The following is a 72,089-nucleotide window of genomic DNA, read 5'->3' on the forward strand; positions in this document are numbered from 1 at the left end:
TATAGCCATAGAGGGCTATGAACTTGACAAATAGTTAGAACAGGAAGCATATGAGTTGTGTTTCCTGTTCCCTTGCATTTGGTGATATAGAAGAGCACATATTGCAGCAAAATGTGCAACCTACCTTACCTTTGGCACTTTAGCATTAAAAAAAAGTTTTAAAATTTCATAACAATAATTTGAAGTAGAACAACAAGCATTACACATAACAAATATAACCCTTTCTACAAATCACAAATTCTAATTTCTACTAGATTGCAAAATAACCTTATTTACAGGTGAAACTCGGAAAATTAGAATATCGTGCAAAACTCCATTAATTTCAGTAATGCAAATTAAAAGGTGAAACTGATATATGAGACAGACACATTACATGCAACGCGAGATAAGTCAAGCCTTAATTTGTTATAATTGTGATGATCATGGCGTACAGCTCATGAAAACCCCAAATCCACAATCTCAGAAAATTAGAATATTACATGGAACCAAGAAGACAAGGATTGAAGAATAGAACAATATCGGACCTCTGAAAAGTATACAGTGTACTGTGCTTGATTGGCCAGCAAACTCACCTGACCTGACCCCATAGTGAATCTATGGGGCATTGCCAAGAGAAGGATGGGAGACATGAGACCAAACAATGCAGAATTGCTGAAGGCCGCTAATGAAGCATCCTGGTCTTCCATAATACCTCATTAGTGCCACAGGCTGATAGCATCCATGCCACGCCGCATTGAGGCAGTAATTGCTGCAAAAGGGGCCCAAACCAAGTACTGAATACATATGCATGCTTATACTTTTCAGAGGTCCGATACTGTTCTATTCTTCAATCCTTGTCTTATTGGTTCCATGTAATATTCTAATTTTCTGAGATTGTGGATTTGGGGTTTTCATGAGCTGTACGCCATGATCATCACAATTATAACAAATTAAGGCTTGACTTATCTCGCGTTGCATGTAATGCGTCTGTCCCATATATCAGTTTCACCTTTTAATTTGCATTACTAAAATTAATGGACTTTTGCACGATATTCTAATTTTCCGAGTTTCACCTGTAACAATCCTTCCAGACACTAATATGATCAGAATGGGCAAAGCTTTCCTGATTTGTAAACAAAATAAAATCCAACCATGTAGTTAAAAAGCATTGGGATTGGTCTGACCCAGTCAAAGGTGTATAGTATGGGTCGATTTTCCCAATATAGCTATATGTTACATGTGCTGGTACCAAGTATCAAGGGTCATGGTTTTATTTTTTCAGTGCTGAGCAGTAGACAGTCTAGTGACTTTTAACATAAATATTATCAAATCCTTAGATGATAACTGGACTCAAACTCAGCCTCTGCTTTATAATGGCACTTTAGCATGTTCCATGCTTCGCTTCTAGTTTACCTGAGAAATCTTATCACAGTTACAACCTCACAACAGTGTGTCCATCCCATGTTTGCCTCCGCTGTATACTAAGTTTTATGAATGAATGAATCTCTATTTCTATCATGGACCAAAAACAAAGCCATAACACAGGCAAATGCTAATCAGTTTTATGGACTGAAGATGGCCATGGCTCTGGAGGAATTAAGAGTTTATTTGGTAGACATATTACTTGCATGCTGGGATGCAAATTGGAACCTTCTAAAAGGCTTCTACATCTCTCTCTCTCTCCACAAAATGTAAACAACACAAACAAGTTCAACATCCAACTATTACAAAGAAACTCAGAAAACAAGAAATTCAAATCAGATCCCCTTTCCTCCAACCTGCATTTTGTCATATCTGAAGTTGCTTATCTTTCACCGATTAAAGTTTCCATGAACTGAGATTATTCATTACTGAAGCAGCCATATCATACAATACATCTATAAGAAAACATAAATGCATTATGTTGATAAGTTTGAGGTAAAAGAACAAGATTTGGGCCAACCAGCTACTTTGAGTGCTAACCAATAACTAAAATGCTTCCTTTTGTTAATGGTCAGGGATTGATCAGAAGGCAAAGTTTCATTTTTCATATTTATGTTTGGAATACCATCTTTAAGTGAACTGTTCTGAATATAAATAGGAAATACTACTTGAGTACAGCAGTGTCTGTACTCTTGGCCCTGTCATTTGGTCCTGTCTTCAGATATTAACATATCAAGATGTAGAGATCAGTTCCATATAAAACACATACCAGACCTCCCCACAATGAAAATAAAGCAACGAATCCCATTTTGGAAAGAAATCTCTGTTACTAATATATATGGCACACAGGGGGTGGGGGTTGAAAAGTTAGTACAGTCTTTGGATAAATATAAAACAGATTTATATGCCAGATGGTGCATTGGATAAGGCGTGTTATATGGTGGTGGTCTCCAGTTAGAAAGCCATAGATGTGCACTAGTATACCACATGGGATGCCTAGCATTCCCAGCTAAAGTGAGTTTCTCTCCTGAGTACAGTGTTCGTCTCTGCTCTGTCATAAACAGTGAGGATGGAGCTATGGAGCATGCAAGGCAGGGATTGCCAACACTCCCACGGGTCCTGTACCTGGGAGCAGCATCCTTGCTTTACCTAAGTGACTAAAGAGGGCTAATGATGCAGAAATATTAGTCAAAATCTTCATCCACCACAGAAAGCCCAACTGAGAAGATCAGCATGTTGCAGCCCAAACACCAAAATCTTGCTATTTGTGTTAAAGTTAAAATAGCTAGATGCACAAATCTACTAATGCAGGTGGGAAGCAGGACCCAAGATTTAAAATGATATGCCGTTTCTCGGGGTGGTGGGGAGGCAATTGGTGTGTCACAGGTTGTGCAAATGCATGTGTTGTGCCGCATCCGCACAACACTAGTCTAGAACGCAAGTTCCCAACCTAGCAGAACTAGATAGTGTGACATCCTTGCCCTATCCTTGCATTAGTCTGGCTATCAGTCATTGTTTTATTTATACATAAAAAGGTACAGCTAGTATTGTATTAAAATCTTAAAATTGTATTAAAAGGTATTAGAATCTTAATACATCCATATAACATTTGTTTCCCAGTATTATTTTATTGCAGTAAAATACATCAGTTCGCAAGCTACATATGATAGTGACATTGAACCAGAGAGTTGTAATCCTCTCATACTCTGCCATCTGTGTAATTTGGTACTAGATCTTAGTTTTTACCGATGGTCCACCCCAATGACCCCACCCCACTGCCATTAGCTTTAGGCATAAATATTCACTATGGCAAGAGTCTGACATATGGAATCACCTGAGTTCCATACACATATTGAAAAGCAGATATATCAAGGCACTTGGATTTATTGTTGGTTTCTGAAGTTTATGGTCTTCAGTTCTTCTTTGCATGACCTCTGAACTTATTCATAAGATTGAAGAGTCCAAAGTAGTCTGCAGTGAGATGCACTAATTTTCCAGGCATGGTACTAGAGAAAAGAGACAGAACACAAGCCAGTGAGTGTTAAACTACACAAGATGGTTTTGTGCTTTTGCTTCATTAGGCACCAGCACACGGTTTCCAAATGCTGCACTTGCCCCATACTTCCACATGGCCCCACTTCTCAAGTCTGAATATAAAACAACTCACAGCTCACTAGTTACTGCTTTGGTAGTTTTTACTTACCACATTTCCTCTTTCTGTGCCCTAGTGCCAATCTACACATGATGCAGCAGATTCTAAAATGGATATCCTGACACACCCAATTCAGCCATTGGGGGCTGCCAATTTGTTTGGGCAGTGGTATGTTAAACTGTTTCCCTACCTTTTTCTCCATCAATGTCGGGGTGGACAATCTTGGCCTCCCAGCTGTTGTTGCACTACAACTCTCACCATTCCCAGATGGGAGTTGTAGTTCAACAACAGCAGGGAGGAAGGCCAAGATTGTCCAGCACAGTCTAAATTCTGCTCCAGCTGCTGTGTCCCTGTGGGAAATGGGAGGTGATATAGGAGCCTATGGGGTGTGTGTGTGTTTTCTGCTGGTGGCATGCAGCATCCATTACGAGTGACAGAACAGGCAGAAATTCAATGTCTCTACTATGATACACTATGCTACAATGTACTATGCACAGCTTCTGCTGGTCAATTTCTGCATCTTAGGAAGTTTCTCAGAAACCCTCCAAGAAAAGAGATGTTAAGCTGTAAAGAATGGAAGGATAATTTCTATTTCCTCAGTTAATCTCACATGATAGATACCTGCATATTCTTTCCTTCTCTCACACAACCCATGCACCTTTTCTGGGTAACAGTTTCATGCAATAGTTTCCCTAAAAGTTTCCCTAACCCCTGCTAACTGGGCAAAGAGGCACCTTTTACCATGGTGATTCTCTTTATTTAGCAGGGGGAGAGTAACTGGCCGTCCCAGCACAGTACTTCCAGTGACTGTTGCTGGTGTGTGTCCTATGCTTTTTTTTTTTTTAGAATGTGAGCCCTTTGGGGACAGGGAGCCATCTTATTTGCTTTATTTCTCTTTGTAAACCGCCCTGAGCCATTTTTGGAAGGGCGGTATAGAAATCGAATTTATTATCATCATCATCATCATCATCATAAAAGATCCTCACTTGCCCCAGCAGGTTTTAAGAACAGTCTAATAACAAGGGAGACTAGATTTTAATCCATCTAGCTCAGTAATGCATCCTCTCCCACTGCTGCTAAACAAATGTGAACTTGTTCTCCCAGTCTTAATCCCCAACAAAGCTGATGCTCTCCTTGGGAGGAGGGAAATATGGTTGTCTATATTATTTTACCCTGGGGCTTTTTTATTTTACTCTCCAGCTTTGGGGGAGGACAAAATTTAGATTGTGAGAACAGCAGGGAGAATCGGTTACGAGCCTCTCTCCATCCAAGGAAATGAGCACCTTCTCACAATAGTTGGATATATGAGTAGAAGGGGGGAGAGATCTGATAGATCTCCTATAATTTATTTATTATTTATTTATTCGATTTCTATACCGCCCTTCCAAAAATGGCTCAGGGTGGTTTACACAGAGAAATAACAAACAAATAAGTTGGAACCCTGTCCCCGAAGGGCTCACAATCTAAAAAGAAACATAAAAAAGACACCAGCAACAGTCACTGGAGGTACTGTGCTGGTGGTGAATAGGGCCAGTTACTCTCCCCCTGCTAAATAAAGAAAATCACCACATTAAAAGGTGCCTCTTTGCCAAGTTAGCAGAGGTATAATGCATGTAGTTTGATCTTTAATTGCATTTCCTGCCTTCTCTGGAGCCCATAAGATGGTTTATCATTGATTTATTGTTTGATTGACTAAGTGCCATCAAGTCAGTGTCAACTCTTAGCGACCACCTAGATAAGATTCTCTCCAGGATGATCTGTCTTCAACTTGGCCTTTTAGGTTTCTCATTGTTGCATTCATTGCTGTCATAATTGAGTCCATCCACCTTGCTGCTGGTCATCCTCTTCTTCTCTTTCCTTCAACTTTCCCCAGCATTATGGACTTCTCAAGGGAGTTAGGTCTTCGCATAATGTGTCCAAAGTATGATAGTTTGAGCCTGGTCATTTGTGCTTTGAGTGAGAATTCTTGATTGATTTGTTCTATGATCCATTTGTTTGTTTTCCTGGGTATCCTCAAAAGTCTTCTCCAGCACCAAAGTTCAAAAGCATCAGTACTTTTCAGTGTCACAGGAAAAACCATTGCCTGAACAATTCTAATCTTTGTAGGTATAAACACGTCGTGGCATTTAAATATCCTTTCCAAGGCCTTTATTGCAGCCCTGCCAAGTTCTAGTCTGCGGTCTATTTCGTGACTGCTGGATCAAGATGGTCGACCATCAACTGCTGTTGATGGTCGAGCCTAAAATGCAGAAGCTATCTACCACTTCAATGTCTTCATTATAAATTCTGAGGCTGGTTGCTGTAACTGTTGTCATTAAGTTAGTCTTCTTTACATTTAGTTGTAGTCCCATTTTTTCATTGTGCTCCTTGACTTTCATTACTAGAGCTTGCAGACCATCCACATTCTCAGCTATCAGAGTGGTGTCATCAGCATAGCACAGGTTATTGATGTTTCTTCCTCCAACTTTAAAACCGCACTCATCTTCTTCCAATCCAGCTTCCCTCATTATATGTTCACAGCATGTAAATTAAATAAATAAGGAGAACATATACAGCCTTGTTTTACTCCTTTGCCAATCTGGAAATAGTCTTGTTTCACCATGTTCCATCTAGACCGTGGCTTCCTTTTAAAGGAACAAAGTGCACCCCATGTGACAGCACTAGAACTCAAAAATGCTTAGCTATTTTTTCCATGGCACTGAGCCTATGTCCCCTTCAAAATTTCAACTGACATTTTCCAAACTGTTTTGTCTTGCAGACACGACCTTGTGACAAAAAGTCATTGGTTTATCAGGTCTGTCCCAAGCTGCTACACTGTATGAACCGAGAGAGGCACCCCAGGATCTGCTTCAAATAATGAACACATGAAGCTAACGTTTACCAAGTCAGACCATTGCTCTATCTAGCTCAGCACTGAAAGGGTCAGATTGTCAGGAATGGAACCTGGAACCTTCTGCATGCAGAGCATGTACTCTAATACTGAATACTAATGTCACAGAAGATCCTCTCTTTACTGCATACTGTTTCACTGGTACAACTAAAAATATTGCTTAGGGTTTCCCTTACTGTTTTATTGCATCTGCAATGTACATGCTTCGTGGCATTAACACAAGTTGCTCATTCCGAAGTACAGCAGATACTATTCTCTCAGCTGCATATTCAGGATCTAGAATAGGGAGCAAACGTGGCCACCTGAAAAGATACATAGAAGGAGAACACTTTAGAAGTATCCCTACTGTTGTTTCCTTCAATTAATTATTTTTAGATAGGAAAGTTGCTGCCTAATCTACGTAGTGCCATTTTTAATATCTCAAGACAGAAAGGTCTTCAGTGAACTTTCATAGAGATCATTGTAGTTCTCTATGGAAATTCTGGTAGTGGAATTGTAATACTTTAAGGGGGGAGGGGAAGAGTGAGTGAGTGAGAAAGTTCATACCTGACAAAAGAGGGAAAGGATTATCTACCTAGAATGGTGGATCAATTTCAGGCATAATGTTTTAAGTCAGTAGATAATGGCATAAGACATATTTCATATGAAGTCTAGCAAAACGGGCAGAAATTCAATGTCTTTTGTCTTGAATAATGCTATTATGGTGGACAGCTTCTGCTGCTCAGTTTCTGTACACAGAAGCTCTGCCAGAAGAGGTCTCAAATACATAATGCAAAGATACTGCGAGGACGATATGCAATACACCTGCTTCCCAAATATGTCCATGATCGAGACAGCCTGATTTGCAGCAATAAACTGGAAGAATGGCATACCAACGACTGGTCCATTTAGTAGAGCTGTGCAGCTCAAAATTGTCAGATTTTTATCGGACCCCAACAGGGAAACTGTTGTGAGGGACTAATATGACTCTCCCAAACTGGGGAATCATGTTGGAAATGATCTGGTTGGATAACATTAGGAATCTGACAACTTTTCACATTCAGGTGGAACCTTCTTACTATCCCCCTCCCCTATGTGGGACCCAGGTGAGTGCAGAAGAAAGCAGGTACAATGGCCTCTTCAGTTGTCCAGAGCACTGGATCCAGCCAATATGCCACTTCTCTGTGGCTTCTATTTTAAAGGTTCCCCCCACCCCCACTTTAAACTCCTTAGGCCCCAACAAATGTCTTGGGTGGGTGGGAACTGTAGTTCTGACATCCCTTAAAAGAACTACAATTTTTACGACACCCTGCACCAATTGGGGACCTGCAAATAACCTAAAAGGGGAAATGTACCTTTTATCTCAGGTAAGGGAGGGGAATGGGAGAGGGCAATGAGTGGGGGGATCTGGCAGGTATGTTGGAACCCTGACAGAATTCCACAATGACAGGAGATAAACGTCATCAGAGCTATGGCTGTCAGAGCTCCCTCCTGTCATTACAGAACTCATTCCAATAGTGCCCAGCACAGAGCATATTGGGTCCATGCCTGTTGGATCCGGCACAACACACCATCCTACCATTTAGTAGTGGCTTTTCAAGGTATCAGGCAGATGTCTTCTTCAGCTCTGCTACTTGGAATCCCTTAGCAGATGACACCAAGGACTGAACTTGGGACACTGGCATGAAAGCCTGACCCTAACTAGATTTTACTAGGGACTGGGTGATGAGGACTCAGAGGGTGAGGCACCTGAAGAGTCAGCTGACTCTGGGAACCTCTGCCTGGAGGACACCCCTCTGCCCATATCCTCCGATTCTGAGGATGCCCTGGGCACCCCACCCATGGCCAAGGAATTTCCCCCTCTCGATAGGAGCCTTCATTTAAGAAATAGGGCATGGCCTCCACATGTAGCCACAAGTTCTAGCAGGAGGAGAGGAGCTTGAAACTGGAACCTGGAGAAGATCTATACAAGACCTCATTCTATGGTAAGCAGTTGCTGAAGCAACACTTTTATGGATGCTCCCTGTTTGATGTGTATAACTTGCTCCAGAACTCCTGGCTATTGAAGCCCAGCTCAGCTTGACTACACTCTTGGCTTATCCCTTGCATTGAACTTCTGGTTTCTGATCCCTGGCACATCTTTGACTATGTCTTCACCTGCCACTGTTGGATTGCTGCCTGGGTTTGGCCTTTGCTGTACGCCCTCAATTTTGCCTGCCCTTTGAACAGATTCCTAGTGTGGACTATTAGCTCCTCCATTGCTATTAGATGTGCCAGTGCCAGCTGCAACATGACATACATTAGTGAAAGTTTGGGTTTTTTGTTGCTGTTAAGAGATCAACACTTCATATTTGAGTTCTTTAAGGCCTCTTGGGTGAATGCTACCTGGATCCTGTGACCTATTAATTCTTTCAGTTAACCCAAGAATGTCATCTTGTCACCTCCATTTGACTCAGTTCTTTAGATGCCGTCCCTGGAAAAAGCACCTCACGCATGGGCACATGTCCAGCAACTTGAGTAAAATTATTATTTATTATTATTTTTTACATTTATATCCCGCTCTTCCTCCAAGAAGCCCAGAGCGGTGTACTACATACTTGAGTTTCTCTTTCACAACAACCCTGTGAAGTAGGTTAGGCTGAGAGAGAAGTGACTGGCCCAGAGTCACCCAGCTAGTTTCATGGCTGAATGGGGATTTGAATTCAGGTCTCCCCGGTCTTAGTCCAGCACTCTAACCACTACACCACGCTGGCTCTCAAAACTGATGCAGATAATCCACTCGGCTTCACGGCAATCTCCCTGTCCTCTTTAGTAATCCTTTCACACGGGTTGCCCAACAGTTCAACCACCTGCTAGGTTAGCTTCCCATTTTTGATGTATTTAAAGAAATGTTTGTCTCAATGCTTTTGGCAGTAAACATGTCATTTTCTTCACTTGCCTTACTATAAACTGGGTTTTGCCAGAGTTTGTGCTCCTTTATATTTTCCTCTTTGGGGAAAGGCTTCCACTTTCTAGAGGAAGCCTTGTTACCTTTTATTGTTTCCTTGGCTCAGATCATTAATTTGCCGGTGTGGTTTAATAACCACCCACTAAAATGCATTCACAACAAGCAAAAGGCATAGTGGCATTTATCAGATTGGTCATGTTATCATAGGAAAGTAGTTATTTGAATAGTGGCTGCAAAGGAAGTGGCCAAAAATAACCTACCTCATGTGCATTCACCAACCAGTCATGCACACAAAGACTATGCACACAACCGGAGAGAAGGTGAGCAGGCAGGCTGCACTAAACTTACCTTTCCCCCAGACGACCCCAGAATGGTGGTGGGAAGCACAGACTGCGCTGCTACATGCAACTTGGATCTTTGGAGGCCAGGATAAAGAGTCCCGGCTTCTATGTAGCCCACAATGCACTGCACAATGAGCATGGTGCATTGGGGGATACCCCTGTGGAATGGGCACCTGTGTTCACTTGGGCTGCAAGCAGCCTGAGCAGCCACACAACCTCAGAACTGGGGTTAAGGGTGCACTTGCACCTTTAACTTTGGTAAGAGGCCGGGTCCAAAAGGCAGGTTAGACACTGTGGCAGCACCAGAAACTACCTCAATCCTTGTGCTGCACACCAGCAGCCTAGCCCAGGCTGGACTGCTCTAGCGTGGGTTAGGCTGTTTGTGAGAACAGCTGTACTGGAACCTGCTTGCTCACACTTAAGTTTCATATGTGGGTGGAAAAGCAACTTGATGTGTTTCAATCTTCCTTAATTATATTATATGACTAGAGTTAAAGTCCTATGGATACCAACAGTTAACTCACTTTGTCTCAACGCCATCAAACATGCTGGTGTTAATGAAATATGGGCAGACAAGTGTAGATTTAACACCAGTCTTCCCCAATGCCAACATCTCGGTATGTATAGATTCAGCAAAACCAACAGCTGCAAATTTACTTGCACAGTAATCTGTAAAGTGAGAGGAAGATGTAGATATCTCTTAGTAGTAAATATAACACGTGGGCAAAGCAAACTATGAGACTAGATATCAAGTTCTTAGCAATTCTTGTATAATCTTTCTAACAGCCCTTTTTGATTAACTTTTTTTTCCTGATTAGAAAGCAGTACAGAATGCCCAGCCACTTAGTTTTTCAAGAGGGTCTCTTCACCATGTCCCATCATCATCATAAGGATGCTTGGTGGCAGAGAATGCCTTCTTTGTGGTTGCACCCAGTTACAGAACTCCCTGCCCTTAGAATCAGATTGGTCTCTTTGCTCATGGCTTTTATATGCTAAGCCAAAATTGTTTTATTCTAGCAGGCTTATGATGGCTCCTAAATCCTGCTCTGAATATGACATTCTTTTTAGCTTATTATACATTTTAAAATTATGTTACTGCCCACCCTGAGCATATTGTGAGTTAAAGGCATCATTAAAATCAATACTTTCCAAGCCCACCCTTTCCAAGCCCACCATATATATGCAGTCTCTTCTGCAGATGTGCAGTCTACTACGCTGCAGAATCATTGTAGAACTGGCCAAATCCGAGTGGCACAGACCTCCGAGTTCTTATAGCATCATGGGAGCCATTGTTCCAATGTTTGCTTCAAGTATGGAAAAATGTACGGAGAAAACCAATGCTTTTGAAAGTGCTACTGTTTTATGGTCTGCCACCTAATGGTGCAGTGAGGAAAAGACTTATCAAGCCAGAGGTTGCAGTTTTGAGTCCCCGCTGGTATGTTTCCCAGACCATGGGAAACACCTACATCGGGCAGCCGTGATATAGGAAGATGCTGAAAGGCATCATCTTATCCTGCGCAGGAGATGGCAATGGTAAGCCCCTCCTGTATTCTACCAAAGACAACTACAAGGCTCTGTGGTCGCTAGGAGTCGACACCGACTCGACGGCACACTTTACCTTTACCGTTTTATGGTGCAGCTCTATGGCCCTCACTGCCGAGCCATTAAAGTGAGGAGGCCAGACAAGCCTCAACCTTTACAAAGGTACCTTTGTGCTGGTGTGTATGCACCAGTGAGGTTATTGCTGCATACTAGCACTTGGACATCTCTAGAAAACTGTTCCTCCCTCTTCCTTTAAATCTTGCCTCAGAAATCAAACCTTTCCATAAGGCCATTGGCCTAATTCCTCAGGCCCGCATCCCCAAGCAAAACAAAGCCTAATGATTTTGTATTTATTATCAAGAATATTTACCGTATTTTTCGGACCATAAGACACACTTCCCCCCAAAAAAAGTGGGGGGGAAATGAGGGTGCGTCTTATGGTCCGAATGCTGTCGCCCGCCCGAATTAGGGGCCGAATCGGCCCAAGGTACTGCCGCCACGGCCGCCGCGGCCACCCACCCTCCCTCCCAGCTGCCCGAGTCCTCACCACCTTCAGGGACCCGCAATTGGAAAAGGAGAGAGGAGCTCGCAAACAGAGCTCCTCTCTCTGCAAAGCCTTGGCCCGAACTGGCGCTTTGGGCGCAAAGGACGCCTGGGAGTTCCGAAGAGCGTCGGAACTCTCAGGCGTCCTTTGCGCCCAAAGCGCCAGTTCGGGCCAAGGCTTTGCAGAGAGAGGAGCTCTGTTTGCGAGCTCCTCTCTCCTTCTCCAATTGCGGGTCCCTGAAGGTGGTGAGGACTCGGGCAGCTGGGAGGGCGGGAGGGTGGTCGGCGGTTGCGGCGGCAGTACCTTGGGCCGATTCGGCCCCTAATACGGGCAGTCGGTCGGCGGCAGCAGTAGCTTGGGCCGATTCGGCCCCTAATCCGGGCAGGCGGGCAGGCGGTCATCGTCGGCAGTATCTTGGGTCGATTCGGCCCCTAATCCGGGGGTGCGTCTTATGGTCAGGTGCGTCTTATGGTCCGAAAAATACGGTATATACCCCTTTTCAACAAGAAATTCAAAAGCACCTTACATAGCAAGAGGAATGCAAACATGAGAAAGAGGTTCCCTGTCCCTAAGCGGCTCCAGTCTAAACAAGAAATGGAAGGCAGACAAGTAGCAACAGCCACTGGAGGGATGCTGTACTGGGGTTGAAAAGGGCAGTTCCTCATCCCCTGCTAAATATAGGAGACACATCCTTTTGGAAGGTGCTTCTTTGCCCAGTTAACAGGGGTTAGCTAAGCACATAACCACAACTGAGCATATTTAATCCTTGAGATCCTTGCACCTTCTGTTCTCTCATACTGTCAAAGTTTAGATTTTAAGCTTCTTGAAGAAAGCTTATTTTTACTTATGCATGCTTTTAAAAAAAAGACTAAATTACAGCAGCTAGGATTATATATGCTTCTAATTGGCATATTTTGGAAATCCCTTCCTTAAACGACTGGTTTTTGAAAGTGTGGGACTATGCTTCAATTTCGAAAGTCTCAGCTTATGTACATGGTATATCTACTGAATCATTCATGTCTGTCTGGGAACCCTTTATAAATTATTATATCTGTTATGGTCAAACTTTGTTACCATTTTCTGGATTTTACTTATAGTGTTCTCGATATGTAACTTACAAGAAGCTGATCAGATTTTACAACTTTAAGAGTCTGAATTTCTTTTGCTTTGTCTTTTTCTAGATATCTTTTCTTTACTGATGTAATTAATTAAAAAAATGAGGTTTTTCATTATGAAAAATGATTGGTTTTATATTGTCTTTTGGTGATTTGTCTCTGTCTCCTTTGGCTTGCTTCTGAATAAAAATTCTTATTTTAAAAAAGACTAAAATATTAGTGGTGTTATAACCAAAAAAGGGCTTATAAGGCCTCCAAGCTCTGTAGTGGGTTCCAATAAGCTACCCATTTCCACCATAATTTGTCAGGACCCTCATAATTTGTGTGGAAATTCATGTGGGGGCATTATGAGATGGAATCCTTTTCTCAACAACCTCCTTTATGCAGATATGTGCTGTGCCCCAGTCTGTAATTTCATACTCCTAAAAGGGACTTTTGACACTTGATGTAGAGCCATGGATTGGCAACTGGTAAAGCAGCTTAAATGAAACCTTTGGACTAAAAAGAGGGGCCCTGCTACCCTTTCCATAGCATGAGTTGTAGAGCACTGTGAAAGCAGCCAAAAGTCTATGCACCTTTAGAAACATAGGAAGCTGCCTTCTATCGAGTCACACCATTGGTCCATCTAGCTCAGTATTGCCTACACAGACTGGCAGCAGCTTCTCCAAGGTTGCAGGCATGAGTCTTTCTCAGCCCTATCTTGGAGATGCCAGGGAGGGAACTTGGAACCTTCTGCTCTTCCCAAAGTGGCTCCATCCCCTAAGGGGAATATCTTACAGTGCTCACACATGTGGTCTCCCATTCAAATGCAAACCAGGGTGGACCCTACTTATCAAAGGGGACAATTCATGTTTGTTTCCTCAAGACCGGCTCTCCTCCCCAGGATGTGTGCTCCTTCCCAGATTGGGGAGTAAGCCTTTAGATTGCTCTGAAGCACATATGCTATGAACTAACCTGCCAGTCCATTGATTCCCATCAACCCAGCTCCACTTGCAATAGTCACCAAGTGTCCATGATTAGAAGCCATCATGGCTGGAAGGAATGCTTTGAAAGTCTATGAAGACAAAATACAAAGACCACTCCTGTTATAACAGAAGAACATATGGAGGAATACCACACATGCTAGTATAGTGGGTAAGATCAGGAGCAGCAAGCCACCAAGTTCCCCATAGATCTCACCAAGTGGCCTTAGGCCCACAGTTGTTTCTTACCTTAGATAGTCATTACAGGGGTGGTTGTAATTATTAGTTGAAATAGGAAAAGTGCAACAAGTAGAAGTCTGTTAGAAAGAAAGGTGCTCCCTTCTTTTTAATCTTTACCATTTTATGTATCAAATACTTTACAAGAACAGTATTCAAATTACACTGTTAAACCTATTATTTATTTATTTATTTAGCATATTTTTATACCGCCCTAACCCAAGGTCTCAGGGCCTGTCTCTCAACCTAGACAATTATGAAATATTTATTGACTATATGAGACTATAAGATGATTTAAGGCACTGAAATAAGAGGACACTCTAGCATTTGCATTTTTTTCTGTCTTATTTCTTCCTCTTAAGTCTAACCACCAAGCTCCTCCTCTCTTCCAATAAGGACGTCAATCTAAGTCAACCCAGTGGCAAGCTCAGAGAAAACAACTAAGTGTACTGTATTCTATGGATAAAGTACCTCTCAACTTCCTGGTATTTCTTTAAGGTTACAATAATCCACTAGGGGGCACTGTGGGAATAATCAATAAAACTACAGGGATGAGTTGTTTTGCTTTTTCATAATTACACTGCAGACTCAAATCAAGCATTTCGTTTTCAAACATAAGATTGTCAGCAGTAATAGATGTCTGCAATTTCTAAAAGCAAACAATTCATTTGAGAATGATCACTTACAATATTTATCTATAGCCAAATTTCTCCTTTTGCAACATTAAATTTTGATTAAGCCTGGTCTTCTTTCTGGCTGGTCTTGCCCCTTTAGTGTTATCAGACAGTTTTGTTTCCAAATGGAAATCAGCTCTGAAATTAAAATTGCATCACTTGGGCACGTCTCAAGAAGATCTTATTGGGCGAGGATTAGAGCAGGTGCTTTGCTTTGTGAAGCAACGGATCCGAGATATAGATTTGCAGGAGGAGTCCGCACGGTTACCCAAGAGAATGTATTTAGGTTCTCAAACCTGTTTGCAGGAGGAGTCCGCACGGTTACCCAAGAGAATGTATTTAGGTTCTCAAACTTATAACTATAAACCAGCTGAATATTTAGACCAGATCTTGATACCAAAATTTAGGAGATTTCTGACCCTTGTGCGATTGAACGTTCTCCCTTCGGCAGTACTTGATGATAAATTCAAACAACTTCCTTATGATCAGCGCTGTTGTCTCTGCGGCTCAGGGGATATAGAGTCTATCACCCATGTTATTCTTTATTGCCAGTTTTATAAGGACGCTCGCACCAAATTTATTGCTCCTATTTTAGCCATTTATCCTGGTCACACAGACCAATTTTATTTGGAAATTATGCTGGCCAATTTTAAACCTGTAATTTCAGATAATGTGGCAAAGTTCTGTTTTGTGGCGTCGAAGCTCCGTAGAGACTGTATTAGTAATTTGAATAGTTAGTGATTTTGTAGACTTTTGAAATTTTTGAATTGTCTTCAAGGCAGAACTTCCTCAAGGGTCTAGATTCCATATCAGACTCCCAGGGCAGTTCCCACAGACAAGCAAAAAGGGAGAAGACTGTTAAGTATGATACAAGTGGTCCAAACACACCGTGAATCCTGAAAACAAAATGCCTCAAATGATGAAGTGAACACTTACACCATTTAGAATATGCACATATAGGTTTATGAAGAGCTAGAGTGAAGACAAACATACATTCTAAAGAACTACACATCCCACACCACACAGCTGTGCTCTGGGGACTTGGAAGAACTTAGGATGCGGGGAGGTGATATTTTAAAACAAGCCACAGCAGAAGGTAAGCCTCACTACTTGCCTTTTGCTGCAGCTTCTGTTTTAAAAGTTCTCTCCACTTTTAAAAGTTTTTTAAAATCCCCAGAAGCACAGTGCATTGTAGGGGTATGTAGTTCTTTTCAGGCACACAGTAGGGAAATGTGAGCCGGGCTCGACACTGAGCCGGCCCAGTTTGGGCGGTCTGAGTTCAAACCGAACTGACTCCTGATTCTAAGAACCGGCTCACGGACTAGCTCAGGTATACTTGTAAAGGGGAATCCAGCGAGGATTCCCCCTTACAAGTAAAGGGAATTCCCTTGTAGTGCAGAGAGGGAGGGGTGGGAGAAAGGCAACATTTTGTCTAGCGCAAACACGCTAGCTTTCGCGTGGCTTCGGCTAATGCACCATCACACCCATTTTGAGAGAGCGGCACTGGCTGCCAGTTTGTTTCCAGGTCCAATTCAAGGTGCTGGTTTTGACCTTTAAAGCCTTTAACAGTTTGGGCCTTGGCTACCTGAGGGACCACCTGCTCCCAAGGGTTGCTGCCCACTTGAAGAGGTCATCTGAGGAGGCTCTGCTCCAGGTCCCAACAATGAGGGAGGCTCGGCTGCCGTGCACGCAGGACAGGACCTTCTCTTCCCAGACTCTGGAATGCTCTCCCAGTGGCTGTTCAATCCTCAGTCTCCATCACGGCTTTTAGAAAGCATGTGAAAACTTGGCTTTTTGCCCAGGCTTTTATTTGAGTGTCTCCTCTGCTGCTTCTTTGTATTTTGTATGGTTATTTTATGCATGTATTTTTAAATCTTTTAAATTAGATCTGTGTTTTTATTTTTTAGCTTAATATTTTAATTGTTTAATTTTTATAGTTTGGTTTTAACTTTTCTATGTGAACCGCCTTGGGATTGTTTTAATGAAAGGTGGTATCCAAATTTAACAATAAATAAATAAAACTTTTTTACCTTTAATTTTCAGTTGCCAGGGGTGGCAGCAGCTCCTCAAACACCCCCCACCAGCCTCCAAAATGGCAGCCTGGGCTGGCTGTGGCCTGGTTCAAGCCTCTGCACATGTGCAAAGGCTAATAATAATAATAATAATAATAATAATAATAATAATAATAATAATAGCAGCAGCCATCCCAGGTCCTTGGGAAGGACTAGATGTCTGGATAAAACAAACCAGTCAATAACACCTGTCTGACTGTGTAAATAAATAAATAAATAATATAGCAAGTGCCGCCTTTGTAAAGAAGCAGATGAAGCAGTGGACCACCTAATCCTCTGCTGTAAAAAGATCGCACAGACTGACTACAAAAAAAGGCATGACAAGGTAGCAGGGATGATACACTGGAACATTTGCAAAAAATAAAAGCTACTTGTAGCCAAAGATTGGTGGGACCATAAAATTGAAAAAGTGGTAGAAAACGAAGATGCAAAAATATCATGGGACTTCCGACTACAGACAGACAAACATCTGCCACACAATACACCAGATATAACTGTAGTTGAGAAGAAAGAAAAACAAGTTAAAATATTCAACACAGCAATACCAGGGGATAGCAGAATAGAAGAAAAAGAAATTTAAAAAAATCACAAAACACAAAGATCTACAAACTGAAATTGAAAGGCTGTGGCAGAAGAAGAACAAAATAATCCCAGTGGTAATTGGCGCCCTAGGTGCAATTCCAAAACAACTTGAAGAGCACCTCAACACCATAGGGGCCACAGAAATCACCATCAGCCAATTACAAAAAGCAACTTTACTGGGAACAGCCTATATTCTGTGACGATATCTATAATAACAGCAACAACACTGACAATAAAATTCAGCCATCCCAGGTCCTTGGGAAGGACTCGATGTCTGGATAAAACAAACCAGTCAATAACACCTGTCTGACCGTGCAAATAAATAAATAAATAAATGATTCTATTTCTATACCGACCTTCCAAAAATGTCTCAGGGTGGTTTACACTGAGAAATAATAAATAAATAGGATGGATTCCTGTCCCCAAAGGGCTCACAATCTAAAAGAAACATAAGATAGACACCAGCATCAGTCACTGGAGGTACTGTGCTGTGGGTGGATAGGGCCAGTTACTCTCCCCCTGTTCAATAAAGAGAATCACCACATTAAAAGGTGCCTCTTTGTCAAGTTAGCAGGGTTAGAGTGACTCCTACGCACGTGTAGAGACCATTTGAGAGCAGAGGCTTTCTAAAGGGTTTTGCCCTCTGCAAAGTTTCAAAGCCAGGGAAACTTAGAAATACAAAGGGGAAGGCTCCAGGTACAGGAACTGGAGAAAGTGTGGTATTTCCTATTCAGAGGGAGCATGAATCTAAAGTACTCTATCGTGCCAAATATACACAACTGAGTTGAGAATTGACCTTAAATGTATTCCAGGCTATGTTGTCCCTTCTTCTCAGGAGCAGTCCTTTGTCTTAAAATCTTTTTCTGTGTCAGGAACTCTGATTTCATTAAGAATGGATGGAGCTCAGGGTAGGTGCATCACCTTGTCATAGGTAACTGTTCCACCTGTTCAAGATTTGCACAATACAGTTGTTTGATCCAAACCGAGGACAACTTCTCTCCTGGCTTCTAGTGTTCATCCATGCCTTGCTCAGCCTTGCTTCTGTTGGAAGTGAGAGTTTCCAGAGACAAGGGGACTGAATGGCAACACCACCAACTCACACTCTAGCCTTCTACAATGACAGGACTGTCATTCCACAGATCTACCTTGCTTTCATAGCATACAGAGCCTTCCCAAAGGTGTCCCATGGCCACACGATTTTTTTCAAATGGCTCAATTCTATCTTGCCATTTACAGAATGCAATGGAAGAGCTGCCCAAGTCCTATCGTCACTCTTCATGCCTGGTCTATGGCTCCTTCTACAACTTCCACTGGAGGCATCCCAGCCATTTACAAATGTTGAGTGGTCACATGGTTTTTAAAAAATTATTATTGTATTTGTACACTGCCCCAAACTTCGGTCTCTGGGCAGCTAACAGCAAAATAAAACAAATTAAGATAGAAATTAAACACTTAAAACAATTCAAAACCACAAGACTGGTTAAAAGCTTGGGTGGATAAGTGTGTCTTTAAATACTTCTTAAAGGTTGTCACAGACAGGGAGGCTTTTGTTTCAGCAGGGAGTGCATTCCAGAGTCTTGAGGCGGCAACAGAGGAGGCCCGTCCCCATGTAGCTACCAGACAAATTGGTGGCAACTGCAGATGAACCTCTCCAAATGATCTCAATGGGCAGTCGGGCTCACAGTGAAGAGGACATTGAGGCTGTTCACATGCAAAGCAAAGACTGGGTTTAGGCAGCCAAGCTCAGTCTTTGCTGTGTGTGGGAACTGTCGGGAGGTGCGCGGCTCCCAGCGGACGCAAACCCTGTAGGGGGCTCCGGCTGTTCTGTGTCTGGCTCTGTAGGGGGCTCTGGCTCTGGCTGACTGTTTACTCAGTGGTGTGGGTGGAGTCAGCTAGGGCTGGGAGAGGCCCACATTCCTTTCCTGTGACTCAGATCTTGTGTGACAGTTGGAAGGCTACTCTGGGAAGTTGGAAGGCTACTCTGGGAACAGCAGACACAGAAGCCTTTCTAAACATCTAGCCTTTTCCCCTTCAAACAAACTAACAGGAAGAGGGGAGTTTTGCAGGGGCTGTTTCTCTTTAAGGGGTAGGTCTTAGTCTCTCTGTCTCTGTGTGTGTTACTTGTTAGGGTTACGATATCACAGGGCTAGGAGTTCTTAGGGTTACCTAAAGGCAGTGTTTACTCAGTGGTGGGGGTGGAGTCAGCTAGGGCTGGGAGAGGCTGTGACTCAGATCCTGTGTGACAGTTGGAAGGCTACTCTACATATGAGGTGAAGAGTAGGTGAAGAGCCCACACCACTGAGGCCCGAGAACATAGCGAACAGAGCATAGCGGACAGGGATAGCAAACAGGACGTAGGAGTTTTGCAGGAGTTTAGCGGGAAGTGTGCGAGGGAGCTTGGAACAAGCCCCTGCGATCACAAGGAGCCTGGTGGACAAGAGAACGTAAGTATATATCCCTCCCTCGTATCCCTCATATTCTTGGGAAAGACTGTTTGGACAGTTAAATAGTTGACCATTACAGCCGAGACCTATCCTAATAAACTATCTAATAAATGGACAATAAGCTCCCTAAATACTGTAAAAAGCCAACCAAAACAGTATGAAGATAGAAGGTCAGCAGGGGAAGGGGCACTTCCCAGTGTATTGCACAGAGTGCCACATGTACGACTATTTGCCCCATGGGCAGAAGTCATGGGTGTGTGCTTGGTGCAAGGAGCTCCTCGTCTCAGGGAACAAATCTGTTCCCTCGAGACCAAGGTGGCGGATCTGGAGAAGCTCAGAGAGACAGAGAGGCATGTGGACGAGACCTTCAGGGATGTGATAGAGGCATCCCACTCCAGGGCTGGTAGCTCCTCTGCTGTCAGGGAGAATGAAGGTCTTGGGCAAGGAGGACATCGGTCTGAGGAAGAGGGAAATGCTCCTTTAGAAGGGACCCCTTCCGTGGCTGATGAGCCCATATCCTCGCGCACAGGGGATACTCCTCTTGGGGGGTGGGGCCTCCTTGTAGTGGGTGATTTGATTATTAGAGGGATAGAGAGATGGGTTTGTGACCTGCGTGTTGACAGCATGGTGATTTACCTGCCTGGTGCGAAGGTTGCGGACATTACGCAGCGTCTAGACAGGCTCCTAGGCAGTGCTGGGGAGGAGACAGCTGTCGTGGTGTACGCCGGCACCAACGATGTGGGGAAATGCAGTCGGGAGGTCCTGCAAGCCAAATTTAGACTGATAGATAGCATTTTGAAGTCCAGGACCCGCAAAGTAGCATTCTCAGAAATGCTACCTGTTCCACGAGCAAGTACAGTGAGACAGGCAGAGCTGAGGGGCTTCAATGCGTGGATGAGACGCTGGTGCCGGGAGGAGGGGTTTAGATTGGTTACGCACTGGGACACATTTTGGGGCAAGCAAGGCCTGTACAAAAGGGACGGGCTGCACTTGAACCAAGATGGAACCAGACTGCTGGCGCTTAAAATCAAAAAGGTTGCAGAGCAGCTTTTAAAATGACACCTGGGGAACAGCCGATAGGAGCTGGGCACTATCCCGTTTGGCAAAAGCCATCCTTTAAAGTGTGAGGCTGCAAAGAATTCAAATAAAACAGAAGGGGACAGAGCAGAACCGCATAAAGAGCAGACGGGAGCCTGTGCCAGCAGGTCAAAGAGCCAAAAGAATAGCATACATCAGGGGAGAGATTCAGTGTATAGGTGCTTGTATGCCAATGCCAGAAGCCTCCGAGCCAAGATGGATGAGCTGGAGTGCTTGGTTGCTAACGCAGAAATAGACATAGTGGGCATAACAGAAACATGGTGGAACAGTGAGAACCGGTGGGACACTGTTATCCCTGGGTATAAACTCTATAGAAAGGACAGGGAGGGGTGCCTTGGAGGAGGAGTAGCAATGTATGTTAAAGAAGGGATAGAATCTAACAAGCTAGAAAACCTAAGTGGACTGGGGTCCTCCATAGAAACCCTGTGGGTGACTATACAAGGCCGGAAAGGAAACGTGCTACTGGGGACGTGCTATCGCACTCCGGATCAAAATGCCGACAGTGACTGGGAGTTGCAGGAGGAAATCAGGGAGGCGTCAAGGAGAGGCAGGGCTGTAATTATGGGTGATTTCAACTACCCACACATAGACTGGGTAAATTCACATTCAAGTCAGGACAAAGAGGTCAAATTTCTAGATACGCTAAATGACTGTGCCCTAGAACAGTTGGTCATGGAACCGACCAGAGAGAAGGCAACCTTGGATCTAATTCTGAGTGACACCCAGGACCTGGTGCGTGATGTCAGTGTCATCGAACCTTTAGGGAACAGTGACCACAGTGCCATCAATCTCAGCATACATGCGGGGAGAGAATCACCAAGGGTGTCTAACACAGATATTTTGAATTTCAGAAGAGGAAACTTCTCCAAAATGAGGAGTATGGTGAAAAGAAAGCTGAGGGGGGAAATCAGGAGAGTCACTTCGCTCCAGAGTGCATGGAGTTTACTCAAAACCACAATACTAGAATCCCAGTTAGATTGTATACCCCAAAGGAGGAAAGGTTCCACTAAGTCCAGGAGGATGCCAGCATGTCTAACGGGTAACGTCAAGGAAGACATAAAAGGGAAGAAGACTTACTTCCGAAATTGGAAGGCCTGTCCAAACGAAGAGAACAGAAAGGAACACAAACTCTGGCAAAAGAAATGCAAGGTGACAATAAGGGAGGCAAAAAGAGAGTTTGAGGAACATTTAGCCAAAAGTATCAAGGGGAATAACAAAAACTTCTTTAAGTACATCAGAAGCAGGAAACCTGCCAGGGAGGCAGTTGGACCATTAGACAATGAGGGAGTGAAAGGGATTATTAAGGAGGATATGGAGGTTGCAGAGAAGCTGAATGAGTTCTTTGCATCTGTCTTCACGGCAGAGGATACTGAGCATACACTTGCTCCTGAACCAGGCTTTTTAGGGATGGAGGCTAGAGAGCTGAGTCGGATAGAAGTGACAAGGGATGATGTTCTAAACTGTCTGGAAAAACTGAAAGCTAACAGATCACCAGGGCCGGATGGCATCCATCTAAGAGTCCTCAAATAACTCAAATGTGAAATTGCCGACCTCCTTGCCAAAATATTTAACTTATCCCTGAAATCGGGCTCTGTACCAGAGGACTGGAGAGTAGCAAATGTAACACCGATTTTCAAAAAGGGATCCAGGGGCGATCCAGGAAATTACAGGCCAGTTAGCCTAACGTCCGTTCCAGGCAAATTGATGGAAAGTATCCTCAAGGATAAAATTGTAAAGCACCTAGAAGAACAAGCCCTGCTGGGAGTGAGCCAGCATGGCTTCTGCAAAGGTAAATCTTGCCTCACCAACCTTTTGGACTTCTTTGAGAGTGTCAACGAGTGTGTGGATCAAGGTGATCCAGTTGACATAGTCTACCTTGACTTCCAAAAAGCTTTGGACAAAGTTCCTCATCAAAGACTCCTGAGGAAACTTAGCTGTCATGGGATAAAGGGACAAGTACATGTGTGGATTGCTAACTGCATGAAAGACAGGAAACATAGGGTAGGTATAAATGGAGAGTTTTCACAATGGAGGGAAGTAAGAAGTGGGGTCCCCCAGGGATCTGTACCGGGAACGGTTCTTTTTAATTTATTCATAAATGATCTAGAAGCAGGGGTAAGCAGCGATATGGCCAAATTTGCAGATGATACCAAACTCTTCCGGGTAGTGAAATCCCAAACGGATTGTGAGCAGCTCCAAAAGGATCTCTCCAAACTGGGGGAGTGGGCGACAAAATGGCAAATGCGGCTCAATGTTAGCAAGTGTAAAGTGATGCACATTGGGACTAAAAACCCCAACTTCAAGTATATGCTGATGGGATCCGAGCTGTCGGTGACGGACCAGGAGAGGGATCTTGGGGTTGTGGTGGACAGCTCATTGAAAGTGTTGACTCAATGTGCGGCAGCTGTGAAAAAGGCCAATTCCATGCTAGGGATCATTAGAAAGGGGATTGAAAACAAAACGGCTAAAAGTATAATGCCCTTATACAAAACTATGGTGCGACCACACTTGGAGTACTGCATAGAATTCTGGTCACCACATCTTAAAAAGGACATTGTTGAACTGGAGAAGGTACAGAAAAGGGCAACCAAGATGATCAGGGGCCTAGAGCACCTTTCTTATGAGGCAAGACTACAACACCTGGGGCTTTTTAGTTTAGAAAAAAGACGACTGCGGGGAGACATGACAGAGGTCTATAAAATCATGCATGGTGTGGAGAGAGATAGATTCTTTTCCCTCTCACACAACACTAGAACCAGGGGTCACTCCATGAAATTGATTGCCAGGATGTCTAGGACCAACAAACGGAAGTACTTTTTCACACAACGCGTGATCCACTTGTGGAACTCTCTGCCACAGGACATGGTGACAGCCAACAACCTGGATGGCTTTAAGAGGGGTTTTGATAACTTCATGGAGGAGAGGTCTATCAATGGCTACTAGTCAGAGGGCTGTGGGCCACCTCCAGCATCAGGGGTAGGGTGCCTCTGAGTACCAGTTGCAGGGGAGTAATGGCAGGAGAGAGGGCATGCCCTCAACTCCTGTCTGTGGCTTCCAGCGGCATCTGGTGGGCCACTGTGTGAAATAGGATGCTGGACTACAGGTGAAACTCAGAAAATTAGAATATCATGCAAAAGTCCATTAATTTCAGTAATGCAAATTAAAAGGTGAAACTGATATATGAGACAGACGCATTACATGCAAAGCGAGATAAGTCAAGCCTTAATTTGTTATAATTGTGATGATCATGGCGTACAGCTCATGAAAACCCCAAATCCACAATCCCAGAAAATTAGAATATTACATGGAACCAAGAAGACAAGGATTGAAGAATAGAACAATATCGGACCTCTGAAAAGTATAAGCATGCATATGTATTCAGTACTTGGTTTTGGCCCCTTTTGCAGCAATTACTGCCTCAATGTGGCGTGGCATGGACGCTATCAGCCTGTGGCACTGATGAGGTATTATGGAAGACCAGGATGCTTCATTAGCGGCCTTCAGCAATTCTGCATTGTTTGGTCTCATGTCTCTCATCCTTCTCTTGGCAATGCCCCATAGATTCTCTATGGGGTCAGGTCAGGCGAGTTTGCTGGCCAATCAAGCACAGTACACTGTATACTTTTCAGAGGTCCAATATTGTTCTATTCTTCAATCCTTGTCTTCTTGGTTCCATGTAATATTCTAATTTTCTGAGATTGTGGATTTGGGGTTTTCATGAGCTGTACGCCATGATCATCACAATTATAACAAATTAAGGCTTTACTTATCTCGCTTTGCATGTAATGCGTCTGTCTCATATCAGTTTCACCTTTTAATTTGCATTACTGAAATTAATGGACTTTTGCACGATATTCTAATTTTCCGAGTTTCACCTGTAGATGGGCCTTGGGCCTGATCCCGTAGGTCTGTTCTTATGTTAGCCAGGGTTAAGGGTGTGAGCTAACTGCTTGTGTGCCGGTGCTGTGAAGCTCCATGCAACACCTACACATGAGTAGCCTCCTGGCCTGTGTCAGGAGGCTCCCCATAATGCACTGTGCACTTTCACAATGCATTATGGGAGTTCTGGGGGCCTCCCGCCCCACAAAACCTCCTTGCTGCCAGGAACAGCCAGCAGTCATTCGTCATCCAGCAACGTCAGGAAGATGGTCTGTCTGAAGGGGAGGTAAGCATTTTGAGGCTTCCTCCCCTCACCCCTTTTGAGCCCTTTCTCCTGATAGTGAGAAAGGGCTCAGTCTTTTAAATACCCTGTGCCTAAGCTGTTTAGTACTGTGTATTTTGCCCAGAAACGTATCGGCAGCCAGTGTAGTTCTTTTAATATAGGAGTTAATATAGGACCAAGAGACCAACCTGGCTGCTGCATTCTGCACCAACTGCAGTTTCTGGACTATATACAAAGGCAGCCCCACATAGAGCACACTGCAGTAGTCATACCTGGAGGTTACCAGCATATGTACCACTGTTCCGAGGTTGTTTATCTCAAGAAACGGACACAGCTGGCATATCAGCTGAAGCTAATAGAAAGCACCTATGGCCACTACCTCAAAACCTGAGACACCAGGAAGAGGTTTGGATCCAAAGCACTCCCAGACTGCGTACTGGTTCTTTCTGGGGCAAGTGTTACCCCGCAGATAAAAAATTGTCTCCCAAGTTCCAACCCTACACAATAAGCACCTCCATCTTATCTCGATTCAGCCTCAGTTTGTTATCTCTCATCCAGCCCATCACTGCCTCCAGGCAGGCATTTAGGGAGGTTATGCCTTCTACTGATGATGTTGACATGGAGAAATAGATTTTGGTATCATCAGCATACTGATAACACCCATCCAGCCCATCACTGCCTCCAGGCAGGCATTTAGGGAGGTTATGCCTTCTCCTGATGATGTTGACTTGGAGAAATAGATTTGGGTATCATCAGCATACTGATAACACCCTGCAACAAATATCCTGTTGCTAAATCATTCGTTGATGACCTAATTCTGGGTCAGGGTTTCGTACGTAGCAGAGCAGCTTCCTTGCTGCAATCCGTTGAAACTCAACCCTCAACAAGCTTTTGTGTCCAACACAAGCTCTCAGAGGTTTCATGTAGATGTTAAGGAGCATTGGAGACAGTATGGAGCCCTGGGGGATGCCATATAAAAGTTCACGTTTTCAAGAACAACAGTCTCCAAGTGACACCATCTGGAATCTGCCTGAGAGGTAGGAGTGGAACCACTGCAAAGCAGTGCATCCCACTGCCAACCCCCTCGGACTGTCCAGAAGGATACTATAAATGCCTCAGCTAGAGGGGAACATCATCATGCATTTTTGGGGGTTGAAAAAATGCCTTTCGGGATAGATTTCCGTTTAAAAAGTAGTATTGGTTATAGTTTGTCACCGTTTGCAGCGCAGGCTAATGTGCCTATTCGGGGAACAGTCAAATTCCAGTGGAAATTTCTCCATATTTATTTTTGTGTGATTTCACAAAATTTCCCCACTCAATAGAATTTGCAACAAATTTTTAAAATGCTGACTCCACACCCCGCCACACCCTCGGCCAGTCTGTCGGCAGCTGCTGTCCCATTGATGTTTTAGTCTACACATATAAATTCTTTTGCCTCATAAATCTATAGCACCAACACGGGCCACCTTAAAAGTCAGTTATTCCCATTTGTTGTGCCATTAATTTTCCTTGTAGGCCGATTTTCACAGTAGAGACCGGAGGTCCTTTTTCCTTCTGCTCTTTAATCCACTCCTCAAGGTTTTTCTCCAAATCAGGCCAGGCTTCTTGTCACCACTTCTCTCTGCATGTTTTGATTTCAGCATTCTTGCCAGATCGTCTTTTTCAATTTGCACCAAGGACTGCAGCATTCATCCACATTTCCGATCTGTTCTGCTCTTAGCACAACTCTCAGTTGAAACTAGCAGTGTAGCTTTTATGCTGTGTAGGTGCCATCTCCCCCCACGAAACTGGCACCAAAAATCTTGCCTGGAAATTTCACGTAAATTGGCGGAAGTGCTTTTTTGGCTTGCTCCCAAATTTGAGCGTAAATGCTGTATCGGCGTAAATGCCACAGGCAATGATAAACAACTTTTAAAACCATACTCGCCACGGTGTTTCTACCCCAAAATATGGTACATATTATAGACAAGCAGGCAAAACAAAGCTGCAGTGGAGCTGAATTGAATGGTCTTTTCAATTGGCTGATCTCTCCCAGAATAAATTTTATTCTAGTCTTAGCACAGGCCTCGGACAGTGGGGGGGATACACTGCTTACTTTCCTCCTCTGTGAGAACTACCCATTTATTGCTACCTGGTGGCCAGCTTCCAAACCATAAGATCACCTTCTCCTCATGTCCTATTACTGCTAAATGCATTCAGGTGTCAAGTAGTACTTTGTGGAAGTTCAAAGTAAATATATTCTGGATCACCCATATCTACATATTAAAAAAATTCCAGAAGGTTGGCTAAGCAGGATTTCCCTTTGCAGAAGCCATGTTTAACTACTTTCAGCAAGTCTCACTCTTCTAATGAAAACTTTAGATGCTTTCTTATTTACCTGGGACAGAAGTTGTGCTCACAGATCTTTAGTTTCCCACATCCCGAAACTGGGGTTACATAATAATTAGTATCCTACAGGTTCAGAGACAATATGCCTCTGAATCAGACTTGCAGAGGATGTAAAGCTTCGTCTTTTGCTTGTAAGTGTTCCAGATGCATCTGATTGGCCACTGTGGGAAACAGGATATTGGACTAGTCAGGCCTTTGGCCTGGTCTAGCAGAGCTCTTCTTATGGCTGCTTTCCAATCCTCTGGAAAGATTGTGGGTTTTAATGATAATGGATTGTTGCTCTACCCCCAACAGCCCAAATTGCAGCAATTCCACATTTGTGTTCTTAACTCTTAAGTGAATTTTATCCCATTCTGGTGGCTCATTAAACTAAGCTGATTGCTATTAAGATAAATAACCCAACAAATTCCGTAAAGTACTCTGGACACAAAGCATCACATAATCCATTAGCATCACTTATAGTACTGTCTAGTAGACTATTCCTTACTAATCAATAGCCAATCTGTGTTCAAATGCTAACTTGGCAAAGAGGAACCTTTTAATGTGGCGATTCTCTTTATTGAGCAGTGGGAGAGTAACAGGCCCTATCCACCTCCAGCACAGTACCTCCAGTGACTGATGCTGGTGTCTGTCTTATGTTTCTTTTTAGATTGTGAGCCCTTTGGGGACAGGGATCTATCTTATTTATTTGTTATTTCTCTGTGTAAATCGCACTGAGCCATTTTTGGAAGGGTGGTATAGAAATTGAATGAATGAATGAATAAATAAATAAATAAAATGCACTGTCACAGATATCATAAATTTGTTACCCAGAAGTGGGCCATTATGTTCACATCCATAGTCTTCTCTATCAGTGAGTCTGGAGTGTTCAGGAATCCTTTTCCTGTTACAATGCCAGCATTGTTAACCAGGATACTAACATCACCAACTTCCTTTTTAACCTAGAACAAGACAGATTAGAATATTTTCTGAGTTACTACAAATTAATCTACAAACTTATACAATTAGTGAGACAGCATTGAAAAATCAGTGCCGCAGCCATCTTTGTAAATGAAAACAGTTGAATGCATGTAAACGGGATTTGAAGTGAGAGAAAGTTTAACATGGAGAAATGATGTTGAACCCTAGCCCCACTGCTGCATTTTGCTTGCAACCCAGTCCTGGTGATGGGGAGAAGTGGTGGTGGTGGGTTCAAGTACAATCTTCCAACCCATCCCTTTATATTACACACGCACCCCACTTTCTATGAATTTACTAATGACCTGCAATAGCAAGCTCTGCCTCTGTAATGTAGTTCAAAAGTATTGATCCAGTAAAATTACATCATGGCAGGTTGAGGTCACCTTAATAATGGGTTTAAGTTGTTTATTAGGGATGTGCAAATTGATTCAGGTACAAATCAATTTGTACCCGAATCTAGCAGATTTAGGTGATTTGGAGACAAAACAAATCACCCCTGTGGTCCATTGGCTAGATTTGGGTACAAATCTAATTGCACCTGATCCGATCCAAATCAATTTGAGATTCGGATCCCTCCTATTAATTCCACCAGATTCCCAGCTTTCATTTTTTAAAAAGCTAAGCTCTAGCGATAGTAGAAGTGGAGTTATGGAGCAAAATGTGTGGTCACTATTTTTCAAGTGCTTGGATTCTTTGGTGTATAATAACTTTCCCTCAATGAATCCCTATGAGGATTCATTACACACCTTCATTTATTCTATTCATTTTGACTGTCTTTTCGACAGTGTCAACTGTCAACTGCCTTGTGACAACTAAACCCACAAGGCAGTGGGGTACTACTCAGTTTATGTTCTAGGATTTTTTAAAAAAAGTGTTTAGGCTCTTTGGTGTCTAATAACCTTTCCTCATAATGAATCCCTATGAGGATTATTACACACCAAAGAGTCTAAACACCTCAAAAATTCCTAAAATATAAACTGAGTACACAGTGGCTTGTGGGGTAGTTGGAACATAGGAAGCCAATAATTCCCCACCCCCACCTGCAAGACAGTGGGGTTAAAATGAACAGAAGAAACGAAGGTGTGTAATGAAGACACCCAAGAATCTAAACACTTCAAAAATACCTAAAAAATAATCCCTCTGTGTGTGTGGCGGGGGTGTAGTTGACACATGGCAGTTGACAGTTGGCACTGTCCAATAATAGTCAAAATAAACAGAAGAAACAAAGGCGTATAATGAATCCTCATAGGGATTCATTATGAGGAAAAGTTATTAGACACCAAAGAATCCAAACAATTGAAAAATAATGACTGCACATTTTGCTCCATAACTCTGCCTGGAATCTGGGTCTTTCTCTATAGCAATAGCAATAGCAATAGCACTTACATTTATATACCGCTCTATAGCCGGAGCTCTCTAAGCGGTTTACAATGATTTAGCATATTGCCCCCAACATTTCTGGGTACTCATTTTACCAACCTCGGAAGGATGGAAGGCTGAGTCAACCTTGAGCCCCTGATCAGGATCGAACTTGTAACCTTCTGGTTACAGGGCAGCAGTTTTACCACTGCGACACCAGGGGCTCGTAAAGCCTGTAAAGCTTGGGAATTTACTTTTGCTAGATGGATCGAACTCTGTTTAGAGATTCAGGAATTTTCTTTCCTCCATTATTTATGGTTGGACTCTTATCCAAACCCCTGGCTATCTTATGTAAACAACAAAATAATGCAATTGGGACATTCTCCTTCTGAACTACTTACTCTGGAGAATAATAAGGTGAAGGAAATACTATTTCTACGGTTGCATGACACTGAATGTCAGGAACTTACGTCTTTGGCTAACAGGACCTGCTTTCCCCTACATTTTGGGATCCCCCCCTCCGGGAGATAGAGGTGCAAACTATCTAACAACGCTTCACTTTTCCAAGTTTCGGGTAGCGTTTGCTCGGGCTCGCCTATCAAGGTGAAAGGCACACAGTGTTCTTTTTGAATGGAAAGGCTCAGGCAATGGTTTCCAATGGAGCCAGAAATTCTTTAAAAATTCCTGATTAATCAACAATAAATCCTATCAACTTGGGGGTGCCTTGGGGCGGGGGGTGAAGGCCAGCCCTGCCATGCCACCAAACCCACTTTGGGGTGCCCTGGCACCACCCAAAAGTGGAAAATGGGGCTGCCTCAAATCCCCATTATTCCCTATGGGAGGAATTTAAAAAATCAAAAAACTTCAAAAAAATCAGCAATAATCACAGGAATCTCTGATTGCCTTGGGGTTTGGTGGGTGGTTGGCACCCCGGGGTGCCTACAACCCACACCATGTTTGTGCCCCTAGGTGCTCTAGATAGGCTATAAAGGGTCAGTTTGAGTCCCCATTATACACTATGAGAATAATAATTTTTAAAAATTCAAAAAATCATTAACTATCTTAGGAGTGTCCGACTGCTTTGGGGTTTGGATGGTATTTGGCCCCCATGGGTGCCTACCACCCAACCCAGTTTTGGAGACTCAAACCAATTTGAACCGGTTCGAATCGAACCAGGCTCAGTCTGGTTCGAATTCAAACCAGCAGGGCAAACCCAGTGCCTGGTTCAGTTTGAATTTGAACCAGCAAACCGAGCTGTTTCAAATGAGAACCAGTTCAAATTTGAAACGGGTCACACATCCCTACCTTACATAGGGTTAAGTGTGGATACTAAATCTATTAATACATTTTAGCTACTGAATAAATCTATACATGTCACTTGGCATAACAAACACATACAGCCTTGATCATATTGTATCCTTTAGCATGCTATTGTGCTGAATTTAGCATATTTTCCACATAGACAATGCTCAGTTCAGTTCAGTTTATTTATGGTCACTGACCAGATAAATATATACATACAGCTCAAACAGTAACAATACCTAATCAGGCTATTCATAGACCTTATGGAGTCCAGCTATACAGATACACTCTTACTTCAAATTCTAATGGCAATGAGACAGAACTGAACAACTGCATAAGTAATTTTGTCATCACTATCACATAAAAGATAGCTAATATATAATTCATCCAGGCATACAGGGTAATTTAATAGGTGGGGCACTATTAGTTCATAGCGAGTGTCCCTGTAGAAACTACAGTATAGTATAACATGCGGTAGTGTCTCAATAGCACCTGACTCTCAGAATCAAAACTGCTCCGCATAAGGGACTTTTAAAAATCCTGCCTTCAGACACAGCAGAAGGTAAAACATCAAAGGGTGCTAGCATGAAGGCTCTACGGTATTTTGCTACTGTAAGCTCATTTAAGTAATTAGCAGGTTTCATAATCAATAGTTATTAATTTCCTTGATATAAAACTTGTATTGGATTGCCACACTATGTCACAAATTCTTTGGGAGAGCACCAGGCTAGCTTGATCAAGATTCATAGCCATCAGTGACTATGGAGCAAACCCACAGGAAAACAATTTCCCTTTAAGTTCCATTTCCCAGTTGGAAGTGAACTTATCTGCTAACATGAGCGGTAACAATCCAGTGGGATTAAGGTTTATTTTGAGCCAAAATTTAAATATTAAAAGCCAGATTTTAGACTCAACATTTATCAGACCTGCCTTCACTCTCAGAGCTGTGTTAGAAACACTTCAGTACTTGAAATAGCTTTCTAAGAAATGTAGACTTCTACAGCCTAGATGTTAGGATAAAGGCCAAGCTGTGCTCCATAGAGCAAATCAGCTAACACCTTGGACTCGAAAAGTCTTATGGCTGCCGGGATAAAAAGTCTGCCTCTAAAGTAGAAAAATGCCAGTATCGCTGATGATGACCTTTAAGCATTTTGAATGACATATTCTTGATGGATTTGATGACTAATGGTGGAATGAAATACAATAAGTACTTGTAATGAGTGACCTGCTTGTTTTATGCCTGTCAATAGACCAACATTAAGAGTTTGGGATGCTTAGCAAACCTCATGATCTGCATTTTAGAGTAATTAATCTGCAGAGCATGATCTTTACAGTAGGGAGCGAAGGAATTAAGCGCTCTTGTCAGGCCAATAGGAATCTGCGATAGTATTACAGCGTCATCTGCGTACAAAAGCACTGTCAAAAGACCTTGTGCCCTGAAGAACAAAGTGCTCAGGCACAAGAACAAAGGGTTCAGACACATGGTCATGTCAGCAGCCAGGGAACTCCTTGTTTGGTTGTACTGTACTTGGGGAAACAACAAGGTGGTCTGGATTATCTGTGCATGAATGGGAGACCACTGGAAACCCAGTATAAGCTGCCCTGAGTCCTCTGAAGGAATTACAAGACCTGGGGGTTGGGGTAGGAATCAAAGAGCCTGCAAAAACCAGACAGTCTTAATAGCTGCATTTGTAGGAAGAAGCCCAGCACAACTCTGTACTTGTCTCACCTCCCAGGTCATCAACATGCCATAGAAGCATACCTGAAAGTGCTTATTACAATGCAAAGGTCACTTGCAGAATATCATTTACCTGATCTGCCACTTGGTAAATCTCTTGTCTTTTGCTGCAGTCACAAGTGTAGTAGTGTACTCTTGTAGCTCCATTTTCTCTTGCAAGTCTGGCTGTCTCTTTGTTCCCTTCTACGTTAATATCCCAGAGAACCAGAGTGGCTCCAAGACGGGAGAATTTTAAAGCCATAATCCGTCCAATTCCACTTCCAGCTCCAGTTATAAGCACTATTTCGCCAGCAACATTCTTCTTCCGCACAGGGATAAATAATAAAAAGAAAGACTCCAGTATCAGATATAGAAAGAGCCCAATGAATCTGAGTGTTTCCAGGAAGAAGTTCATCTTGGAGAAGATTTTTCCAATTAGCTGTTCAATAATGACAAAGATCAGTTAAAAGATAGCAATCCATGAGCATCAGTCTTTAAGCATTAAAAGGGTGCCATCTAGGAAAGCTTACACAGTGCTAGTACCAGAAATCACAATGCAGAACAAGCAAGATTATGCAATTTATGGAAATCTGGCATCTATATTGTAATGCATCAAAACATTTTTGGCAGCTGCCAAAAATTGCTAGCTGCCAAAAATTGCTAGCTGCTATTGGCTGGGTGATTTTAGAACTAGGTCTGTGAGCATTCTGAGAAAATGAAAGCGTCAACATGGAATCTTCACAGGCCATCTCCTCTAAGGGAAGGGGACACACACACACACACACACACACACTTACAACAAAAAATGAAAATTTCAGCTCTCTTCTCATACAATCCCCCATGCATTTACTGAACATGAAGGGAGGAACAGGAATGAGCCTTCTGGGCCCACCTCAGGATACCAATATGCAAGCTGGCCATGTCCAATGACTGCACAGTTGGTTTTCACAAGAAAGAAGTCCTACCGGTGTACTCCATATGACCAGGAAGAAACCCTGCATGATCAGGGTTCCCATTCAAATGGAATATACACATAGAGCTCCTGAGTCATGAAAGTCGAATGTGCAGCCACTGGAGATGCTGGCATCAGTGAGTCAGGCCAGAAGCTGTGTTCCTCGTGCTACATTCAGTAAATCAGTAAAAGCCTGAAGAGGAGGATAATACAAAAGATATGGTCAAGTAGAGAATGGTCCCAAGAGGAAGGGAAGCTAAAGGAACAAGGCAGAATTAGAAACAAACCAAAAAGCAAGTGTGGGAGTAAATCAGATAAAGAAAATGGGAGCCTTGGGAAGCGAAGCCTGCAGAAATTCATGTCCTGCAATTTGGGGAATGGAGAAAAGCTTGCAAAGCACTGAAGGAGTAGAAGTTGTATGTTGACAATAGGAGAGAGGGCAGAAGAGCACTGGGTAGGAAAGGAGACAGGAATACTAATGGGCAAACATTTCCAAGCATAGAGATGAAATTATTAGAAAAGCTACAGCTGTTGCATTAATGTCCATCATGCAGTGCAAAAGCTCTGACAGAGGAGGGAACAATCCTCTATTGCGCTGAGGATTTTGAAGAGAATGGCCATAATTTAAAAGGCAAAGTTGTCCAAATGATGACAGAGATGTGGCATAGAAAGATTTCTGCAGCAAAATTTCCTTTATTTGTTTCCATGGAAGAATTTCTATTTCTAAAATTTCTACTTGGTTACTCGAAAAGCCAAGAAAATGTGTGATACAGTGAGGGGAAAATAATATAATGAAGATGGGGCTTCTTCTTTTTAATTATATAAGAAGGTCAAACAGCATTTTGGGCATTTGAGCCAATGAGGTTCAGGTACCTCCATGGACAGAGTTACAAATTGCATAAACAGGTTTTCAACACAGACTGTTCAAATTCTTAGAGTAGAAAGAGCCTCTGCTTTCATTTTTTTTTTTTTTTTTGAGACAGAGTACATTTCTGGTCCTCACTGATTGCAGGAAACTTGAACTTGTGTGCATTTTCAAATACACAGAGAGAACTAAAAGTCTGAGCAGGATTTCTCATAGCTAAGGAATCATCAATTGGGGTGGTGAGGAGAATGTGTCTGCATAATTCAACCTATGTAGTGAAAATTTTAAAATACAAGATAAGTAAGCCTTGCGGCATTTGTGATGGTGGTGAACCTTCTGGCAACGATTGGCTCAGGTATCTGCCTATCACAATGAAAATGGAATTAGAACTAGTAAGCTGCTCTGGTCCTAAGGGATGATGCTTGCCCCAACTCCAGTGTGCGAGCTGTGAAGAGAAACAGTTTAAAAACAAAGATTCTTATGAAAGTTGTATATGCCTAAAGTGTATGAAAAGCTTCTGTAACAGTCAGAACAACGGTCCTGTAACTAAGCAAGCAAGTAAACCACCCTACTTTCTAAGAAAAGAACCAAGCTAACTTCATAATATACGTATAATTAATAAACTTCTATTTATTCATCTTTAAAGGCAATTGAATAACTTAGTCTGTACTCCTATGCCTACAGCACTGTGTTACCTCAGCAGAAGACCTTTACATACTTAGATCCTGAACATACTGTTCATAGAGACTTTAAATGGTGGCAGTGAAATAAAGAAACACAGAGAGAAATAGAAATAATATAATCCAAATAAGTGCATTCTAGAAACACCCCCTCATGACACAGTCGCTCACGGTTACAGTTCCGTTTGTCTGAAGAAGAAAGTGTTGTAACTGTGAGTGGCCAGCTGGAGGGGTTGAGTGACAGCATTGGGGCAGGACGTCCACCCTGCTCTCCAAGCTGTGTACTGTATTAGCACCAGTGTGCTCCATAACATCTGAATGGACTTAGAGTGGCACAAAAGAATGAGGGGAAGGAAACAAGGAGAGAGAAAGAAAATGGACAGGGAAGGGAGGCATTCATGATCAGGAACTAAGAAGCTGAGATTCACATATTGTTTGAAATAGTCAAGTCTCTGTCCTCAGATTTCTCTCATACGTTCCTATACATCCATAAGGCATTTCCAAAAATTCAGGCTGAATATGCTGTTCAGCTTACTCCCAACTTAATTTCTTAGGCTCTTTGTTTTAGAGTTCCTTCTTTCTACGCACCCTACTTGGCATCCTCCTCCCTGTCTAATTACGTTTGGATTAGCTCAGCTACAAGGGTGTTCTGCCCAAACCATATACATTTTCCACCCACGCACACTGGTATTCTAAACTTTCCTTCCAGTTTCTCAATACATAAACACCTTTATAAAAGTAAACACGATGCTGTATGTTACTTAAGAAATAAATTCCATTGGTTTCAATGGTGTATGTTTCAGAGAAAGTGTGATTAGGACTGAAATGCAAGGCAATGGGGATCAGATCTTCAACCCCCATAGGGAAGAGTTATGGACTCATCAGGCTGTGCTGTGAAGATGGGGACTTGTCCTCCACAAATCAGGAATGTATTTCAGTCATTTTCCATTAGAGCAGAGGTTTTCAACTTTGGTTCCCTGATATTGGGACCCAACTTCCATCATCCCCAGCCACAGTTGTCAAAAGGATAGAAGTTGTAAAGAGTCCAATAATATCTGAGGATCCAAAGTGGAGAACTCCTGCCTTACATCCTTGCCCACACCCAGAGAGCTGTGGTGTTTGCAGTGGCATTACTACAACTGGGAATTTAGGGTCTCTTCCAGATGGTGTATTCAAACTTGGGTGCAATTAAAAACAAAACAATACTACATACAAGGATAATATTATCAAGGATAATATCCGTATCCTAATATTCTTAGATCACCTGCAGTAATAAGATTAAAGAACTGTGGGTTTCTTTCTTTTTTTTAAAAAAATTAAAATTTTATTTTATTCTAACTTGGAAAAAATCCCACTGTCTAATGGATTGCCACAGAAGGTGTTAAGAATCTTACACAACATCCTTGAACTTGGTGTGGATTTCCCATTTTTGTCATAATTTGCAGTCAAATTGGCATATAACACCATCTGGAAGAGCCCTAGGTGTCAGTCTCTTTGCTCTTGCTGCCTGACTTATCTGTAAGAAAGCATACTCTCTATGCCACTGCCTGAAAAGAGCATCCAGTCAGACCTACTTTTCCAGTTCGGCTACTTCTTTCTCTCCAGCAATATTCCCTAGAAGGTAGAGGGCAGACGAGTTATGTGTGTATTTGTGGAGTTGTTTCAAGATTCTGCCATTATAAGCCATGAAAATTCTATTGCTTATAAAATCAAAGGTATCTATCCAGTCCCTCTAAAATTTTGAATATATCAACTCCGGGACAAGAGACATCACACACATACACACACACACACACACACACACACACACACACACACACACACACCCAATTTGGTGCAAATAAATCAAAAAATGGCCAAGATACAGTTGTTCAGCATTTTAACTGCTAAAAAGAAGGGTCAAAGTGATGACGACATTTTTCTTCTGACATTCAGCTCTACACTAGACTGGTGTGTTTTGCTAGTTTGAAAAAAAAAATCTATCCAGTAGTTTTTGAATAATTATTGTTTGGAAACCCCACAATAACATGGAAAAATAGCTAAGGGATGGATAACTGATTTTGCTCACTGAGAATTCTGAAGCTAAAGTTGGGAGGAGCAAGTCCTGGCAATTTCTACTGAGTGACTTCCTGATTCTGGACATTGGTGCCTGATAAAGAGAGCCTATGACATGGGTGGGCAAACTTGGCCCTCAAGCTGTTGTTGAATTACAACTTCCATCTTCCCCAGCCAAAATAAATTGTGGCTAGGGATGCTGGGAGTTCATCCAAAACAGCTGGAGGGCCAAGTTAGCCCACCCCTTGTCTATGAGCACTCCGGCACTTCTACACTCCTTCCTCGCCCTTTCATTTTACGGGCTTTTGTTTTCTACCTCTAACCACTTTCTCTCTTTTCTTTCACTCCCACCAATGGGGGGCGGGGAGCAAAGCTTGGAATAAATTACTAGGAAGTAATTTCATTGATTTCACTGGAGCTTACTTCTGCTTACTTCTGAGTGAACACTGGGACCATGGACCCCAGGAAGCTCCAAACAAATGCAGCAACTAAGTGACACCACCCCTTCAAATCTGGCCTGCTGCGATACAGCAAATGAAATTAAAAAATGAAACAAAAATTGTTTCAACTCTAGAAAACAAGTGCTGGCTACTAGGGCTGTTCACTGGATGCTCCAATCCCAATGAACCTGCAGCAACCCCTTCGTGTTTCATGAGACAGCCACTCCCATCATGGCTATCTCTGCGCAGTTCATCACAATCCTGGTACTGGGAACCAGCGCCCATAGGACTGACAGGGAAAGCAGACAGAGCTATTGGGAAAGACATCTGAGAAGTGTACTTCCTCCAAGTGCTATACCCAAATTAGTGGCAGAGTGGTGTATCAACTTGTGAAGGAAGGCCAGAGGTCATGAGAGACTTTGCAAAGGAACTGAAGGTGGGGTAAATGGGCTTGTGAAGCACAAGGGTGCAGCGAGGTATTGGGGGAATCTTGCGAAGCTACATGGGGCAGTGGCGGCGGGTGGTGAAGGCACATACTTCTGATGTAGAACACAGAGCTTCTGTATCGGGGCATACTGCCCATGAATATAGATACTCCGCTTAGCCAGCATGGGTAAGTGACACTTCTCTTCCCCACAGTGCCTAATCAGATTTTTCTTTTTTAAAAGTCTGGAAATTCAGTCATCCAAAAAACCTTCGGTTTAAGATGAGAGTTGAAATGCTTTACATTTCCACTCGTGCTCTAAAAGGCATGAAAATTCCAAGTTAAAGTGCCCATCCTAACTTCCGCGCCATATAAGCAGTAAAGACTTTGTATTCTGCTATATGATGCTGGCTTTAGAAATTGGGCTCGATGCACCCACACTTTGCCTTGGTCTTTCAGCTGGACACTGGGCTAGGGAGGGATGCATCCAGGCAGAAATTCAGCTGAATCAAAACAACTGTCAATGTCAATATAAAATGTATTTAAAAAGAAAAATAAGTATTGTCCAGCCAAAAATAGAGAGAGTTTCCATTAGTATTGCGAGCAAACTAGTGGTGTCCACGGAGCCACGGAGCTGCAGTCTGACACCGGGGAGCGGGTGGCTCTTTAAGGGCGGGGGAGGGTGCACTTACCCTCCCACTGCTTTTCCCCCACCAGCGCTCCATTAATTTGCCAAAATCCATTGGGCGGAGGTGTACCTCCCTGCCATCCCTTCCCCTGTCGGCTGGAAAAGTGGAAGTATAGTCTGCACGTGTGCCCGCCATTGTGCGTGCCCTCCGTGAACGTCACGTGTCATGCACACATGCCGTGTGCGTGCGTGATGTGCACACACAACGTGTGATGTGTGTGGCAGGCACGTGTGCGCAACAGCAGGCGCACGTGCAGACTATACTTCCACTTTTCCAGCCAACAATGGGGGAAGGGGCGGCAGGGAGGTACGCTGCCAACCCATGGATTTTGGCAAATTAACGGAGCGCCAGCGGGGGAAAGCAGTGGGGTAAGTGCACCCTCCCCCGCCCTTAAATTTAATCAAATCCCAGGTAATCTCTCAGCTATATTTTGGACCAGCTGAAGTTCCCAAACTGTTTTCTGCCTCCTTACTTTATAACTTCTCCTTCATTTCTACCATCTTTTACTAAACCAATGCCAGACAGAGTATTTTGCTAACCGAAGGTTGAGAAAGACTGACTGACAGAATCATTAGAGTTGCTAGTGCCCGGCAAAAAAGGCAGGTGCCCCATATGTTTGGCCTGGAGCCCAAGACCTCTTGTATGCTTGTCCTTCGGTGCCAAACCCCAACCCTGTTTAGACAAAGAGGGAGGTAGTGGTGAGGGTGTGTGTGTTGGGATGCAATTTAAAAATCCAGCCCAGTAGGCACTCCCATCACTACCTTCATCATCACTGTGCCCTCCCCCCACTAGAGGCTAGGGATGTTCACGAACTTGTTCGGAGGCCCTTTTATGGACCTCCAAACAGGTTCAAACATAGGAGATTCGAAGGTTTGACAGCCGGGAGGGGGTGATATCTTTAAGGGCAGGGGAGGGTGCACGTATCCCCCCCACCGCATTCCCCCTACTGAAGCTTGCTGAAAAACTGGTCTGATGGGGCAGCATAGGAACATAGGAAACTGCCATATACTGAGTCAGACCATTGGTCTATCTAGCTCAGTATTGTCTTCACAGACTGTCAGCGGCTTCTCCAAGGTTGCAGGCAGGAATCTCTCTCAGCCCTATCTTGGAGAAGCCAGGGAGGGAACTTGAAACCTTCTGCTCTTCCCAGAGCGGCTTCATCCCCTGAGGGGAATATTTTGCAGTGCTCACACATCAAGTCTCCCATTAATATGCAACCAGGGCAGACCCTGCTTAGCTATGGGGACAAGTCATGCTTGCTACCACAAGACCAGCTCTCCTCTCAGCGTACCTCCCTGCTGCCCCATCCACTCCTCGGACCCGAAGTGATAGGAAGTAACGTGCGTGAGTGAAGCGGACTGGGTGGTGGGGAGGTATGCTGTCGCCCCGCCGGACCAGTTTTTCAGTGAGCACTGGCGGGGGAAACATGGCGGGGTGGTGGTAGTAAAGTGCACCCTCCCCTGCTATTAAAGTTAGCGCTGCCAGTTCCATGCACATCCCTAGTAGATGCTTGTAGCTAGGGTTGCCTAAATCTGGTTACCTCAATACGGGACACAAGCTATGGGAGTGGGATCTTGGGGCAGGGCCTGCCATCTTAGAGCAGGGCTCAGCCTGCTCAGGTCCCTGAGTCATTGCAACTTCCAGGGACCCACAACCAACTCACTTTTTATTGCTACTTCCTAGCTGGGGGGAGGGGAGGGGAAACACCATGCTGTTGCAGCTAAGCTGCAACTAGGAGAGAACTCGCTCGCTTTTTGCTCTCTGTTCAGCCCCCTCCCCAACTCACTGGCACTGTTGGCTAAGTGGCTAAGCTCTGATTGGAAGGCTCCTCTCCTTTCATCTCCAGAGGAGAGGATTGCTAAGCAACTACCACTGGTGGGATGGTTGTTGCTTAGTACTCCTCCCCTCTGGAGAAGACTTTACTGAAATGAGCCTTCTGATCAGAGCTTAGCCAGCAGAGTACTCTCCTCATTAGTTGTTAGCTAGGACCCCGCAATGGAGTGTGCCCCCTCTGCCCCACCCCTTTCTGTGTGGCTCTGCCCTTCATTCCTGCCTCCCCTCGCCTCCTTGCCCTTCCCGCCGCTCCTCCTCTCAGGGTGAAATCTCCATGCAGCGAAGACAAAATACAGGGGAATTGACATCCTGGAAGGGACAACGATTCCCCCCCTCCCCCGGAAATATAGGGTGTCCCAGGCAATCTGGAACTGTTGGCAACCCAACTTGTAACAGAAAGGGAGTGAGATGGAGCAGAGTGCCTTATCCCCAGCTTGTCTTCTGCTGTCTATTTGTGTGTGATGGGAATGCAGTGGCATTGTGGGCCAGTTCTTTTGATGCACACAGCCTTTGGCCTCAGCCCAGCAACTATAAAGTTTCTGTCTCAATGGAAGGGGCAGCAGGCAGCACACAGAAGGAGGTAGATAAACGCTCTTAAAAAACACACAACCCCCCCCCCCAACCAACCACACATTCTGGTAAGAACTAATCTGCCTACTTTCCTTTCACTATAATCTTAGTTGATAATTACCATCCTCAAAAGTTAGTCCACTTTAGCCTTAAATGTTCACACATCTGCCATCTTGAATTGGGGTGGACGACATCAACACAGCCATTGAGGTCTCTGTGTGTCACTCACTACAACTCTACCAAATTTGGTTCAAATTGGTTAGACAGTCCACAAATTAGCCCACTTGCTCCTCAAACATTTACGTGTCTGCCACCTTGAAGCGGGGTGGATGACACCATTACAAACTACACCATTGAGGCATCTCTATGTGTCCCTACAGCTGTAGCAAATTTGGTTCATATTGGTCCAGGCATTGTGAAGTTGACAGTGGGGTGACACACATACACAAAATGATGGGTGATCTCGTAAGCTTATTCCTTCAGGAAAGTAGGCTAAAAAGTACTGTAATATTAACTGCCCTCTAAGGTAAAGTGTGCTGTCAAGTCGGTATTGACTCCTGGTGACCACAGAGCTCTGCTTTGGTAGAATACAGGAGGGGTTTACCATTGCCATCTCTCATGCAGTATGAGATGATGCAAAGAGCCAGCATGGTGTAGTGGTTAGAGTGCTAGACTACGACCGGGGAGACCAGAGTTCAAATCCCCATTCAGCCATGAAACTAGCTGGGTGACTCTGGGCCAGTCACTTCTCTCTCAGCCTAACCTACTTCACAGGGTTGTTGTGAAAGAGAAACTCAAGTATATAGTACACCGCTCTGGGCTCCTTGGAGGAAGAGCAGGATATAAATGTAAAATAATAATAATAATAATAATAATTATTATTATTATTAAGCACTCACTGGCAAGTTGCTTGGATTTGGCAGTGACACAGCAGCAGTGAAATCGTCAGCACTAGCAAAGTGCTGCACTTCTACCTAGCAGCCTCAGCTGCATTCTTCAGCTTCTTCCTGGTCACTCTTGGCAAATCACAGGAGGCAAAGAGGGAGCATCAGCCCAGCCGGTTGGGAAGTGGAGGGACTGTGAACTTCCTCTCTCAAGCAACAACAAAAAATGTGTTCCTCATCCCATATCTGTTTAGTTTTATTGTTGCCCTTCATTAAGCCACTATGTTTGTGTGCTTGCATTTGAAAAGCCAGTCTGCTTGTGTTTGTTCTCCACCACTTCCTTCCCTAGTTTGACTCTCTCTCTCTCTCTCTCTCTCTCTCTCTCCCCATTACAAACATTTAATAAAAATCCTCTCCACTGCCCAATATACCTTCTTGTTCTCCACCAAAGTCGCAGTTTGGATTGGGTGTTCTGGTTGTGCTTGAGGATCAAGATGTTTAAGATACAACTAAATGTTCAACAAACAATATTGAGAAAACCACATTACCAGCTTTTGTTAGTGTAGTTTTGTGATTTGTTAAGCACTTCACTAAAAAATAGTGCACCTTTCTCTTAGGTGCTCCTTTCAGTTGAAGGTATTTGAAATATGTTATTTAATTATCATACAAAGCTGAGCAATGGAAACTGCCAGTTTCTTTGCAAAAGAATAGTACCATGAAGTACAGAGTTCATCACTAAGCAATATCAAGCTGTACTTCTTTCTTGTCCAACAAAATAAAACCAAGATTCTTTTAGATTTGTTCACCTATTGCATTTTTTAAAACACATTTTATTTTTAAAAAATTAATTAAAATGATTTACAGCATGTATTTAATTTCCAATAACATTTACCATTCTAAAAGGGACAGGCTTTATCTGAAATATTACAGAGAGCCAACATATTTATTTTTCTGTGGGAATCTCTGCTTTCTATACATTTATGGAATACGTATACTGACTATAGAAATCATCCTTTTAAAGAATACTTCATTTACACAAAATGCCAATTCATATCTAACAGGGATAAATACTTTCTCCTAATGTCATAAAGTGCTTGCTCAAATATCAGTTCAGAAGTACTGATACAAAATATTTTTAATACCAGAACAGCATGTCTTTCTCTAGTACCAATAAATGACTTGCATCCTCCACAATTTATATATAATCCAATCACATACATCACCAAGGAGTTGTAGTCCAACAACATCTGGGGGCCCAGGTTAAGAAACTTGACATACTACATATTACTATTATTTAACTATGCTTTTTGTTAGCACTATTCAGCCTCATTAAAGATTTCTTTACCTCATGAGCTGAGCTTCAGATTATGCTTTTTTACTCAAGAGACATTGGGCCAGGAGAAAGAGAGGAAAGCAGTGGGAGGGGGCCCATTTTAAAATCTTATCTCTGGGCCCACTCCAACCTTGCGACACCCTTGTTCCCAAGTCATTTCCCCGCTGTGCCATTAGGTGGCACAGTAGAGGATAACCACCCTCTGCTCTCCTTAAACTATATGACAGCTTTGCTGCTGAAAAAAAGTAAAAAGGAAAAGAAAAAAAGAGGGCTGAGATACTAATGAACCTTTAAAAAAAATTGTAGCAAAGCCACAGCAAGAAGTGATTGCCAAGGGGAGGAAGACCTGAAAATAAAGTGCATACTGTGGGTCAGGGGCCAATCCTAACAGGGCTAGGTCACTGGCCCAGAATACTTGTGTAATTTTCAAAGAAAAGTATCAACACAAACACATGTTTTTCTACTTATAGTTCACCATAGACAAATAATCACCTTTATAAACTATATAAAGTTGTTTGCCAACTTTAAAGAAAAGTTGCTAGGAAACCAGAGCAGTCCATAAAGCCAGTTTTGCTTATTCTTTTGCCAGATCTCAGGTAGGTGTGTGCACAAAACCAGCTGGCCAGTTCAGTCTGAGTCTGAACTAGACCTGAACCAGACCACTTCAGTCCAGCATCCCCATCAACCACACCCCCTGTTTGGTTCAGGGTGGTGGTGGTGGTGATTCACGAATTTTAAAAAATTCTTTTTTTTTTTAGTTCCTTACCCCCCTTTGGGGGTTACTAACATAGCTGTGGGGGAGCCTCTAGAGGCGCCTCCCCCCAGCCTCCAAAATTAGACGCCTCATCCGTTTCAGGTGCTCTTCGGCCCATTCTGGGTCATGACCAGGCCACACAAGAGGCCCATTAGGCATGTGCAGTGGCCTCCAAAATGGCCACTGTGATGAGGGTGAGGCCCAGAATGAGCTGAAGAGCACCCAGAATGGGTGAGGGGAACAATTTCTGAGGCCAGAGGGAGGAAGTGCCTCCGGAGGCCCCCTTGTGGCTGCACTAGCAACCCCTGGAGGAAGCAACTGTTTGTTTTTTTAAAAAAACATTTTTATTCGCAAACACCCCCAAACAGCTGGGGGTGTTCGATTCGGTCTGGCACGAGACCGTCAAACCTGTTCAGCCTCAAACCTGTTTGCACACCGCTAATCTCAGGGACGCACAGATCTGCCAGATGTCACATAAACATCTTTTATTTAATGAATGTACAAGAACCAGTCAAAGTTAAACATGTTTTCTACTCACGTTTACTCAGAAGTCCCTCTGTGTTCAGTATAGTAGGGCTGTCTTTAGAGAGCCCTGGGGCAAACTGGCCCCGTTCCAGTTAATTTTAATAGGTATTAAAAGAGTGGACCCCGGAACAGTTCACCCTGCTTGTTCAGCCCTAAGGACAATCCTGTCAGTAAGGCTTACTTACTCAGATACACCAGGTACGTTTAGGATTGCAGCCATGGTCCCACTGAGTTAAACAGCCACAACTTTAAACATGTGCTGCAATCAGTGGAATTAAAGAGATGCTGCTGAACTTTAACTAGGTTGTGGCTGTTACCACTAAACTGTGCAGTTCATAACAGTTTACTTTGCACAAGCAAGTATTATGGTGCTCAAGTATGAGAAAGGCTGTATTTCATAACTGTGATTTCAGAAGGGCAAGTCTGCCTTTCCTTGACAAGCTCAGCTTGTTAGTAGGCGTGTGTCCGAACCGGTCCGGCGGCCATTCTATAGAATGGCCGAACTGCCGGACCGGTTCTGCCCTGGTTGGTCCGGGTCCGGGTGGGGGGGGTATTGCTTTAAGGGCGGGAGGGCTTGTTTACCCCTCCCGCGCCTCTTTGCCCCCGCCAGTGGCCGTAATCTACTGTAAAATTGGGGTGCTGGAAACCAGCCGCCCCAGCCGCCGCCGCCGCTTCCGCCGCGCCCCCCCGCGAGCAAATTAGAGATAAAAAAGGCTACTGCCTACAAGGAAAGGCTACTGCCGCCCTGCCGCCCCCCCACCCGCCACCCGCCACCCCCCCACGAGTGCTCACCAAGTTAGACGAACTTAGAGAGGAGCTCGCGAACAGAGCTCCTCTCTTATCGAAGCCTCTGGCCCAACTGGGGCCTTGGGCGCGTGCGCACGCGCACTAGAGCTCTCTATCCTATAGAGCTTTTGCCGGAGGCCCGGTCTACCCGCCGGGAAGAAGCCGGGTAGACCGGGCCTCCGGCGATTGGAGGCCCGGTCTACCCGGCTTCTTCCCGGCGGGTAGACCGGGCCTCCAGCAAAAGCTCTATAGGATAGAGAGCTCTAGTGCGCGTGCGCACGCGCCCAAGGCCCCAGTTGGGCCGGAGGCTTCGATAAGAGAGGAGCTCTGTTCGCGAGCTCCTCTCTAAGTTCGTCTAACTTGGTGAGCACTCGTGGGGGGGTGGCGGGTGGCGGGTGGGGGGGCGGCAGGGTGGCAGTAGCCTTTCCTTGTAGGCAGTAGCCTTTTTTATCTCTAATTTGCTCGCGGGGGGGCGCGGCGGAAGCGGCGGCGGCGGCTGGGGCGGCTGGTTTCCAGCGCCCCAATTTTACAGTAGATTACGGCCACTGGCGGGGGCAAAGAGGCGCGGGAGGGGTAAACAAGCCCTCCCCGCCCTAAAAGATAGGCTCCCCTTTGGTGCTGGTCCGGACTGCTCCGGACCATGCACATCACTACTTGTTAGCATCACAATGTATCATTGCAAAATGCTCCTTCCCGCTCCCCTCTTAGAGGTTTCAAATATGACCCTAGCCCTGTTTACTTAAAACTAGCCCCCATGATTTACTTTAGGTCCTCAGCCTAGATAAGCAGCCGCGTTTTTTAAAGAAAGGAGACGAATTCAAGACCCACGTGACCCGGAACAACTGCATTGAAAGAGGCTTCGTTCGGAAGCCATTTCAGTCAGCCCGAGTTTCATTTCTCGCTCCGGGCTGGAGGAAGCAGCGCTGTAAGGAGAAGTACTGGAAGAGGTCTAAGTTGTTCCTGCCTTGCAGCACGCAAAGCGAACAGCAACACCAAACGGTTTACGTAATGCATTCCCAGCCGCCTCTCTAGCATTCCAGCCTGGGGGGACAGCAGCGCCTGGATGCCCAAGCAGAAACCCGAAAGGGCTTTTGAAAAGCAACCCCGACTACGCAATGCCTCTCCCTCCAGCGACCGTAAGCGAGCGGCAGAGACCACCCCTCCTCCCCAGTCCGCTACCCGCCGCGCGCACGAAGCCCCTCCACACTGACCGTGCTATAAAGCGACTGCTCGAACACCAATGGTTTTCTCTCGTCGAAACGCAGCAGCTTTGCCCGATCCGAAGAGAAGGAGGGCTTGGCGGAGCAGCAGACCAGCGCAGGCGCAAACTACCGAGAAGGCACCACCCACCCACACGCCGCCTCTGGCTATGCAGAGGACCGCTGAGAGCAAAGGCCAGCAGTTCTAGGAACTTGTCGTGCCCCCTGGTTCGAGGTGAAATGCTCCCGTCGCAGCGTCGGAACAGACGCCTCTGGTGGTGAATGCAAAGATGCTGCTGCCCAGCCTTAGAGTGGCGCTGGGGCACATTGACAGGGCCGTTCTTAGCTACGTCAGGGCCAGGGGCGTAACAAGGCTGGAGTGGGCCCAGAGACAGAATTTTAAAATGGGCCCCTCGCTGATACACACACACACACACTCTTCACATGTGACTTGCCTCTGGGGGGCCCCTCGAGGTGTGGGGGCCCCCAGGCAGCCGCCTCCCCCTGCCTAATAGTACGGTAGTTACGCCCCTGGCAATGGGAGAGGGTGCAGGGTCCAAGGACCCATGCCTTGCTCCACTACCCACAATGGAACCTCCCCCTCCCGCGTGCCACAGCAGGTGAAGCTGCTCCAAGTTGGAGGACAGGCGGGAGCAGAGGTGTATCTACGTAACTTTGGAGCCTGGACCTAAAGACCTTTGGAGCCCATTATTTTTAATGTGACCACACCACCTGGGACAGACTAAAAAGGATTTGGGGGCCCCCAGGGGGTTGTGGAGGCCCTGGACTTCAGGCTGGGCCAGAGGCGCTCTTATCCCTTGACTTCCAGGCTGAGGTCAAGGGCCTCCACAGCCCCTGCCCCCCCCCCCAAATCCTCTTTAGTCTGTCCCAGGTGGTGTGGTCGTCTAGCCAAGCAGATGATGCTTAATTTGAAGGGGTGGGTGGCCCTCCAAAGGCATTTAGGTCCAGGCTCCAAAATAGATGCACCTCTGCTCTAGGCTGGTAGTGGTGGAAAATATCCACGCTGCTGGTAGAGCTCAAGTCTCACTGCCCTCCAGCAGCTGCCCTCCAACTGAGCTACAGCAGCTGCCCTCCAACTGAGCCATCCCCTAAAGAATGGTCCTGTGCTGGTATAATGTCCCTCCATGCAGCAGAGTGCCACCCGCCCGCCTTTCCTCTCCATCCACTGTTGCTGCCCCGTTGCTGCTAGTGTTGCATGCACATCGTAGGAAAACAGCAAAATTGTTATTGTTGATATTGTTAATTGCAAGAATAAACTTTTTTTATTTGTAGGAATAAATGCTTTATCTGCTTTACTTTGACTGTGAGCTTCCTTGTGCTTGCCTTCCTTCATCAGAAGAAGGAAGGCACAAGGAAGCAGAAACGTGCTCCGCTCCATTCTCTTTTCTTTCCCTGCTTTGGAGAGTGCTTCACTGCTTAAAAAATGAAGCATTCACCATTGAAGTAATGAAGTGCTCTACAAAGCAGAGGGAAAGAAAAGAACAGAGTGGAGCACATCTTTGCTGACCAAAAGAGGAGGGGATAGGAGTCTTCATTCTTCATGGAAGTTCACATCCCCTTCAGGTGCTAGCAGCACAGCTGGTTCTCTGTATGTTTTGCAAACATCCCTTGCATATGGTAAGAACAGAGAGTTGAAAGTGGATCTCTCCCTCCCTCTCTCGTGCACACACACAAAGACACAGCTGAAGCCTCAGCTATCGCTGACTGAAAGGGGAAGCAGGGGCTGGGGGTGGGGGGAGAGATTTCTCCTGAGTTCTAGCACTTGTCTCTACTCCCTCATCTTTTCTCTTGCATATGCAGGGGGAAGGAACAAGATACCTCCCTCCCCACATGCACTTACTACCATCTAAGATAGTGACCGGAAGAAGACTACATGCAAAGATGTTAAAAACAAAAACACCACTGCCCTCCCCTCCCCACTCCAAGTGCTCACAAAGCAGCCCTCCTGCACTTCACCTGGGGAAAGTGGTGCCCCCCCTTTTAGCATGGATTTAATGGACATTTGTGTCAGAAAGCTATAGATTTCTGTGCATGTATATGGGCAGTCACATCCTCCACTGAAATGAGCATTGAAGCTGGTTCAAATTGCTGTTCAGAAGGGCTCTGTATCTAAATGTAAAATGAAGTAGGAATGTGCTGGGAGAAGTAGAAATTAATCTGTGAACGCAAAATTGGGTGAGGGAAACACAAAACAATACTTAAGGGGGGGGAAATGGTACACATATAGAAGAACAGTCCTTGCTGAAGGAGAACCAGCATGGCTTCTGCAAGGGCAGGTCTTGCCACACCTTATGGAATTCTTTGAGAGTGTCAGCAGGCATGTGCATAAAGGTGATCTGGTTGACACAGTATACTTGGACTTCCAAAAAGAATTTGACAAAGTTCCCCACCAAAGGCTCTTAAGTAAAGTTAGCAGTCATGGAATAAGGGGACAGGTTCATGTGTGGATTGATAACTAGTGGAAGGACAAGAAACAGAGGGTGGGAATAAATGGACAGTTTTCACAATGGAGGGAAATAAGTAGTGGGGTCCCCCAGGGGTCTGTATTCTTTAGACTCAAAAGACCAGTGCTCTTTAACTTGTTCATAAATGATCTAGAAGTTGGGGTAAGCAGTGAGATGGTCAAATTTGCAGATAACACTAAACTAGGGTAGTGAAATCCACAAGAGATTGTGAGGAGCTCCAAAAAGATATCTCCAAACTGGGTGAGTGGGCAACAAAATGGCAAAAGCAGTTCACTGTAAGCAAGTGTAAAGTAATATATATTGAGGCAAAAACCCTCAATTTCACATATACACTGATGGGGTCGGAGCTGTCAGTGACTGACCAAGAGAAAGAGATTGGGGTCCTGGTCAACAGCTAGTTTAAAGTGTTGACTCGGGGCACAACCGCTTTGAAAATAAAAAGGCAAATTCCATACTAGGGATCATTTGGAAGGGGGTTGAAAATAAAAACACTAATATTATAATTCCCTTATGCAAATCTATGGTGCGGCCACATTTAGAGTACTGTGTGAGTTCTGGTCACCATATCTTAAGAAAGATATTGCAGAACTGGAAAAGGTGAAGAAGAGGGCAACCAAGATGATCAGGGGCCTGGAGCATCTTCCGTATAAAGCAAGGCTACAACATCTGGGGCTTTTTAGTTTGGAAAGGAGGTGACTACAGGGATACACGATAGAGGTGTATAAAATTATGCATGGAATAGAGAGAATGGACAGAGAGGAATTTCTCTCTCTTTCTCACAACACTGGAACCAGGGATTATCCCATGAAACTGAAGGCCGGTTTCAGGACCAATAAAAGGAAATTCAGGACAGGTAAAAGTAAGTACTTTTTCACACAGTGCACAATTAATCTATGGAATTCTCTGCCATGGGATGTGGTTATGGCTGCTAGCTTGGATGGCCATAAAATGGGCTTAGAGAAATTCAGGGAGGACAGGTCTATCAATGGCAACTGGTCTCAGAGGCAAGATGCCTCTAAATACCAGTTGCAGGGGAACAACAGCAGGATGGGGGGCTTGCTCTCACCTCTTGCCTGTTGCTTCTCAGAGGCATTTGGTGAGCCACTGTGGAAAACAAGATGCTGGACAAGATAGGCCTTGGGCCTGACCCAGCAGGGCTGTTTTTATGTCCTAACAATATTGGTAAAAGGTAAGGAAAAAACAGATAAGGATCAAAGTTCATTTCAAATGAACAGGTGTGAGTACAAGTCTTGATGAAGGAGGAAGAGATGGAAATCTACAGGATTCCACCTCTTGAAGGGTTAGGGAGGTCTCCTTTGTTGTTTACTGCAGTGTGCCTCCTCGATGCTGCAATGCACAGCTAACCTCTGTAGATCTTTGGTGTTAATGCACCTGTAGTGTCTATGCCTTCAGGGTTCCAAGAAAAGGAAATTTCACAGTGTAGACATAACATTAACATAGTTACTACAAAGATTCAATCTGAATGGCAGTTTTGGAGGGCATGCAAATGAGATTGAATACAGATGGTAGAGAGCTTTAATACTGAGTACAAAATAATGTAGGTCAAGCATGTTGGAATAGGATAGTCCAAAGATCCATCTATTTAAGGCTGATCGCTCTTTGTTTTTCTAGTTTTATTAAACCAATAGGGAGTTACAATCTGTATTGTTACAATCTACATTACAAAGTCCAAGTTACAGTCTTCTAGCAGGAAGCTGAGCTGGTAAAGATGTAATCTGTGGACTCTGCAAGGAAAAAGAAGAAGAAGAAGAAGAAACACCCAAGCGGACAGCATTCTCCTCCACCAGCCTTCTTCTTGACGCTGTAAATTTGTCAACGTTGAGATACCAGTATAGTAGAAAAAGCCCAAGTACAAGGTAGAGGTTACAATCTTCTTGCTGAAGGCTGGGCTAATAAAAAATATAAACTGTAGGCTCTGCGACGAGGAAGGGGGGAAAAGAACATCCAAGTGGCAATTTCACCATTCTCCACCAGCCTTCCTCTTAACACTGTAAATCATCCCGTAATTGCTTCTAGGAGAGTTGGTAAAACGTTCAGAAAGCATAGTAACCATACCAAAGATCTTACATATTTCCAGATGTAGTTCTCTCAGAGATTAATTAGGAAAGATTAAAGTAGATAAGTGGCGAGGTCATCTCTTCCTCAGCTTTGATGTTTCACCTCTCCCAATCAGCCCGTAGCCTGAGCAGGAAGGTTTATTCCAGGGGTTCGTCTAGGATCTCCCCAAACTACACCCCCCCCCCGTGGGGGAAAAACCAAGCCCTACATTGCAATCCGATCTCCATCATATTGATAGGAGATAATTAGGCTGAATGGGAGCCAAGACACCAGGAGAGCTAGTCCGGTGCCTCCCTTTGAGATGCCATATTCGCCGGAAAGCTCTGACGACCTTGTTGGGTGGGCAGAAACCCTTGGAAGCAGGCAGTCCCTCAGGTATCCAGTTAGGGACTCTGTTGAGCAGCGGGCCGATCGGTACACCAACAGAAGTCCCAGTCTATCCCTGGTCCCCAGACTTAAGTACACACATTCGGTATGGCCCGACACCCTAACAGGGATCCTGGTAAGGGAAAGGTTATTCTTATAGACCACAGCCACTCCACCTCCCTGCCCAAGGTCCCTTTTAAAGTACAACATGCAGTAAACTTTAAATCAGTTTTCCATAATTTTTAGCAAGCAGACATATCTATATTATGACCCACATCTTGAGCCCATTTTATCATAGTCATTTTAACCACTTCATCTCTTGACTCCTCCAAAAGCAACAACTTGTACATCTTAGAGACTAGTCTTTCATCATTTTCACACAACTCCTTCTTGAATCTCGACATTTGATCCTCAAGTCCAACTTTAAGATCCTTTTTATAAATTTCATTTAACTGATGATATTGAAACCAATTACTAACCAAATTTTGTACTTTGTTTAAGTTTTTTAATTTACAGCCCTTCTCTTGAAAACATAACAAATCCCTATAAGTACCCCATTCAGATTGCATATTTGTCTCTTTACGTGCCAAAGCTTCAATCAAGGATACTCATAATGGAGTTTTACACTCCAGCCATTTTTTATATTTTGCCCCACTCCCGATAAACTCCTTCTTACATAGTGACTAAGAAAATCTTTATGCACTTTGCTTTTATCATACCACAAATATGAGTGCCAGCCAAACTTTCTATCAAATCCTTCCAGATCAAGTATTCTGGGATTTCTTAATGTTATCCATTCCTTTAACCGCATCAAACAGCATCAAAATGCAGCCTTAAATCAGGCAGGGTAAGACCACCTCTTTCTTTAGCATCTGTTAAATTTTTAAATTTAATTCTTGGTCTTTTCCCTTGCCAAACAAATTTAGTTATGTCCTTTTGCCATTGCTTGAAACAGGTTAAGGTATTAATTATAGGAATCGTCTGAAAAAGAAACAGCATTTTAGGTAAAACATTCATCTTCACAACTGAAATTCTTCCCATTAAAGATAGGTTCATTCTAGTCCATCTTTCCAAATCAATTTTTACTGTATTCCATGCTTTAATATAATTATTTGAGAACTACAAAGAGTTTTTATTTGTCAACCAGATGCCCAAATATTTGATTTTCTTCTCCAATTTCAATTCACTTATTTTATGAAGACTGTCATTGGATTTCTGATCCATATTTTTTTGTCAGCACCTTTGTTTTACTCTTATTAATATAAATGTTGGCCAAATTGTTCTATTTTCCCCAAGAGCCTTTGTTGTGAACCAAGCCTGACCTGTATACCAGATATGCTCTGGAGCTAGCATACAAAATTAGGCTTGTTTCATCAGTGCCACAAAGTGACCAGTTCTTTTATATGGTGACCATGTAGGATCTGGGCGTGCAGACAGAGACAGAGAGAGACACACACTCAGAAAGTTCAGTGGGCTTTATTATAGAAAGTTACTCATCAGGATCAAATCATCCAAATTAAAGACATGTTTCCAATTCAAGGTGTGGTCCAATGTGCCTAACTAACATATGTGTGTGCAATCAGTAATTACAGCTATCTAATAATCTAACAAATCCTAATAAAACATTTAGATGGCAGTAATTAGTAGGGAGGAGGGAAGAGGCATCCAAGGCTTGTGAAGCAGCATATTACCAGGGTCAGAGGCTTGAGAGCAATGGGGCTTTCAGCTGAAGGAGAGAGGCTGTAGCTGGGAACAGCAGCTTGGGAGCAATGCAATCTTCTAGCAGTCAAGCAGGCTGGTCAAGCAGGCAGTTTGCTCAGAGCGAGGCAGAGAGTGAGAGCACTATGGCTGGGGGAGTCTTGACTTCTCACTGCATGGCAGAAATCACAGACAATCCATGGACAAAGTTCCTGCTTGTTGCCCCTCAGCTTAGCAGCAAACTCTGGGATGGCTCTTGAGCAAGTATGCTTGTTAGGCAAGATTGCTTGGGAGTATCATGGCTGGGGAGTCTTGACTTCTCACTGCACAGCAGAGGTCACAAACAGTCCCTTCTCCCTGGAAAGAGTTCCTGCCTCTAGCCCCGCGGCTTGGGCAGCAAACCCTTGGATTGCTCCTGAGCAAATCTTGATTGTAGGCAAAAGATTGCTAGCTCTCTGTTTGGCTTGCTCCATTTTTGCAATTGCTTCTCCCTTTGATCTCCATAGTGTCTATTCAAAATGTCCTCATCCTTCCTGGGTCCCAAAAAGGTCACAATTTGTGTTACCTTCTGGATATTATCTTTTAATTATTCAGGATATTCGCTGAGTCCAGGGAGATCTGAATCCCATCTTCTGTTAGCTTCTATTTAGGGGAGGGGATATTTTGCCCAAAGCAAATCTGAATCTCTGGCTGCAAATGGGCATCTTCTCTTGTCCCCAGATTTCTGGTGCCTGGTCCCAGAAGGTGTTAAAAGTCAGGAGTTAGTGAGAGAATTAGCTCTATTTGTGTAAGACAGCAATTAAATTACTTCTTGTGTACATCTATCTAGTGTGCAATTATAACAAAAGAATATTTAAAGAAATATCAAAAGGGGAAAATGTGTGAGGTGAGTTAATCAATACATTTGACTAAGGCAGAAGCATCCTGTCAGTGAGGTAAGGGGATTACTGGAGAGCAAGTTAATTTCAGCAGTGTGAGACTGGTAATCAAGCAAGACCCATTGTGTCTCTTGTGAGTTCCACAAACACTGATAAACAATGCTAGATTACCCCTGCCTTCACAAATTATTTACCAGGCAGTAATGAGATCTGGGTATCATGTACTGGTTAGGTCATCTGAATTCAGGCATTAATTGATTCTTAATAAAATGGAGTCAGACACAGGCCTGAATTCCATATACTTCTGGGTTGGTACCTTTGGGTCTAATGTTGGGGTAAGGGGGTCTCCAACACCTTCCAATCTTTCCTAATGGATTTTCTAGAAAAAACATCACATTATCCACAAAGGCTCTGAGTTTCCCTACTTTCCCTACTTTCGGGCCTTGTGTTTGGTCATCTTCTCTAATGTTTCTACAAAGCAATTACAGAACTAATATAAAAAGTAATGGGGAAAGCGGACAACCTTGTCTAGTTCCTTTTTGGTTTTTTACAATTATTTGATACTTCCCCATTTATAATAATTTTGGCATATTGCTCTGAATATATTGTCTTAATGGCCCTAATAAAATTATTACCAACTCCCATTGCTTCCAATAGCTTTCACATAAACTGCCAGGAGACATTGTCAAATGCTTTCTCTTCATCCAGAAAAATCATAGCCATCTGTTTGTCGCTATGTTTCTCTCTCTCTCTCTCTCTCTCTCTCTCTCTCTCTCTCTTTTTTTTTGGCACTTTATTTTTATTAGTTTTCTACATTACAATGTGACTTCCCGTTCATCTTTCAACACAGTTATACTGCAACATCCATATTTGCTCTGTTTGTCGCTATGTTTTTCATAGTACTCCAATACATTCAGGACTGTTCTCACATTGTGTCTTAGTTGCCTTTTTGGCAAAAAAAAATGCTTGATCTTCATGAATAAAAGCTCTTAGCACAACCTTCATTCTCCTTGCCAAAATGGCAGCAAAAAGTTTATAATCATTATTTAACAATGAAATTGGCCTGTAATTCTTGACTTGCGTTAGATCTTGATCCGGTTTTGGAATTACTGCAATGTTGGCATATTTCCAAGACTCTGGCATATTTCCTTTTTGCAGAATGTCATTCATTGTCCATTACAAAGGCTGTAATAGTTGATCTTTAAAAGATTTGTAATACAAAGCTGACAAACCACCGGGCCCTGGTGCCTTATTAACTTTACTTTGGTTTATTACTTCCGTTATTTCCATTATTGATATCGGGGCATTCATAATTTCTATATGATCTTTGGTAAGTTGTGGAATATTTTGTGTCTTCAAAAATTTATCAATTTTTATATCCTCTACTTTTTTTCTTTATATAATTCAGAATAATATCTAAAAAATTCCCTTTTTATCTCCCTTTCATCGTAAGAAAGTCCATTTTTTGTTGATATCTTGGATATGTACTTATTCTTTTTCTCACTTCTAATTTTCACCGACATGTTCTCATCCATCTGGTGAGCATTTTTTTTCCTTCCTCACCTAGGCTTATTTTTGGTTTGACTGGGAAAACCCCATCAAAACCAAACTGAGGTGGAAAGATACTTAGCTGGTGGAGGGGGGACTCCTTTCTGAGTGTTCTCCTGCCTGCCCCCATTAGTAGTATGAAAAGGTGAGAATCCTGTGTTTCCTTCATAATGTTCAGCTTTGCCTTGAGCAATACAGTTCTGAAGAATAGCTGGACATAGGAACGTAGGAAAGCTGCCGTATACTGAACCAGACTATTGTTTTTTTACATTTTATATCCTGCCCTTCCTCCAAGGAGCCCAGACTGGGAACTTAAGTACTACATACTTAAGTTTCTCCTCACAACAACATTGTGAAGTAGGTTAGGCTGAGAGAGAAGTGACTGGCCCAGGGTCACCCAGCAAGCATTTGGCTGACTGGGAATTTGAACTCGAGTGTCCCCGGTCCTAGAGTCCTAGTCCAGCACTCTAACAACTACACCACGCTGGCTCTCTATTGGTCTATCTAGCTCGGTATTGTCTTCACAGACTGGCAGTGGCTTTTTATCCAAGATTGCAGGCAGGAATCACTCTCAGCCCTATCTTGGAGAAGCCAGGGAAGGAACTTGGAACCTCCTGTTCTTCCCAGAGTGGCTCCATTCCCTGAGGGGAATATCTTACAGTGCTCACATATCAAGTCTCCCATTCATGTGCAACCAGGGCAGACCCTGCTTAGCTAAGGGGACATGTCATGCTTGCTACCACAAGAACAGCTCTCTTCTCCTATATTTCTGATCCACAAATAGGTTTGGATCACTTTTGCACTTTTTACACGTTCATCTGCTTCACCAGCTGGCAGGATTCCATGATTATGTTACAACAGCTCTGAGGACTTTGTTCTCTCTAATGCACTGCGGTCTTTCCAGACCTTCTATTAGCACTTTGCAGAGTTCAGGGGGTCATATTCTCCATTTTGTTTATCTGTTATCTCAAATAGGTACAGAGTTCAATGAAAAAACTGAACTTTTTTTTTTAAGGCAATGTTTGGGATCCATGCGCCCGTGTGGCTTCAGGTTTATGCTCCTTAAAAAGCAGCTTTCTATGCCAAATGGAAAATCCCTTTTGACAATGAAAGAACTTCTAAAGGACAAGAACATGGGTCTGTTACCACCCTTGCTTACCCCTGTGTATTCTACGCAGGGGTGCATCTGTGCTTCGGCACCAAAATGGGGGGAATTTTGAAACCAAAGGTGAAAACATGACTAACCAATGAATCACAGTCCGAACAGTGGCAACACATGTTAGGTATCCCAGAGGAGCCAGCAGACTTAGAGGCACAGCTTTTGAAAAATAACAAAGAAGTGTATTTTGTACAAGGCAGAGGCACAATGTGAAAATGTAGTATTGCTCAGCCTTGGTAATAACAGGAGAGATGGAGAAGGAGGGGCTGTAGGGGAAGGCAGATGCTTGAATAACCTAGCAGATGATGGGTCCTAGAGTGTGGAGGGAAAGGAGGAAGACAGAGAATTAGACAAGCTACTGTCCTTCAATCCCCCTGGAAGCATGCCCCTCATTCACACTAGGCGGTGCCTCCTTGCTGCCACTCTTGTCATCCATTGCTGCTGTTGAACCCATCAGCACTGTTGCTCCTGCCACTGGTCCTGTCTCCTGCGGGATGGCTGCTTTTGCTGTCCTGCCAGCCAGCCAGCTGGCCAGGATTGCTGCTACTCACGCCCACCTGCCACCACTGCTGCTTGCCAGCCAGCCTGGGAACCAGCTGGGAATGAAGGGCATGCAATCATGTATACTACATTTATATTCCCAGGTGGCAGACTCAGGGTACACACACATCTTCTATTCCCACCCAGCTCCTGGCCAGTCAGCAGCAAGCAGCAAGCAGTGGCTGACAGGGTAGCAAGAGCGGCTGGCTGGTAGGAGGAGGGTGGGGCAAGTGAGGCTGGTCCCCAGACCCCAGGCAACTCATGTCCCAAGGATGATAGCTCCACCCTGGGAGTTCCCAAAGTGGCAGACGAGGAAAGGAAGTATGGTATATTGGCTTGGCACCAAGTTGCAAGGGCAAGGCCCATTCTGGGGCTGGGGGGTAATTAGGGATGTACAAACAGGTTCGACGTTGAACGTGTTCGACGTCAAACTGGTTCATTTCGACTGTTCGGGGTCAAACTGAACCACCCTGTTTGGTCCAACCCTGGACCAAACCCATCCCCTGGCTAGTTCGGGGCAGGGGTGTCTGTGAGTTTTTTAAAAATTAATTTTCTTCCCAACTTACCCCCCTCCGAGAGAGTTATCTGAGGTGGTGGGAGGGTCTGTGGAGATTCCTCCTCCCCAACTGGTCTCCCCAACTGGTCCGCAGAGGTTCCCCCTCTCCCCACTGGTCTCTCTTAGTTGCAAATTTTACTGTTCAGCCATTCTTAAGCCCGTTTTCGGATCTTTCCCCCAGCGCAGTGGCCATTTTGGAGGCTGCTACAGCTGCACATGGGCCTCTACATGGCCTGGCATGAACCAGGCATGAACCAATTTTGCAACTAAGGGAGACCAGTTGGGGAGGAGGAATCTCCACAGACCCTCCCACCACCTCAGATAACTCTCTCGGAGGGGGGTAAGTTGGGAAGAAAATTAATTTTTAAAAAACTCACAGACACCCCTGCCCCGAACTAGCCAGGGGATGGGTTTGGTCCAGGGTTGGACCAAACAGGGTGGTTCAGTTTGACCCCGAACAGTCGAAATGAACCAGTTTGACGTCGAACACGTTCAACGTCGAACCTGTTTGTACATCCCTAATTACCCCCCAGCCCCAGAATGGGCCTTGCCCTTGCAACTTGGTGCCAAGCCAATATACCATACTTCCTTTCCTCGTCTGCCACTTTGGGAACTCCCAGGGTGGAGCTATCATCCTTGGGACATGAGTTGCCTGGGGTCTGGGGACCAGCCTCACTTGCCCCACCCTCCTCCTACCAGCCAGCCGCTCTTGCTACCCTGTCAGCCACTGCTTGCTGCTTGCTGCTGACTGGCCAGGAGCTGGGTGGGAATAGAAGATGTGTGTGTACCCTGAGTCTGCCACCTGGGAATATAAATGTAGTATACATGATTGCATGCCCTTCATTCCCAGCTGGTTCCCAGGCTGGCTGGCAAGCAGCAGTGGTGGCAGGTGGGCGTGAGTAGCAGCAATCCTGGCCAGCTGGCTGGCTGGCAGGACAGCAAAAGCAGCCATCCCGCAGGAGACAGGACCAGTGGCAGGAGCAACAGTGCTGATGGGTTCAACAGCAGCAATGGATGACAAGAGTGGCAGCAAGGAGGCACCGCCTAGTGTGAATGAGGGGCATGCTGCCAGGGGGATTGAAGGACAGTAGCTTGTCTAACTCTCTGTCTTCCTCCTTTCCCTCCACACTCTAGGACCCATCATCTGCTAGGTTATTCAAGCATCTGCCTTCCCCTACAGCCCCTCCTTCTCCATCTCTCCTGTTATTACCAAGGCTGAGCAATACTACATTTTCACATTGTGCCTCTGCCTTGTACAAAATACACTTCTTTGTTATTTTTCAAAAGCTGTGCCTCTAAGTCTGCTGGCTCCTCTGGGATACCTAACATGTGTTGCCACTGTTCGGACTGTGATTCATTGGTTACTCATGTTTTCACCTTTGGTTTCAAAATTCCCCCCATTTTGGTGCCGAAGCACAGATGCACCCCTGCGTAGAATACACAGGGGTAAGCAAGGGTGGTAACAGACCCATGTTCTTGTCCTTTAGAAGTTCTTTCATTGTCAAAAGGGATTTTCTATTTGGCATAGAAAGCTGCTTTTTAAGGAGCATAAACCTGAAGCCACACGGGCGCATGGATCCCAAACATTGCCTTAAAAAAAAAAAGTTCAGTTTTTTCATTGAACTCTGTACCTATTTGAGATAACAGATAAACAAAATGGAGAATATGATCCCCTGAACTCTGCAAAGTGCTAATAGAAGGTCTGGAAAGACCGCAGTGCATTAGAGAGAACAAAGTCCTCAGAGCTGTTGTAACATAATCATGGAATCCTGCCAGCTGGTGAAGCAGATGAACGTGTAAAAAGTGCAAAAGTGATCCAAACCTATTTGTGGATCAGAAATATAGGAGAAGAGAGCTGTTCTTGTGGTAGCAAGCATGACATGTCCCCTTAGCTAAGCAGGGTCTGCCCTGGTTGCACATGAATGGGAGACTTGATATGTGAGCACTGTAAGATATTCCCCTCAGGGAATGGAGCCACTCTGGGAAGAACAGGAGGTTCCAAGTTCCTTCCCTGGCTTCTCCAAGATAGGGCTGAGAGTGATTCCTGCCTGCAATCTTGGATAAAAAGCCACTGCCAGTCTGTGAAGACAATACCGAGCTAGATAGACCAATAGAGAGCCAGCGTGGTGTAGTTGTTAGAGTGCTGGACTAGGACTCTAGGACCGGGGACACTCGAGTTCAAATTCCCAGTCAGCCAAATGCTTGCTGGGTGACCCTGGGCCAGTCACTTCTCTCTCAGCCTAACCTACTTCACAATGTTGTTGTGAGGAGAAACTTAAGTATGTAGTACTTAAGTTCCCAGTCTGGGCTCCTTGGAGGAAGGGCGGGATATAAAATGTAAAAAAACAATAGTCTGGTTCAGTATACGGCAGCTTTCCTACGTTCCTATGTCCAGCTATTCTTCAGAACTGTATTGCTCAAGGCAAAGCTGAACATTATGAAGGAAACACAGGATTCTCACCTTTTCATACTACTAATGGGGGCAGGCAGGAGAACACTCAGAAAGGAGTCCCCCCTCCACCAGCTAAGTATCTTTCCACCTCAGTTTGGTTTTGATGGGGTTTTCCCAGTCAAACCAAAAATAAGCCTAGGTGAGGAAGGAAAAAAAATGCTCACCAGATGGATGAGAACATGTCGGTGAAAATTAGAAGTGAGAAAAAGAATAAGTACATATCCAAGATAGCAACAAAAAATGGACTTTCTTACGATGAAAGGGAGATAAAAAGGGAATTTTTTAGATATTATTCTGAATTATATAAAGAAAAAAAGTAGAGGATATAAAAATTGATAAATTTTTGAAGACACAAAATATTCCACAACTTACCAAAGATCATATAGAAATTATGAATGCCCCGATATCAATAATGGAAATAACGGAAGTAATAAACCAAAGTAAAGTTAATAAGGCACCAGGGCCCGGTGGTTTGTCAGCTTTGTATTACAAATCTTTTAAAGATCAACTATTACAGCCTTTGTAATGGACAATGAATGACATTCTGCAAAAAGGAAATATGCCAGAGTCTTGGAAATATGCCAACATTGCAGTAATTCCAAAACCGGATCAAGATCTAACGCAAGTCAAGAATTACAGGCCAATTTCATTGTTAAATAATGATTATAAACTTTTTGCTGCCATTTTGGCAAGGAGAATGAAGGTTGTGCTAAGAGCTTTTATTCATGAAGATCAAGCATTTTTTTTTGCCAAAAAGGCAACTAAGACACAATGTGAGAACAGTCCTGAATGTATTGGAGTACTATGAAAAACATAGCGACAAACAGAGCAAATATGGATGTTGCAGTATAACTGTGTTGAAAGATGAACGGGAAGTCACATTGTAATGTAGAAAACTAATAAAAATAAAGTGCCAAAGAGAGAGAGAGAGAGAGAGAGAGAGAGAGAGAGAGAGAGAGAGAGAAACATAGCGACAAACAGATGGCTATGATTTTTCTGGATGAAGAGAAAGCATTTGACAATGTCTCCTGGCAGTTTATGTGAAAGCTATTGGAAGCAATGGGAGTTGGTAATAATTTTATTAGGGCCATTAAGACAATATATTCAGAGCAATATGCCAAAATTATTATAAATGGGGAAGTATCAAATAATTGTAAAAAACCAAAAAGGAACTAGACAAGGTTGTCCGCTTTCCCCATTACTTTTTATATTAGTTCTGTAATTGCTTTGTAGAAACATTAGAGAAGATGACCAAACACAAGGCCCGAAAGTAGGGAAAGTAGGGAAACTCAGAGCCTTTGTGGATAATGTGATGTTTTTTCTAGAAAATCCATTAGGAAAGATTGGAAGGTGTTGGAGACCCCCTTACCCCAACATTAGACCCAAAGGTACCAACCCAGAAGTATATGGAATTCAGGCCTGTGTCTGACTCCATTTTATTAAGAATCAATTAATGCCTGAATTCAGATGACCTAACCAGTACATGATACCCAGATCTCATTACTGCCTGGTAAATAATTTGTGAAGGCAGGGGTAATCTAGCATTGTTTATCAGTGTTTGTGGAACTCACAAGAGACACAATGGGTCTTGCTTGATTACCAGTCTCACACTGCTGAAATTAACTTGCTCTCCAGTAATCCCCTTACCTCACTGACAGGATGCTTCTGCCTTAGTCAAATGTATTGATTAACTCACCTCACACATTTTCCCCTTTTGATATTTCTTTAAATATTCTTTTGTTATAATTGCACACTAGATAGATGTACACAAGAAGTAATTTAATTGCTGTCTTACACAAATAGAGCTAATTCTCTCACTAACTCCTGACTTTTAACACCTTCTGGGACCAGGCACCAGAAATCTGGGGACAAGAGAAGATGCCCATTTGCAGCCAGAGATTCAGATTTGCTTTGGGCAAAATGTCCCCTCCCCTAAATAGGGGAGGGCTTCCTAAAGGCCATGGGGGTGGGGTCTGCAAAGGTTCCCCCTCCCCCCGCTGGCCTGTAGGGCCTCACAGGGACCATTTGAGCATGTGCTGTGGCCATTTTTTTTAAAAAAAATTGTTTTTTAAAAATGGCCACTGAAAACAAAATGGTCGTCGCGCATGCTCAAATGGCCTCTGCGAGGCCTGGCATGGCCTAGGGCCTCATAGAGGCCATTTGAGCATGCGCGGTGGCTATTTTGTTTTCGGTGGCCATTTTAAAAAAAATTTAAATTTTTTAAAAATGGCGTCCCCCTTCAAGTGGTGTCCAGGGCACATGCCCTGCCTGCCCCACCCTAGATATGTCCCTGCACGTGGAAGGAAGGAGATAGAGCAAAGAGATCTTGCTGTACAAGGGCAAAGTGTCTCTTCAGCATTTTCTTTTCTTGCCAGTTTTCATGACAGACTGTTCTTTCCAAGTTTAAGAGATTAGATTTAATTAACTATGATGTTTCTGCTATGGAAGCCCTTTTCAAGAAGAAAACATTAAAAATATTTTTCTCAATTCCATCTGCTTTACTCAACACGTTGCTAGGCTGTTGTAATGAGTAAGTATCTAAAGACCAGTTTGTATTAGAACATAAGAACAGCCCTGCTACATAAGGCCCATCTAGTCAAGGATCCTGTTTCACACAGTAACCTACCAGATGCTGCTGGAAGCCTACAGGCAGGAGTTGAGGGCATGCCCTCTCTTCTTCTGCTAATCCCCTACAACTGGTACTCAGAGGCATCCTGCCTTTGAGGCTGGAGGTGGCCTATAACCCTCTGACTAGTAGCCACTGATGGACCTCTCCTCCATGAAGTTATCCAAACCCCTCTTAAATCCATCCAGGTTGTTGTCTGTCACCACATCTCGTGGCATAGAATTCCACAAGTTGATTATGTGTTGTGCGAAAGGTACATCTGTTTGCTGGTCCTTAATTTCCCGGCAACCCAATTTCATGGGTCGACCCCTGGTTCTAGTGTTATGCGAGAGGGAGAAGAATTTCTCTCTATCCACTTTCTCCACACCATGCATGATTTTATGGTGTCTCCCCGCAGTCGTCTTTTTTATAAACTAAATAGCCCCAGGTATTGTAGCCTTGCCTCATAAGAAAGGTGCCCTAGGCCCCTGATCATCTTGGTTGCCCTTTTCTGCACCTTTTCCAGCTCTACAATGTCCTTTTTTAGATGTGGTGACCAGAATTGTATGCAGTACTCCAGGTGTGGCCACACCATAGTTTTGTATAAGGGCATTATAATATTAGCAGTTTTATTTTCAACCCCTTTCCTAACGATACCTAGCATAGAATTGGCCTTTTTCATAGCGGCCACACATTGAGTCCTGGTCAGTCACTGACAGCTCAGATCCTATCAACATATACTTGAAGTTGGGGTTTTTTGTCTCAATGTGCATCAGTTTACACTTGCCAATGTTGAACAGCATTCGCCATTTTGTCGGCCACTCCCCCGATTTGGAGAGATCCTTTTGGAGCTCCTCACAATCTGTTATGGATTTCACTACCCTGAAGAGTATACAAATGAGTATATAAATATTTTTGTATGGCTAGAGCTGATTTTTGTAATAGGTCCAAAATGACCTATTTATGCAAGAATTATTTATGTCTGACCTCTTCTGTTGTAAAATCTTCTCAATACAAGGATAATCAAATGTCTCTGGATATGATTTTGTGGAAAGGTAATAGAAAACCTTTCCAGTCACTGATCTGCAAACATTACTAGAACAGATTTTTTTTTTTAACACAATATACAGTTTCCCACTTTTTCAACAGGTGGAGACAAAGCACAACATTTGGCATATCTCTTTGCAGTAAGAAAAGTACAAATCAGGAAAATGTATGTTGGAACAGCCCAGAATTTTAACTGAAGTATTGCTGCAAGCATCCTAAAGCTAAAAAGACAGATGGGCTCTGATATGTGTTTCACTGAATGGGAATTTTTAAAAGTGCCGTGATGTAGTTGGACAACTTCTTTTCTAGCAGCTAGAACAAGAACAAATAGAAGCTATTATGGACTCCCCCCAGTGCCTCTATACAGGGTAGTATTATAGGTTCTAATCCTTTAGATTTTGCCAGACTACAGCCAATGGTTTATCACAGAAACAGTTATTAACTTTCACATATCTACAAGAGAGCAGTTCCTATGTGAAATAAGAGATGAGCACTTGGGAACAACATGGGAGGAACAGGGAATTAACAACATAGAGGCAAACATATCAGGCAAACACTGGGAGTGGGAGGACTCCCCCCTGCCACATGCCAAGGTGCCCCAGGGCACAAGTGTTTTGCTTCTTAGAGCAAAAGCCATGCTAGGCGTGGCCACGGTTCCGCCCTGGCTCACTGCCAGAAATGGCGGCAGGCTGGGGGAAGCCATTTTACCCTATGTTGATCATCCAGATCAGGGTTTCTTAACCTTGGGCCCCCAGATGTTGTTGGACTACAACTCCCAGAATCCCCAGACATTGCCTTTGTGGCTGGGGATTCTGGGAATTGTAGTCCAACAACATCTGGGGGCCCAAAGTTAAAAAACCCTGATCCTGGTGATTTCCGGATGAAGTTAAGTGAACCTGTGGCAGGAACCTGTGGACCTGTGTTAAGCGAATATGAGGAACAGATTTGCCCATGTTGTGATGGAGCAGTTGCGTCTATAGCTCATGTTTTATTATACTGTACTTTTTATCGAGATTCTGGTATTTCTCTTATTGCTCCTTTACTAAGAAATTTTCCAGGCCGTTCAGATGGGTTTTTATTTTGTTTTCTTCTTCCTGACCATGACTCTGACATTACATATTAAGTAAATTTTGTGTGGTGGCCAATAGAATCAGACAGATTATAATCCAAATCCAATTGATATATTTCAGGATGAATTATTATTCATGTTTAAAGTTTTATCTGCCTACTTTGTATTGCTGGTCAGAGACTGAAATAAAACTGGACTGAACTGAATTCTTATTTTTGGATTTGTAAATTGTTTTGGAAGGCAGATTGCTATACAATTTGACTGACTTGTATCCATCTTCAACACTGAAGAAGCAAATGAAGCAATCAAGGTTGGCAAAATAAAATGAAGCTGACCCTGAGTAATCATGCCTGCAATTGTAATATGAGTTACCATGATGAGATTTATGCACTGGAAGTTTGGTAATATTCTCATTATTTTGTATGTGTTTGCGGCTACTGTTATTGAAATAAAAATCCATTTCTATGAAGAGTGCATTTGGAACTAGTATAACCAGGCAAATGAGATCAAATTATTGCAGTCTAATGTAAAGCTATTGAATTTTTCTACACATAATACACTTTCTTGTTCCCTGACAAATTTGGTTTTGCATAATGTACAGAGAAACTGGATATTGTAAGTTTACCTGTAGACAGTGTAGCTGCTTCAAATCAAACAGAAGTTGAATATCCAGTTGTTGTATAACTGAGATTGTACAAGATGGTGACAAGCTAGCAGCTCCAGCTCCTGCCCCTAAAGCGGACTACTCCTTCTGGGCCGAAATTTCCAAGTAAAAATTCCAAGTATGATGAACAAAGGCAAGAAAAGAACCAGGAACTGCCCACACGGTGACCACCACGGTGACCACCACTCAGCCAAGGCTGGGAAGCAGATGAGAATCAACTCCTATCTCCCTCCCACTAAGCTGAAAGGAATGGTGAGTACTTTCTATGCAATCCCCACTAAGAACAGATTTGCAGTCATAGCCATGGAGAGCCCTCCCTTTTACCTCAATGAGCCTGCTACAGCAAGCTCAGCATTACATTAGGCTTCTCTCTTGCCACCCAAGAACTCCAGTCCAAGAACACGCCCCCACCTGCCTGGGAACAGAGAAACAGGGGACACAAAAGTCCTAGATATGCTCCCCACCTCCCCTGTGAACTCCTTACTGAACACCTAAGTGGTGCATGCCTCTTAACGGCAGAAACAGCTCTTCAAATTCTAGGGTGCCTAAACAACATTGCCCCAAAAGTGGATGAACTCAGGCATGCCTTTGACATGTTCATATCACAAGGCAACCACGGGGATCAAAGCCCAGCTAAACTCACCCTATTACTCCCTACTACTGAGTAACATTTTCTTCCCCGCACAGTGTTAGAAATCCCAGGTCAGAAATCTATGGTCTCAACTGGAACACTACCTAACAGACCTGCTCTCCTCCAGTCCCAATACACACAAAGTTCTGGGAGGTGACGTCAACACCAGGCTGGGCTCCTATCATGACACCTTATATGCATGACACCGGTGCTGTCCACCTAATCCTGAAGCACACAGACTCCCTCTCACCCACCACTCAAAGGACAGGAAGTCAATCTAGCGGGACTTTGTCAGGCCCAAATGACTACCAGACTCAATCTCTTTACCTTAAACGGCTCCTTCGAAAATGATCACCCCACCAAATTCACTTTTGGACTGGGTCCAGAATGAGTGTCATTGATTATATAATTGTCCCTGGAAGCCTGCTCCCATTTGCTGATCGGTTTCATGTTATTTCCCAATTTGACAGTGACCACTTTCCAATCTCTTTACGACTAAAGCCCTTCACCCAGCAGCCCCACTCTGACTTATACCAACCCCACATTCTACCAGCAGGGAAAACTTGCCATGCCAAATGGTCCACTCACTAAGACAAAGCAATAACCAAACTACTTACCTCAGAAAACTTCCAGCTCATTCAACTCTCCCTGCCAACAGCAGAAGCCTCTGACTCAACCTTATTTTTTTCTTTTCTTTTTAAAATTTTATTGGTTTTTACAATATCTTAACAATCCCATTACATCTAATTGAGTAAATATTGACTTCCCACTCACCAATCAGCACGATTCATTAACTATACAAGTCAACCATTGCTATAGTAATTCAAAACATATATCCTACACATTGCAAACTCGATTTTACTCTACCCAACCTGCTATTATTACTAAATTTCAAACCATGCTGAAAAATCGATATTAGAAAAATAGTTCTTTAAGTATAGTAAGAATGCTTTCCAATCTTCTTTAAAACATTCCAAGTTTTCATCCAGTTGGACTGCTAACGAGGCTGCACGCTTCCCGACAGGGGAGACTGAGGAGGAGTTATTTTGGGGTTTTTTGAGCCTTCATAACCCCCCCTCACCACCCTGGATTAAAGGGTTTGGATCAAGATTGACCACTGCATCCCCCCGGAGCCTGCTCCTTATCTCAAGGCTGTGCTGGAAAGTACAGCTTTGATTTAAGTCGAGCGGTGGGGGCTGGGATTCATCAAGCTGCACTCCTTCATCGGAAATCCAATGGACAGAAGCCGGTCTGGCGTCCAATTTCTTTCGGTTTGGATTATAATTAATGGTTAAAGTTCAAGAAGCTCACCTCTCAGCGTGATTAGTGATAAATTGCTGGAATTCTACCTGCTTTTGCTGTAAAGATTGGACAGATCACAAGCCGATGCTGTGAAGTTGTCGTAAGTCTGCCAACTATAAATTAAGGATGGGTATTCAATCTGTGTACTAAATGCTGGAATTTAAAAATTGAACTGATGGCTAAAAGTTCTAAAACTTAAAAAAGCAAACAGTTGGAATTATTATTATTATTATTTTTGAGTACCTTCTGAGAGAGTTTAACTCAACGAATAAGTGATTTGCTGTTTGCTGTTGGATATGTCTATCATGAAGTGCACCAATTAGAGCAAGAAGGTGGATTATTGAACCGTGGGAAAAATTTAACTGGTTGTGATAAGATAGAAAGGTTGCGGTCTGGAGCTGAGTTTATTTGGAAAATAATTGCAGGCCTTTACTTTCTTGGACAGCAAGGAGGCTGAATCTTGCTGTAAGAGCTGTGTTGCTGGAGGAGTTGTAAATAATGCAAAAGGTAAAGCAGCAGAACCACACACAGACCCAAACACAAACTAGGAGACTTTCTGTTCCAAACCCAGGCCTGGGTGAAGGGAAAATGTCTTCAGAGTTAAATGAGACACTAGTTGCTATGAAACAGTTACTAGAAGCTAATACTGGTACCCTCCAACAAGTAAGTCAGGATATACAAACACTTAATAAGAGAACATCAAATATTGAGGAGACAGTGAAAAAATTGGCAGAAGACAACAAAGAATTTAAAACAAGGGTGGAAAGCCTGGAGCAAGATGTGGGATTACTAAGAGATGATAGGGAAAAATTATTAGATCAGATTGCTTTGTTGGAACTGAGGCAAAAAGAGCATTTCCTGAGGTTTAGAGGAATCCCAGAAAAAACTGGTCAAGGTATCAAAAAAGTGCTTAGGGAGGAACTCGCACTACTTTTGGGAATTTCAAGTGAAGACATGGAACAACAGATAGATGCAGTTTTCCATGTGAATTCTGAATATGCCACAAGAAACAAATTATTTAGGGATTGCATGGTTCAATTCAACTCCAAATCAATTACAGAGCAGATACTGCAAGCACATTTTGTCAAAGCCCTTACCATTGAAGCTCAGCTGATAAAAGTTCTGAAAGAAATACCATCCAGGATTTTAAGGAAATGTAAGGATTACAAATTTTTAACAGATGCTTTAAATGGAATACGTTTTAGATGGGAAATACCTGAAGGGTATTTTTCTATTTTCTAGAAAAAAGGGTATTTCCCCCTTTTTCTACAAGGGGAAGAGGAATAGATTCACAGAGCTCCTCAAAGCGCAAGAATTTTGGCAGAAATTAAAAAAACCTTTAACTTCTGAGCACCCAGTGCCCTCAACACATAATTTTAACTAGCCAAGATGGATTATAAAATAGCTTCTTGGAACGTGAATGGGTTAAATAGCAAAACCAAAAGGCTAAAAGTTTTTCATTTTCTTAAAAAAACAAACCTTGGATATTGTATACTTACAAGAGACACATATTAGAAAACAAGATAGAAAATATTTGGTTAATAAGGCCTTGGGACAAGAATTCGTTTCCTCTGACAAGAAAAAAAAAAGAGGGGTAGTGTTTTATGTGAAACAACAATTTGAACCCAAGTTGATTTTTAAAGATGAAGAAGGTAGGGTGCTAGCTTTGGAAATCTTAGTTTACGGAATTGAAATGGTGATAATCGGAATTTATGCACTCAATGAAAAGAAAGTAGAATTTTATAAATATCTAGAACAGAAGATGGCTGAGGTATCGAATGCTAATTTAGTTTTACTGGGAGATTTTAATGGGGTTGTTTCTACATCCTTGGATAGAAAATCTGATACATCTGAAAGGAATCTGCAAGGCAGGCTACCTAAAGCTTTTTTTGATTTAGTAGAACATATGGATCTCTATGACTTGTGGAGAATCAAAAACTCAAATGCAAAGGAGTATACTTATTTCTCTGAAAGATACAAATCTCATTCAAGGATAGATATGGTCTGGACATCTAAATCTATTATACCACGTATGAAAAGAATGGATATCTTGCCCAGAACGTTTTCAGATCATAATGCAATTTGCTTTACATGGAAGAAGAAAGGAACGGTTTCCTTTCGCTGGAGACTGAATGAATACTTGCTGAAAAAAGCGGAAGTTGTGGAGAAAGCCAAAAGGAAGTTAAAGGACTATTTTGAACTGAATTTAAACCAAGGAATGGACAATAAGATAGTTTGGGATGCAGGAAAAGCAGTTATGAGAGGGTTTTTTTTAAATACAACAATGCATACTTTAAAAAACAAAGGGGACTGAAAAAGAGGGATTATTGATGGAGATTTCTAAAAAAGAAAGATAACTTCTATGGGCTAAGGACAAGAAGAAGATTACTCAAGTCATTAAACTGCTTCAGCAGCAGCTCTCTATGTTACTATTAAATGAAGTTGAACGGAACTTAAAATATGCGAAGCAAAAGTCATTTGAATTTGCAAACAAACCAGGCAAGTTGCTGGCTTGGAAAATTAGAAGTAAGAGAAAGAATAAGTACATATCCAAGATATCAACAAAAAATGGGCTTTCCTATGACGAAAGGGAAATAAAAAGGTAATTTTTAAGATATTATTCTGAATTATATAAAGGAAATAAAGTAGAAGATATAAAAATTGACACATTTCTCAAGACACAAAATATTCCAAAACTTTCTAAGGACCATATAGAAATTATGAATGCACCGATATCAATAATGGAAATAACAGAAGTAATAAATCAATGCAAAGCTAATAAGGCACCAGGGCCTGATGGGTTACCAGCTTCATACTACAAATCTTTTAAAGATCAAATACTACAGCCTTTGCAATGGATGATGAATGACATTTTGCAAAGAGGAATTATGCCGGAGTCTTGGAAGTATGCTAATATTGCAGTAATTCCAAAATCAGATCAAGATTTAACACAAGTCAAGAACTACAGGCCAATCTCACTCTTAAATAATGATTATAAACTTTTTGCTGCCATTTTGGCAAGGAGAATGAAAGTTGTATTAAGACTTTTTATTCGCGAAGATCAAGCAGGTTTTTTGCCAAAATGGCAATTAAGAGATAATGTGAGAACAGTTCTGAATGTATTGGAGTATTATGAAAAACACAGTGATAAACAGATAGCTATGATCTCTCTGGATGCAGAGAAAGCATTTGATAATGTCTCCTGGCAGTTTATGTGGAGACTATTGGATGTAATGGGAGTTGGTAATAATTTTATTAGGGCTATCAAGACAATATACTTGGAGCAATACACTAAAATTATTATAAACTAGTATTTTTAAGCCCGTTTAAATAACGGGCTCTAGTGGGGGTGTTTGCTAGTTTTCTATTCAATCAGCGCAAAAGTATAGTTTTACCATATAGACATACCAATAACCCCACACAGCGACCATAAAAAAACATGGCCTGGGTCAGCTTTCAATTGTTGCTGAATCAGGCTGTGTCGCTCTAGTCCCAGAGTTTTAAAGAGTTAGTGACGCTCTCTATGGTGAAACTCCTCTATGTTTTACATTGGGAATTAGGGCGGGAAACAGTTTAGAAATGCTAATAAGGATGCAATGGTGAGTGAAAGAGACTCTTGACTTTTTCTCTATGGGCATCCTGCTAACATCCTCCCTTTTCGCCTCCATCTCCCAGGATCTATCAGGAGGGATAGATCCCCCAGGATCTATCGGGATCTAGGGGGAGATGTCCAGACTCATCATCCTGAGGGAATGACATCAGTTCCCCCCCCCCCATAGAGTAAAAAAAAAAGTCTAGAGCAACACTTCCAGTCTCATAGTGGAGGCGTTTTCCCCCTTTAACTCCCAATGCAAATGAAAAGAGGAGTATCACCATAGAGGGGCAGAGCGATGCCATCCCTTCCCATGTCCATAGATTCACCCAGCCAAGCTGCTAGCCGTTTCTACCGGAAGTGGCCGTGCGTCACCCACCCGTCATTCCGGGGCTCCTGCCGCCGGCACAGACTCCATTTCCCATGGTGCCGTGAGCCTCCGCTTCCGGCTCCCCACTCCCATTCCGCAACGGAAGCTGAGAGGCGCGGCTCCTCCTGCTCGCTCTGCTTCAACCCAGGGTAGAGCTGGGCCGGGCGGGCCGCCCAGATGGGCTGGCGGC

At 43.5% G+C, this 72,089-nt stretch overlaps 1 protein-coding gene across 2 annotated transcripts; it reads right to left on the reverse strand.

The window, feature by feature from the left end:
- Positions 1 to 1,565: 1,565 nt before the first annotated feature.
- Positions 1,566 to 47,027, reverse strand: SDR16C5 (short chain dehydrogenase/reductase family 16C member 5). 2 transcript variants are annotated; one of them, XM_053247201.1, is made up of 7 exons: positions 46,870 to 47,026; positions 32,963 to 33,307; positions 28,340 to 28,471; positions 13,866 to 13,965; positions 10,235 to 10,379; positions 6,620 to 6,745; positions 1,566 to 3,407 (listed from the first exon to the last, which is right to left on the reverse strand). In XM_053247201.1, the coding sequence occupies exons 2-7, from the start codon at positions 33,281 to 33,283 to the stop codon at positions 3,314 to 3,316; spliced, it is 918 nt and encodes a 305-aa protein (XP_053103176.1). In that variant the 5' UTR covers positions 33,284 to 33,307; positions 46,870 to 47,026; the 3' UTR covers positions 1,566 to 3,313. The 2 variants fall into 2 exon arrangements, with proteins under 2 accessions (XP_053103176.1, XP_053103178.1); XM_053247203.1 differs by lacking the exon at positions 6,620 to 6,745 and having other exon boundaries at positions 46,870 to 47,027.
- Positions 47,028 to 72,089: the final 25,062 nt, after the last annotated feature.

The sequence above is a fragment of the Hemicordylus capensis genome, chromosome 4, assembly GCF_027244095.1.
Source record: "Hemicordylus capensis ecotype Gifberg chromosome 4, rHemCap1.1.pri, whole genome shotgun sequence".
NCBI lineage: Eukaryota > Metazoa > Chordata > Lepidosauria > Squamata > Cordylidae > Hemicordylus > Hemicordylus capensis.

Excerpts from the sequence above, each read along its gene's own strand:
- SDR16C5 (XM_053247201.1), bottom strand. The coding sequence starts at position 33,283 with ATGAACTTCTTCCTGGAAACACTCAGATTCATTGGGCTCTTTCTATAT. Across the intron at positions 13,966-28,339 it reads ACATAATGGCCCACTTCTGG|ACTTTCAAAGCATTCCTTCC; the intron begins GTAACAAATTTA and ends TTGTCTTCATAG. Across the intron at positions 6,746-10,234 it reads TTTGATGGCGTTGAGACAAA|GTGGCCACGTTTGCTCCCTA; the intron begins GTGAGTTAACTG and ends GTATCTTTTCAG.